Raw genomic sequence first — 72,089 nt, forward strand, 5'->3', positions numbered from 1 at the left:
AAAGCAAAAAGCTACCATCTTGGATGGGTTCAAGAAATGACTCGGGTTTTATGACTGATGTAACATGAATAATTTTGTTAATTCGTAAATTTTGCTTTATATTTTCTAGGATGAATGTTGTTTCTATATAGAATGCATGTCCCTATTAAGAATTAAACATAAGTATAATTTGATATCTGAAGAACCACAAAAGCTGAGTCAATTGTGAATCAGTTGCTAATTTGATATCCAATTTTTTTGTTTGTCAACCACCTAAACAAGATTATTGTTTAGCCTGATTGCATATAAATCTAACAGTTCAAAGTTGAATTGATCAGTTTCAAACTGAACCAAATTCCTTATTTTCCAAACGTTAAACATCTAAATAGGTTTAAAGCTGGTGAGATCTCATTCTTCATTGGTGTGGGGGGTTGAGGTGTTTGATAATTGAGTTTTAATTGGAGTAGTGAAATTATGTGGTACAATTTGTAATAGTTATACTAAGTCACACGGTGCACTACGATTTACAATCAAACTTCTATTATTAAGAAAAAAGAATTATAGATTATTAAAACAACTTAAAAAGAATTTTAATAGTAAAATTATAATTGGATTTGTTAGTTTTTTTTTTTTTTTTTTTTTTTTTGAAACCTTGGCAATAGTCAATTGTGTTACTTATTTTAATGTAGTTATAAATTATAATACGTCCATGGAGGGGTCTGAATTTTGATTTTTCTCATAAAGGAAAGCTAGTAATATTACCGGATTATGAGTTTGGATTTTGATTCTTCTCATAAGGGAAAGCTTCTAATATTCTTGGATTATAAGGCTCATGATTGATGACACCCAATTTTTTAATTAAGGGTAACCAATTAAATTAATATGACCCTTAGTTATATTACACTTGTTCTTTATGAGAAGATTTTATTACACAATATTATTTAAGGAAAACATAAAGACTATTAACAATTTTACTTTAAAAAATTAATAAAAAAAACTTACAAAGTTATAATTTTTTTTTTTTTTTTTTTTGAGGGGGACAAAGTTATAATCTAATTCATTAAACTATTTAATTATTTTATTTGTTTCGTGTTTGAAAATTAATAATACTCATGAAGGAACAAATTGATAATTAAGAATTAATAGATTCTCCCTAAAAAATGACAATTAACATAAGGATAAATTATGTATTTAGTCCGTAATCTTGTGTATCAATTTGATCCTTGACATTTTGAATGTGTCAAAATGGCGCTTAAACCATTTAGTATAGTATCAAAAGGGTCCACATCGTTAAGTAATAGATAAAAAAATGTTGATACAACAACTAATCATCTATAATTTATTGTGAAAATGTTGTGGATGTAGCAGCTCTCAAAATGATGAGTTTCATAACTTTTATTATAACTCAACATGTCACGAGTTGTGAGTGATAAAGATATGGGCATAAATGGACCCACCACCGCATGTTGTGGTAAAAATTGAACATTTTTCAAAAAAATACCTATTGAGTTGACTTAGGATCATAAGAGCACATTAGCATTAGGGGTGTAAAACCCCCCAAGTGACTATTTTACATCCTTTTTGCCTCAAAACATGCCAAATCTGGGCTTGTATATCTAAAAAATATACAATCTAGCTACAGGTAGTTGCTTAATTTACAACCTACTATTCACTTGAATGTAAACTTAAAAGACATTATTTAATTCACTCAGCTCTCTGTCTTCTGGTTGCTAATAAAGCATTATTTTATAATATTTGATGGTGTAGTTATATTATTTCATTGTGTTGACTTATATTAATTTATTGTGCTATATGGAAAAAAAAAAAAAAAAAAAAAAACTGGGATGTTGGGTGTATTGTAAAGTGGGATGGTATAATAAGATAAAGTAACTTTTTAGGTTATAAAATATCAACTTTTATACAACCCCGGATGCTAGTGCAGATTTTTTTTCAAGATAACACTGACTTTCAAACAATTTTGTTAGTTAGCACGTTTTCAAAACTATTTAGGAAACTAATATCTCAAGTGCAATAAACTCGCTTGGACTGTCACGGAACTCGAGCCTCTTGGACTTGAGTTCTGTCATATAAAAATTAGGACTCAATTTTGTTTAAATTTCATAATTCAATTTCAGTTCTTACCTTTAACAAACTCCAGCAAAACTCAACTCCAACAAAATCGGAAATGGTTCAATCCAATTTGAGCAACTCCAGCACCCAGGTCCGAACCGAGCAACTTCAGCAAAACCTAGGTACGATATGATCTGAGCATAACCCCAGGTGGGTCTCTGGGTTTGCTTGGGTTTGTTGATTTCATTATTTCTCTCTGGATGTTGTGTTTGATTATTGGAGAAGAAGAGTTTTTGGAAATGGGTTGTTGTGTTTGATTGTCGGAGAAGAAGAGTTTTTGGAAATGGGTTTGTTATAGCAACTCATTTGTCGTTATTTTTGGGTTCTTCGGGTTCGATGTTATTTTTGAGGATTTTTTTTTTTCAAAATAACACTAAAACTCAAACAATTTCGTTAGTTAGCACGTTTTCAAAACTATTTAGCAATCTAACAACTTGAGAGTAAGAGACTCGATTTTGGAGTCATAAATCGAGTATAATTAACTTGATTTTCCCATCGTGGTAGTAGCTGAGGTGGACATTTCGTCCACGTAGGCATAGAACTCAAGTTCTTTGGACTCGATTTTTTTGAGATGAACTCGAATCCTCTGGATTCTATTTAACAGTCTGTGTTGGATAAACTGCTTTAAAAAGTGCATTTTCTAAAAATAGTGTTTTTAAAACGCGCTTCTTGAAAACACTATTTATCAAATCACACTTAACTGTTTGGTAAAACCACGAAAAAGTGTGGTTTCTATAAACTGAACATTTGGATAAAATTGGTGCAAAATGTATGTGGTAGGTGTAATTCACCAAAATGGACATAACTATGTTGTTAAGGCTCCTTTCTCATCTTGTAACTTGTAAGACATATAATAACAGAATAAATTTTTTATAGGTTAGTGACTTGTTATAAAATAAGAAAAAGTTTTCTTAAAAATTAAAAAATTTATAAAAAAAAGAAAAGAAAATGACACCCACTTTAATGTTTTATATTTAATTGTAATTTTTTTTGGGGCAAAAGAATCAATCCCTTAGACTCCCACCACATTTTTTGCCTACTTGCTTGTCTTCCTTTTCTCATCCCTACAGCGCCGCCACCCATTAATCTTCTTTAGTTCCAATTTTCACCCTTGCCCATAAGATTCTAGTCAAGTAAAACAGTGAGGACAACTAATCCTTACAATGAAAACGAAGCAACAAGCTAAGAGAGACAAGGGATCAAAAAGTGAACAACTGGAGGCAGACAGGAGATCTATGAAGCACGGTGCGTTTCGGTACTCGGGTGCGGGTGCGGGTGCGGCGGGACTCGGCGAATAAAAAATTATTAAAAATATTTTTATTTATATTTTCTATATATTTTTACTATTAAAATATTCTTAAAAAACACATTAATATACTTGATTCACAAAACAAAGAAAGAAGAAGGCAAGAAACACATCTGAGGTCAAAATTTCGGCTGCTCTGACGAGTTTCAAGGCCGATTTCGGCCTGTTTCGGCCGTATCGGACGCCGGCCGATACGACCCGATACGGCCCGATTCTGGCCGAATTAGCCCGGTTCGTAGCGAATTGAAGCCGATTCGACACGAATCGAGCCGAGTCGACGAGAATCCGAGGAAAAAAAAAAAAAAAAAAAAAACTCAGACGCGACACCAACGAGCGGTAAACCGCGTCGGACGTTGCGTCCCGCGTCGCGCCACGTCAGACTCGAGTGCGCCACCCTCCCAGCCGCATCCATGCATTCTAGCAGGAGATAGACATAGGCAACTAGGCAAAAGCACTGAGGAGATTGATAGTGTGAAGGCAATAAATTTTTCTTAAGTATTTTGGTCATTATGCAATGTTGTGAGGATATTTTAAGAATTTCACACTTAAAAAGAACATTGATGGTAAACCCATAATCGCGCTCATTGTGTTTTGAAAACTCTGGTTTTTGGCAATTCTGAAAACATTGATTTCTTTATAAACGCAATGCCAACTTCTAGCAATTTCATACATAAACGCGCATTTTGATTATGATTATCAACAAAACGCTTATCCAAACGGCTCTAAAAGAGAATAGTAAATAACAAACTCATTGAGGGACATTTTCGTAAACTACTAAAGAACTCCACGCTGATCGTAGCCGTCCATCTCTAATTGGTTTAAGGGAAATGCTAACGAGTGCCTTAAGAGCAATGTTAAGAATCCAGTTAAAGAAAGTTTTATGGAAAAAGGAAAAAAAAACAATTAATGTTTTGACAGCTTTTTTCATTTCTCATAAAAGTGATGTCAAAACTTTCCTAAAATAGATTCTTAACTAGTGCCCTTAGGGCACTCGTTAGCATGACCCTTAGTTTAAATGGAAAAGTTCCCAGTGGACAGCCCCTCCACGTGTAATGTGGGTCCCAATTCCCCTAGTTCTCCGTCTCTCTCACTCAGTCTCACTCACTCTCTCCGTCGCTTTCTCCCTCTTCAAACGCAGTTTTGAATGGCTCCACGTCTATCACAAGTATGGCTCTCTCTCCCTCTCTCCATAGTATTTGACTGATTTAGGGTTTTGATTGTGATTTGGTTTGTATCTGTGAGATAGGGTTTCATGTTGGATTTGATTTGTATCTGTCTTTTTTATTTATTTATTTATTTTTTTATGTCTGTGGAATAGGGTTTCATTTGTGATTTGATTTAGGGTGTCAAAATTTCTTAGTGTAGTTGTATTTCAGACAGTTGTCCTTGACTACATAAAATTATGATTAATCAAGCATATATATGTTCTACATACACTTTCAGGTCATGTTTGTTTTTTCTGGTATATGAAAAAAGTAATTTTATTATCATCAATGAAGATACATCTATAAGCACTGTTACATTTGATTTTGAGAAGTCTTGAGAATTATCACAAAGAAACTTAGGCTGGGTTTGGGAAGTGCGTTTTGCGTTTCCCAGACTTAGCGTTTTTGTTTTTAATGGATCCCATGTACTGTTCACGAACCCACAAAGTACTTTTTAAAAAAAAAAATTTAAAACTGGATCCTAGGGATAGGGGTGAGCAAAACGTTATCGTAGCCGACCCAATCGACCGGCACCGACGACACCATCCCGACACTAGCACCGATCGACTGAGCTAAGACCGGTGTTCGGAGGACGAAGCCCATTTCGTTGCCGGTGCGGTGTAATCACCAGATTGAGAAATCTGAAACCACTAAGCCGAACCGAACCGAATCGATACCAAGTTCTGATTTTAAAATTTTTTTTTAGTAAAACTACGTCGTATGGTATGGGTGTTATTAAAAAAAAGAAGAAACCAAAACGGTGCGTTTTAGGCTAGATTTTCAGATTCTCAGGGTATAAATTCAATATTTTCCCTCAGAAATCAAAATCGTTTAACTCATTCTCTCTCTTGCTCTCGCCCCTCGCCTAATGCAGCGGTGCCTCGCCTGAGCTCTCACCGTCGCTCACCAGTCACGGCAAAACAACAGTAAGCCTCTCAGGTTGGATAGGTATTTCATATTTGTCTTTGTGTTGGATTGGTGTTTGTCTTCATGTTGGTCCTGTTGGATATGGGATAGGTGTTTGTCTTCGTGTTGGATACTGGATAGGTGTTTGTAGTCGTGTTTTCACTTTTCAGCTTTGTTTTCCTTTTCATTTGTTTTTTGTTTGGGAAAGCATGAATGATTAAGTTTGGCTATTTGGGAAAGCATGAATGTCTTCGTGTTTGATTAAGGTTGATTAAGGTTGGCTGTTTGATTAAGATTGTGATTTTTATATAAAACTTTAAATTGAATACTCCAAAATTGTGTACGGTCATAATGAATGGGCCTTGTTATTATGCTGTTGTGAGCCCTTTGCCAAATGGGTGGGCTTTTCATCCATAAACTTCTTGAATCCATTAGAAGTTTATGGATGAAAAGCTCTGTCCCAACGATAAATTTCTAAAACTTTTTTTTGTATTTATTTGTGATAAATCATAGAAACACATACATGATTGAATTACTTTGAAACTTCCTTTCAACTTCCACTATATAATACACACATGCCCACTCATACCCACACCAGAAACTGTAAAACTTCAGCTTGCCCCCTTGAAACTTAAACTAAAGATTGTTGCCACCTAAAATAAATTCAGAGTTATCTTTTCTTTTGGTGGGCAAGGGATGAAGGGGCATACATTGAGTTTAAAAATAAGTACTCACTCTGTCAAAGAGAATTGTAGAAATGACCTGCAGCAACTTCTATTCATAAAAAGTGCTCATTATATTCAGATGTAAATATCTTAACATGACCCTTGACGCGGAATTTTGTTGACTGTTCTCTGTTAGAAATTTTAGGCCTCATTTGGGAGGAGGGAATGGAATGGAATGGAAAGGAATAAAAAGAATAATTTTAGAATATTTTTCCCTTCCTTTGTTTGGGAGTTTTAATGGAGGGAATGAAAAGTCCATTCCCTTGTTTGGGAGTTTAAGTGAGAGAGAATGGAACGGGTAAGAGAGAACACTCATTCCTCTCTATTCCCTTAAAACCTCAAATTTTCATTCTCCTTGAAATTGGGAGAAATAGAAGGGAATGAAATTAGATTTAATGAATTTTTTACTAAAATTCCCAAAATACCCCTATATATTCAACCCTTTATTTTAAAATGGGGGTCTAATAGTAATATTGTCATAAAATGATTCCATTCCATTCCATCCATGTTGCTCCCAAACAAGATTACTTATATTCCATTCATTTCCATTCCTTTATTTTAAAACATCCAATTAAGGTTACTTAATTCCATTCCATTTTTTTCCATTCTTTTCCCTTACTTAAATAGATTCCATTCCCTTATGATCATTCCATTCATTTATGAACTCCCAAACGGAGCCTTAAGGTCCATTAGGGTTCATATCATACATATAAAATGATTTTCCTAAGTAATTCTTCTCATTTCCAAAATCTACCCTTTTACTTCCTTGGTGATAAATCCACATTTTTCATTCCAAGTTCCTGGTTCTGTTGGGAATAGAAATATTTTTAACTAAACAAGTTCTGTCTCTTTTTATAATTGTTAACATTCAATTTCTTAAACAACTGTGAGATGAAGGGACATCAACCACTCTATTCAAGAAGATCCATTTCCCTAATAAACAAGCATAGGGGTGTGCAAAAAACTGATGAACCAAAAAAACCGCTTCAAACCGACCGAACCGTTGCAAAAATTTCTTTTCGGTTTCGGTTTTATTATATAAAAAACCAAAAATTTCGATTCGGTTTTCGATGGCAGATTTGAATGCACCAAACCGAAATATATTATTATATTATATTATATTTTATATTAAATATATAATATAAAGTTTGTAAACGTGGGCTTAGCCTTGCCAAAATTACTCAAGCCCACTGCCCATTAGATAAGTTAGATTAACTAACTAAAATTAAACTAATTAAGTTAAACAGAAACTAATTGAAAATAAAGAAAATAAAATCCCCACTAGGGGTGTAATCGGTTTGGTTCGGTCGGTTTTTTTAGTTTTTGCCAACCGAAACCGACCAAAATAATTGGAAATCAATCGGTTTCGGTGGTATTTCGGTTTCTGTTGGTTTTCGATTAAGCACATGGGGCTATTGATTTTTCCAAAACTCTAAGTCAACATCACAGTCACAAAAAGAAAATAACAACTCAACATCACAGTCACAGATTCACAAAAAATAGCATTGATTCAGTATTAAACAAAACCCAAAATACATTGATTTAGTATTAAACAAAACCCAAAATACAGAAAAGAGAGAGGGTTATCAAGAAATTAAAAAGAGAGGTGGTCACCATGAGAATGAAAAGATCAAGCCGCGTGGGGAGGCCGGTGTGTGAAGGTCGGCATGTGGAGGCGGCAGTAGAGGCAGAATCATGTGGAGTGGAGGCTGTGAGGCGTGACAGTGAATACATGTGGGCTGTGGGGTATGTGGAGTAGCTGTGGATGCCGGTGTGTGGAGGCCGGAGTGTGGAGGCCAGTGGCAGATGTCGACTGATGGAGGCTTTGTGTGAGTCTGTGAGAGAGAGTGATGGAGGCATGAGGCATGAAGGAGATGAGGCCGTGTAAATGAAAGTGGGGTAGGTAGGGTAAGGGTAAGGTTTTTATTTTCTTTATTTTCAATTAGTTTATGTTTAACTTAATTAGTTTAATTTTAGTTAGTTAATCTAACTTATCTAATGGGCAGTGGGCTTGAGTAATTTTGGCAAGGCCAAGCCCACGTTTACAAACTTTATATTATATATTTAATATAAAATATAATATAATAATATATTTCGGTTCGGTTTGGTGCATTCAAATCTGCCACCGAAAACCAAACAGAAATTTTTGGTTTTTTATATAATAAAACCGAAACTGAAAAGAAATTTTTGCAACGGTTCGGTCGGTTTGAAGTGGTTTTTTCGGTTCTTCGGTTTTTTGCACACCCCTATGCTTGTTTATTAGGGAAATGGATCTTCTTGTACAGAGTGGTTGATGTCCCTGCATCTCACAGTTGTTTAAGAAATTGAATGTTAACAATTATAAAAAGTAGGGGTGTGTCGATTCGGTTTCGGTCGGTTTTCTAAGTGTTAGCCAACCGAAACCGACCGAAGTAATTGGAAATCAATTGGTTTCGGTTGAATTTCGGTTTCAGTGGGTTTTTTCGATTTCCTTATCATTTATTTTCAAAGAAAGAAAACAAAGAAAAAAAAAAAAAAAACCCAGATTATAAAAGAGAGAGAGAGAGGAAATTGAAAAAAATAAACAAACCCAGACCAAGCACATGCGTTTTTTCAAAACCCTAACTTTATTTGCACATAAAATTTGAAAAATAGCTTTGATTCAATATTAAACAAACCTAGAATATAAAAAAGAGAGAGGAAATTATGGAGAAATTAAAGAGAGAGAGGGTCACCGTGACTCTGTGAGAATGAAAAGATCAAGCCAGTGTGGGGGAGGGGAGGGGCGTGTGGAGGTGGCAATAGAGGCTGATTCGGGTGGAGATGGCGGCAGAGGTAGATCAAGGCAGTGGCAAAGGCAGATTCATGTGGAGGCCGGCATGTGAAGGCGGCGACAAAGGTAGATTCATGAGGAGCGACAGAGCTAAGAGGGACTGGAGTGGAGGCTGAGAGCGAGAGTGAGAACTGAGAACGTGTGGGCTGTAGGGTTTTGAACTTTTTATTTTATTATTATAGTTTAATTAGATATATAATTAGTAATTAGTTTAATTATAGTTACTTAATCTAATGATAAAATGAAAATTGAAAAGTAAAGGCCAGATCATTTTTATAAAAGAAAGGCCCAAATATTTATAAAATTTATATTATATATAAAATATATTATAATATGATTCGGTTTGGTTTGGTGCATTCAAACCTGCCACCGAAATCCGAACCGAATATTTTTGGTTTTAAAAATTCAAAACCGAAACCGAACCAAAAATTTGGCAACGATTCGGTCGGTTTCGGCTGATTTGTTCGGTTCGTCGGTTTTTTGCACACCCTAGCATTACAAATTGTACCACAAAATTTCACTACTCCAATTAAAACTCAATTATCAAACACCTCAACCCCCCACACCAATGAAGAATGATATCTCACCAACTTGGTGTAATCGTTGTTCGGGTGACCAAAATGTTTGGGTTCGACTGGATAGAGGTGTGGCCTCCATTGAGTGGATTCTCCGATTTCCAACCACCCGTATTCACCATCTTAATGCTTTCCATTCAGACCATAAGCCGATGTTGCTTACTGCTGACTCTGAGCTAAAACATTTTTATAGAAAGGGTCGGCCATTTCGCTTCGAGTCCATGTGGTTAAAAGAAAGATCCTACGAAGAGGTGGTGCAAAATGTTTGGGGAGTACCTATTGGTACGGATTCAGATTGGAGGATTAATGAAAAAAATACAAAACTACCAAGATAATTTAAAGGAGTGGAATAGGAAGACTTTCGGTCATGTCCAAACTTCTTTAACGAAGAAAATGCAGGATCTTAAGGAGGTAGAGGAGAATGGCAGCTACATAACCAACCCGGAACTGATTTATAAATTGAGAGGGGACATTCAAAGCCTCAAAAACAAAGAGGAGGCTATGTGGAAGCAAAGATCTTGCAATGACTGGCTCAAGGAAGGTGACAGCAACACCAGATTCTTTCACTGTTGAGCTACCCAACGCAATCGCTGCAACTTTATTGAGGGATTGGAAAATGATGCCGGAGTGTGGGTGGATGACGAACAACAGATGGGAAGTGTGCTTGAACAATACTTTAACTCCCTATTTACTTCTTCTGATCCATTGGGCTTTGAAGAGATCTTGGATGGCATCCAACCTGCCATGACCAACGAAGCAGCAAGCTATTTAGTCCGTGACTTCTAGGCAGAAGAGGTGAGGCTTGCACTCAAACAAATGGCTCCACTTATTGCCCCGGACCCCGATGGTATGTCTCCCATTTTTTATAAATCTTTTTGGCATATTGTAGGTAACTACAATTATTCTTAAAGCACTTAACATAGGTGTTGTGCATGAATCCCTTAATACCACCTTTATTACTTTGATCCCAAAAATCAAACATCCAAAAAAGGTGGTTGATTTCCGGCCTATAAGCTTATGCAATGTTATTTATAAACTCATTTCAAAAGTTGTGGTGAATCGGCTGAAGAAATTCCTTGCTCAAGCTATTCCTGAATCTCAAAGTGCCTTTTTGTCGAGGCGTCTAATTACTGATAACATCCTTGTGGCATTTGAAACATTGCATTATCTGAAGAGGAAAACCCAAGGGAAGTTGGGATATATGGCTCTCAAGCTGGATATGAGCAAAGCGTATGACTAGGTGGAGTGGTTTTTTTTGGAAAAAGTAATGAGACATTTGGGACTTGGGGAGAGGATGGTAAGTCTTATCATGTCTTGTTTAAAATATGTTTCCTATTCTGTTTTCCTTAATGGCCAACCTGTAGAAAACATCAAACCAAGTCGGGGTCTAAGACAAGGTGATCCACTGTCTCCTTACCTTTTCCTCATGTGTGCTATGGGACTCCAAAGCTTGATTCACAAAGCTGAAGTGGTGGGGCTTATCCAAGGGGTGTCACTTTGTAGAAATGGCCCAAGGGTATCACATCTATTTTTTGCAGATGATAGTGTGCTATTTTGTCGAGCCAAGGAGGAAGAATGTCAAAAAATCCTTGATATCCTAGCTATTTATGAGAGAGGTTCAGGGCAGAAAATTAACCGGGACAAGACAAACATTTTTTTCAGCTCAAATACCCTCCAAGCTACTCAGGTTCAGATTCAACAATTTCTTGGTTTCCCAACTATTAGACAATATGAAAAATATTTGGGGCTGCCTGCACTTGTTGGCCGTGCTAAAAGGCAAAGCTTTGTATTCTTGAAGGAAAGGGTGTGGAAAAAACTCTAAGGATGGAAGGAAAAGCTTTTATCTCAAGTCGGGAGGGAAGTCCTTATCAAATTAGTTATTCAAGCAATTCCGACATACACAATGAATTGTTTTAAGCTCCCTAGGGGTCTTATAAAAGAATCGGAAGTATTTATCCGGAAGTTTTAATGGAGTTATAGCGGTGGAAGTAGAAAGGTGCATTGGGTGAAGTGGGAGAGATTGTGCGAAGCCAAAGAAGTTGGGGGATTAGGCTTCAAAGAAATTGAGAAGTTCAATGAAGCTCTATTAGCCAAGCAAGTATGGAGGATGATCAATAACCCGGATTCCTTGTGTTATCGAGTTTTCAAAGCTAGATTTTTCCCCGAGTGCTCGATCTTAGAGGCGGAAGACTCAAAGGTTAGGTCCTATGCATGGAAAAGCATCCTTATAGCAAGAGACGTGATTCGAAAAGGGTTGGTATGGCGCATTGGCACTGGTGAATCAATCCACATAAAACAGGACAAATGGCTTCCTTCATAGCTGAGCAGGTCTGTTGTTTCCCTAATCCCTCTGATGCCACCTGATACTAAGGTGAGTGAACTCATAGACCAAGACAATGCAGCATGGAAAACCGATGTTGTGCAACAGCTGTTTCTACCCCAAGAAGCCTTGGAAATTCTTGGCATTCCATTGAGTGAAAGGTTCCCCCCAAATCGAATCATTTGGGCTTGCACTCCTTCGAGTATGTTCACTACTAGTAGTGCCTACAAACTGATTATATCAAGTGATTTAGCTCTTAGTGCAGGTCCATTAAATCCTGAAGCTCAAAGAAAATTCTGGAAGAGAATTTGGCAACTCCGGACCCCAAACAAAATCAAGCATTTCGTTTGGAAGGCGTGTAATAATGCTCTACCCACCTTGGCGAAGCTCCACCATCACCATATTGTCACATCAGAAATCTATGAAGGCTACCAGGATAGAACAGAGGACACATTGCATGCTCTTTGGTTTTGCAAAGAAATTGCTTGTGTGTGGCATTCAATGGAGTGGTTCCACCAAGATGTAGCTAGGCAGCCCGTGTCATTTAGCGACCCCTTTTCCAGGTTCTTGCATTCTCAGGACGACTTCAGGCTGGAACTTTTCTCAATCACGGCATGGTTACTGTGGAATAGGCGTAACGCTAAACACTTTGGTTGACTTATTCATCCACTCACCAAGATTTGTAGTATGGTTGGCAACCTCCTCCAAGATTTCCTTGCAACTTAGTCTAAGCCACCAGCTCTCCCTAATCCAATTGTTTTGCAGCAATGGAGACCCCCTGAAAATAATTTCTATAAGGTGAACTTTGATGCAGCCACATTCAAGTCCACCAACTCAGCTAGCATTGGAGTTATCGTTCGTGATTGTGCTGGAGAGGTTATCGGTGCTCTCTCGTTGCCAATTCCGATGCCTCAATCTGTTGCAGCAACGAAAGCTCTAGCGTGTCGCCAAGCAGTGAAGTTTGCTGTAGAAATTGGCTTGACTCGAGTGGTGATTGAAGGAGACTTAGCTGTGATCATCAATGTGCTTACCACGACCAATGGCGATCAGATCAACTATGGAAATATTTTGGAGGACATTCATGATCTAGCTTCGGGTTTTCAACCGGTAGATTTTCATCATGTTCCTTGAGCTTGTAATTTGGTTGCTGATGCACTTGCCAAAAAAGCAAGCATGGTGACAAGTCTTCAGGTCTGGTTGGAGGATTCTCCACCTGATATTAGCCCTCTTGTTTTATGGGATGCTTTTGTTGTAAGGGATGTTCACACTGAACTTTCAAGTTTTGAATAAATTCCCAAACTTTTTGCTCTGGCTTCTCAAAAAAAAAAAAAAGTGTAGGTTTCAATGGTGAACTATCCAGACATGGATACTTCGATTTATCATCAGACAAGGACAAAATTGAAAATCCAAATCTTTCGAAAAAAAATTGATGTTGTGTTCAAAAGATGCTTCACAACATTTTTGGATGGATATAACAAGAAGTAACTGGGTTCTACAACCAACCAAAAAATGTTGTAAAGCATCTTTTGAACACGAAACATCAATTTTTTTTCCAAAGATTTGGATTTTCAATTTTGTTCTTGTCTGATGATAGATCGAAGTATCCATGTCTGGATAGTTCAACCATTGAAACCTACACATATTTACGATAATTTATTAAATGTTTTACTAGAAAATATAGGTAGATCAAAAACAAAAAATTTAAACAGTTTACCTCCACTTAGTATGTCCAACCACTCTTTTTGTGGTATTGACTGGTGTCAAAAATCTGTTCTAATGAACGTGGTATAAGCCCCCTCTACTCAAAGTCTTCTTGGCTGCCCACCATGGTAACGTTGACTTTCAAGTTTACAGAATGGCTGCAAATCTTCACAAATCACGACTAATTTGTGGATGGCTGCAAATCTGCCCCAATCATGACTAATTCGTGGATTGGAGTGTAGTTCCTCTCATAAGCCTAGAAATTATGTGTTCTAGACATAAACTTGAAGATAGTTAATGTATTCCTTCTGTTTTAGGTTTTGGGAGCGATTGATCATTTTTGTGGCTGCTTGGCAAAAGAAATATTTGACTATTAATTTGCTTTTACTATACACTAGGAATGCACAAATAGGGTTTACCTTAGTTGCTTAATTTGGTGTGTATACTATGAAGTTAGCATGAGACATGGATTTGTGGACAATCATTAGATATAGGTAATTCTACTCCTAAAATGGTTATAAAGTTCACTAATATGTAAAAGTAATGTTAACTTATGTAAAACATCATCTATTCATATACACCTAAAAGAGAATGGTAGTCAAAAGTTTTATTGCTCAATTAGTACATAACTTTTGGTTGTCAAATTTGGGTGTTTGGTATATGTTTTCAAACAACAATTTTCAATTTTTAAATAACATTATATGTATTTTCACACACTTTTTTACCCACATGTATTTCCACACATGTTTTTAAACAACAATTTTCAATTTTTAAGTGTATGTAGTAAAAACCTTATTGCTTAAATTCTCCTCCCTTGTTACCACTATCGAAAAAACTAAAAGATGATTGATAATATAATTATTTATGATAAACAAAAATAACTTTCTAAAAGAAGAAGAGTTAGAAAATTGTGTCCTATTATTGTCAAATTTATAATGGACATTCGTATTTTTTTTTACAAAATTTTTATTGGGGTTGATCAAGTTCTTAAAAGCCCTCTTCTCAAAAAAAGAAAAAAGAAAAAAGTTCTTAAAATTTAAAAGCCCAACCCATATAACCAGTCCAGCCTGACCCAAAGGGTTGTAAACAGTTTTGATTGAGTGGGAGACTGGAAGTTGACAATGAGTTCGACAATATTAGTAAAAATCGGATGGGTTGAGGTTTTGGGTTGATCAAATGGGCTTTGGCAAAAGGGGTGTGCTAGTGTTTGGCTTGTGTGGGTTTTTATAAATTGTGGACATGAGTATGACACGAGACAAGACATGGAAATACAAAAATTAATTAATTAAATAATTTTTATTTTTAAGTATATTTTATTTATTGATCGGAATATTTTATGTTTGTTTATAAGTTTTCAATAAATATATATAATTAAATGAATTATTTTTCAATAATTTTTTTTTCCAACCCCACTTAATGGGGACGCACAAGCAGAAGTGTCCCTGGCCACACCGACTTCAGAATTTGTGGGAGAATTTTAAAGAACAGGCAATATGTGCAAAGGGAGAAAATGCATATAGTTTTTGTAAATTAAGTGATGTTACAAATTCCTAGTTGTACAAAGAGCTGCAAATATGAACTATACAGATAAAAACTACACAAATCTGAAAATATGAATTAAAAAGGATACAGCTAGCAGAACAAGTTATGCATCAAGGCTGAAAGAATTAATGACAAATGTGCATGGCAACTTAAGATTATTTGCAGCTGGCAGTCGTGCGTTCTAAAGCTTTCCATTTGTAGGATCTGTATCGAAAGCAAGCTGCTGCCAGTAATACAAAAAAAATAGAAAGGAAGAAGAAGAAAGAAAATAAAAATATTTCAACATCACCAAAAATCATTGCAAGAACATGTCCCATTTTTGAAGTGATGAAACCGGTTTGAGTCTCTCACCACTATTTCTCTACCTCTAGCCATTGAAATAAATTTGATTGCAGTGTGACAGTCTCCACAAACACGAAGATTCTGAAATACTCTAATTGGCTTTGGTTGGGATACGCTAATAAGATAAAATGCCACAGCTATTTTTTCACTGTGCTGAAACAAATATTGCTCCTTTAGTTCATTCTCTACATCATGAAGAACAAAATCTGTATCGGGTACATAGCCCAATTCCTTTATTTTTGAAGCCAATTGGCTCAGTTCATAATAAATATCTTGTGCTAGGGGGTGTGAAGTGTCCCCAACGTGGAACTTGTGCACCATATTTTCCACCTCTATCCAGCTACAACTAGCTTCTTTGATCAAGTTTCTCTCTTTCAAATTTTTTCTAATTATTGCCACATTGTCCCATTGACCTGAGGAAGCATACAAGTTTGATAGTCTCTATATGCTGCTGGATCATATAGGTCTCGCTCAAGAATCATCTTTGCAGCATGTTCCCCAAGTTCTTTGTTGCCATGAACCCGACAGGCAGCAAGAAATGTACGCCAGACTAGCGCATCAGCCTTGAAAGGCATTGAATTAATGAATTCAAATGCTTCTAAAAGGGATCCTGATCGGCCCAATAAATCAACCATACATGCGTAATGTTCCACTCTCGGAACAATCCCATGTTCTCTGTACATTGAGTTGAAGAGTTTCCATCCCTCAGAAACTAGCCCTATATGGCTACAAGCTGATAAAACAGCAATATAGGTGATCTCATTTGGTCTAACACAATCCTCAAGCATTTTGTGGAACATTTCCATAGCTTTAGAGGCAAATCCATGTTTTGGAAAACCAGTAATCATTGAAGTCCAAGATATAACATTTCAACCTCCCATATCATTAAAAACTTGAAATGCAGCTTCTATATTTCCACACCTAGAATACATGGAGATGAAAGCATTACAGATGCTTTGATTTGACGCAGACCCTGATTTTAGTGCCCGTGCATGAATTTGCTCACCCTTACCAACTGCACTGATACTAGCAGCTCCACTCAAGAGGCTAGCAAATGTGAAAGCACTAGCCCCAATTCCAATATCCTCGATTTCATGAAAAAGTTCATAGGCTTTTTCAGAATCCAATTTTTTGGCATACGCATCAACAATCGTGTTGTAAGAAATTAAATGCTTCTCAAACAGCATATCAAAAGCTTAACGAGCATCTTCCATCATGCCAGCCATTGCATACATGCTAATAAGAGAATTTCCCACACAATAAACCGATGCAAGACCAAGTTTCACAGCATGCGTGTAAATTTGCACATGCCTTAAGGACACTAGAAAAGGTGAAATGATTTGGTGAAACATGACCCTTGATCATTTCACAAAAAAGTTCAACAGCTTCCTTATCACGCCCTCCACTTTGCACGTATCCAGTGATAATTGCTGTCCGAGACATGACATTACGATCTACCATCAGGTCAAAGACTTTCCTTGCATCATCCACCGATCCATCCGCTGCACACTTAGCATACATGTCTACCAAACAGCACGCTACACAAAATCTAAAGCCAACCCAGTCCGTATGACTAGAAAGCATGGGTGCGGCTCCAAGGCTGCCACACCCGCACTAGACTCACGGCAACACGGCAACACTCCTCCAACGTGCCGATCAGCCTTCTTTTTTTTTTTTTTTTTTAATATTTATTCGCACCGATTCATGCCAATATGGCACCGATTTCGGCCAATTCGATGCCCATTCATGCCAATTCTGGCCAAAACCAGCCGAAATTATCCAAAACTGGCCAAAATCATGGCTGAAATACATGTTAAAAATAAATAAATAAATAAACTTGTGGGCTGTATTCTAATTTATGATTATCATGTTTTAGTTATTATCTACTATTATTCTTAAATCGGTATATATTTACAATTATATAAAAAAGTATGCTTAGCAATATATAGAAAATATAAATAAAAATATTTTTAATAATTTTTTAATTACCGCACCCTGCTATACCCGCATCCTACTTTTTTAAAAATTACCGAATTCCGCACCCAAATCTAGAAACGCACCGTGCTTCATAGCCGTATGACCCAAGAATGCAATTGCTGCCCAAGATTTAACAATTCTAGCTCTGCACAAGCTGAAATAACTCCACCAAAGGTAAATTGATCCAGTACATACTCACTCAAAACCATATCCAAAAACAAATTTACAGCCTCCATTGGGAACCCAGATTGCATAAACCTAGTTATCATCAAAGTCCAAGTAACCGCATTCTTCTCAGGCATTTTCTCCAACACCTTATATTCTAAATCCACATCACAACCACCCTTCACAAACATATCAATCAACGCACACCCAACAAACACATCAGACTCAAAATATCCACTTTTTATAACAAACCCAAAAATCATTTTCCCAATGGGTACATTTTCCACATTCGAACACGCCCGAATCACTGCGGAAAAGCAATACTCATTTGGGCAGAGCCCATTTTCACGCATTTGAAGAAACGTGACAATGGCTTCAGTTCCTATATCATTATTTGCAAAAAATGGATTTTGCTTTAGCCCAATCCCCACTTTTTGAGTACAAGGTGATTAGAGAGTTAAGGTGGAGTTGGGAGTGAGCCAAGTAATGGGTGTGAACGAGTTTGCCGAGTTGGAAGTTCCGGGACCTTATACAGGACTTGAGGAGGAGGGAGTAGGTGATGACTGATGAGGTCTGGTTGGGTACCCTTTTGGGCCATGAGATCAAAAGTGGAGATTGCTTTGTGGAGGTGGCCCACATTGAGGTGGTGGATCAGACGGTGGTGAAGGGGCTCAAGGTTTCGATTTTGTGGTGATGATGATGGAAGGTTTTGGCGGGAACGAGTTGAGGGTTTGATAGAAGGTAATAAAGGTAGTTTGGAAGCAGAAGGAAGAGAGAGGCCTAGCATGTTGCTTCAAACGGGCTACAATTATAAAAGAGGCCAAGAACGTTGCTTTTAGCCTTTTATAGGTTTGATTTTTTGTTTGTTTGGTTTATTTATTTAATTTAATAATGGAAAATTGTGAATATCAATATATCTTAGGGTGAAAATATCCACGAAACGGGCAAAACACGAAATTAGTAGGTTAGAGTTAAATTTTAGTGGTTTCGTGTTAGATTTAAGTTGACATAAATTGACCTTTTTAATAAACTAGTTAATTTGAGTCAAATACACACAAAACCTGTTTCGATCAGTTTGACTTATTCATCTATAGTGTAGATATATTATCTATAGCTATATCTATGAATGTTTGTGCTATATACCAATAACTTTTTTTGGAGGTTTTATGAAACTTTTTTTTTTATAATCACTTTATTATTTTTTGTATAAACAATATATATAATGCCACAACGACCATATATGGTTGGAATAGCAACTTTTAGAGATGTCATGGTTTGAGAAAGTAGATAGGTCTAGCTCAAGCTCTCTTCGATTTGTTTGTACATTTATAAGATGCAGGAGGATGCTTAATATTGCAAGAAAAGTTTAAACATATTGAGTATTTCTTCATTTGGTTTATATACTTTAGTCATCCAGGGCAAGTAAGAGATTGAGACAATTTGATTTCAATATGGTATGCAGAGTCCGAGACTCCAAGTTAGGCGGGATTCATAAAGCAGAGGTTGTATAATCATAGACAATTTTAATTCCCACACACTAATCTCAAACGATTCTACACAACAATATTTGGGAAGGATTCCTTCTCTGTAGGAGCCAGGGCAGCCACTGATTGGCACTATTATTGTTTTTTTTTTTTTTTTTTTGAGAGAAAAGACAATATGTACTGATATTATTAATTGTCCATAATATAGATGTCAGCACCTACAAAATCGTCAAGCAGAAAAAGGAAAAGATAACCTTGCCCTTTGGGCTAAAACATGTGCTACCGCATTACTTTGCCTTACAACATGAGCAAAAGAAAAACTCTGCATGGAGCTTACATGAAATAAAATGTCTCTAAACAAGTGCCCAAGAGATGAGAAATGCATACCACCTTCCAGCAGCCCTTTAATGACTATTTCGGAATCACCTTCAAAGTGGGACTGTTGTAACCCAGTTTCTTTTGCAAAGATCACCGCATGCCTTGCTGCCAGCAACTCCAAACACTCCATAGAATGCGGTTTGATGATTTTTTTCGACATTGTCGCCACCACCAAACCTCTTGAATCACGTACCACCACACCCACTCCCGCTTCAGCACTTTCATTGAACATGGCGCCATCAAAGTTAACTTTGTACTCACCTGGGTTTGGAGGTTTCCATCTGTGTCGCCTCACCATCTTGATTCTAGCAGGTGGTTCACGGCAGGACGATACAAGTGCAGAAAATTACTTACTGCATCTCTAATGCCGCTGAGTGGCAAAGTTTTTTCATTCAATCTCGACTTGTTTCTGTGTGTCCATACAAACCAAGCTGTTGCTGCAAACACTTCTCGCATTCTCGGTTTTGTCAGGACCTTCGCCACCAAGTCCTGTGTTAAATATTAGCATTAATACACCATGTTTAATATGCTAGTATGGCTACATCAATAATATATTATAGTGTAGTATAAATCCTGTGTTACAATATATCATAACATGTGTATATATAGTAAATTAAATCCTACATTAATAAATTTCTAGTACAAATAAGAAACTTGGCTTGCACACAAAGTAGAATTAGACTTGGACCTATGCTAATGTGCTAATATATCTCTAACATCCTGAAATGATCCTTGAGCCGCCTCAAATTGGTTCACCTAGTTGAACTCACGGTCCCATACCTGCTTGACAGCCTCACATCCCCACAATGCATGAAGCGTATCCTCATCAGCTTGACCTCACAGATGACAGACCGCCTCATTCATAATTTTCTGCTTCACCAATTAAGTTTAGTTGGCAAACTATTTGTACTAGCCCTCCAAAGGAAATGCTTAACTTTCCCCAGCACCCCCAGCTTCCAAATTTTTGTCCAAAACCCAGCAACTAGCCCTGAATTTGAACTTGAAGCTTCTTCTCTCCTTGCTTCATCACATAGTGCACAATACCCAGACTTCACAGAGTAAATGCCATTCCTTTCAAGAGCCCAGTACATAACATCAGCTTGTGGTAAATCAGACAAAGGCACTGCCTTAATCCGTGAAGCATCAAAAGGCAGCAGGCATGAGCCAATTACTTGATTATTCCAACCTCCCACTCTAGCATCAATCAAATCAGCCACTTTCATATTTAAATCCACATCTGGGACCGAAGCTATCACCCTCCCACCCGAGGCATAAGGAAGCCAATTATCTTTGAATACACTTATAGACACACCACCCCCCACTCTCCACTTTGCACCCATGGAAATTACTCTTCTAGACTTCAAGATGCTTTTCCAAACAAACGACACCCGAGGACTGCTTTGCATAAAAAATGGTGTCATTTGGGAAATATTTTGACTTAAACACATGATAAAATAAGGAGTTTTTATCATGAATAAGTCTCCATACCTGTTTTGCCAACATAGCATCATTGAACTTTGCTAACTCCTTAAAACCCAACCCTCATTCTTTCTTTGGTTTACAAAGTGTTTCCCAATTTTTCCAGTGAATTTTCCTTCTATCTTCCCGTTGTCCCCACCAAAATTTCTGGATAAGCATCTCAATATCCCTACATAACTCCACTGGAAGCTTGAAACATCCCATTGCAAATGTAGGTATGGTTTGAACCACCGCTTTTAACAACACTTCTTTTCTGGCTTGAGATAGGAGCTTTTCCTTCCACCCTTGCAATTTACTCCAAACCCGATCTTTTATGTAATTCAAACTTGCACTTCTATTTTTCCCAACAATTGCCGGTAAGCCCAAATATTTTTCATAACATTTTATCCCTAGTACCCCAAGGAGCTCTTTCACGAAATTTTTTACTTCCTTACTAACTGACTTGCTGAAGAAGAGAGTAGTTTTCTCCTTGTTTATTTGTTGCCAAGATGCAGTTTCATACACCTCCAAAATATTTTGGATGGTTGTGACATCTCCCAAACTCGCTCTACAAAATAGCAAGCTGTCATCTGCAAAAAACAAGTGAGATATCTTTGGACCAGTCCTACATAGAGAGTAACCTTGAATTTTTCCTTCATGCATTGCATTATTCATCAACCCATTGAGCCCCTTAGAACATAACAGGAAAAAATATGGTGATAAAGGGTCCCCTTGTCTCAATTGTCTCAAACCCCTAGATGGAACAATATGCCCCCTAGGCTCCCCATTCACCATGATTGAGAAAGAAATAGTACTCACACATTCATAAATCCAGCCAACCCATTTTTTATGAAAACCCATCCTTTCCATAATTTTTATCAAAAAATTACACTCAACCCTGTCGTAGACTTTACTCATATCCAATTTCATTGCCATATAACCATGTTTTCCGGATTTCTTGGTTTGCATGTGCTGTAAAGTTTCAAAAGCCACTAACATATTATCTGAGATAGCTTTATCTGCCTAAAAGGCATTTTGAGACTTAGAAATAATGAATGGCAAGATTTTTTTTAACCTATTTGCTAACACTTTGGATATTAATTTATACAAAATATTACAAAGAGCTATAGGTCTAAAATTAGAAACTTTTTCAGGACTCTTCACTTTTGAAATAAGAGTAAGGAATGAGTGGTTCAAATCTGATGGTATTTTTCCGGCATTTAGACAATCCAATACCGCCTTAGATACTTCATCTCCAATGCTTTGCCAGTAGTGCTGATAAAAGAGTGGTGGCATCCCATCCAATCCTGGTGCTTTCAATGGTGCCATTTGATTAAGGGCCAAATCAACCTCAGCATGTGTAAACTCTCCCACCAACTCCCTATTCATCTCCTCCATTACCACCACCCTCGTGTGCTGCAATACCTCCTCCATGTTGCACGGATTTGAGGTTTTAAAAAGCTCCTTGTAAAAATATTCCAACAAGCCCGCCACATTATCATCACCCATACACATGACACCCCTCAAATTTTTCAAACCCAAAATCCGATTCCTCCTATACATTTGGGAATCTCTATGATGGAAATACTTCGAGTTTTTATCTCCCTCTTTCATCCAATGCGTTTTAGAGTGTTGTTGCCACAATTTTTCTTCCTTTACCAATAGTCTTGCTAATTCTTGTTTCAATTGAACCAAGGCAGCCCCATCACCTCCATTTATCACAACTCTCTCTACTTGCACCATTTCCTTCTTTTTTTCCGCTATTTCCCATGTGATATTGCTAAAACAACATCGACTCCACTTTTTTAATTTTTCTTGGCACCTCTCTACCTTCTTTACCACCTTACCCATCGGCAAATCCCCCCTGCCCTCACTCCATGCCGCTGCCACCGTATCATGGCACCCATCATCCTCAAGCCAAACTTGCTCGAATCACCATGGCTACTTTAATTTTGCAGGTACCCTATTCAGATGGATGAGAAGTGGTTTGTGACTGATGAACCACACTCCAACATCTTAACTTATGCAGCCGGGTACTTATCTAACCAATCCGTGGTTGCCACCCCTCTATCTAACCTTTCCCACACATAAACATCCCTTGCACACTTCTTAAACCATGTATATCTACTACCCACAAAACCCAAGTCCATCAGCCCACATTCATCCAAAACATACGGAAGGTTTGCATTTGAAGGTATGGATGTAACTTGCCACCTTTCTTTTCCGAAGACTTTGTAATCTCATTGAAATCACTTGTAACAAGCCATGGAATCGAGAACCGATGATGTAAACTTCTTAACAAATCTCATATTTCCATCCTCCTTTGAGTCTCTAGAGCACCATAAAATCCAGTAAATCTCCACTCATCATCCTTCCCTTCATTTATTAGAACATCGATGTGATTTAATGAAGAAGATTCTACATCCACCATAACATCCTTTTTCCAAAAAAGGGCTAGACCAACCCCCAAAGAAACTCTTGAAACTCCAAAAAAATCCCCCATTCGCAATTTTTCTTTTATTCCTCCTAGCCTTGCATTAAGCAACCATGTCTCGATTAAAAACACAACCGTAGGATCTTGTGCCCGAACCAAGTCCCCAAGCTCTTGAACTGTCTGGCGGTTCCCAGGCTCCTAATAGTTCCAACATAAAATACTCATTGTCCTTGGCAGGGCTGGACACCAGCCTCCACCACTTCATTGTTCTGATTTTTCTCACCTCGAGTGACTATCCTCTTCTTTGGTTGAGTTTCTAAATCATAACAAGTTGTTTGCTTACTCCTCTTTTGTCCTACCACCACACCCAACGAAACAGTATGATCAGACCTAGGCTTCTGAAGACAAGTCCAAGTATGACCTTTTTTTCGAATTTGAGAATTTTGAGTCTCCTCCTTGCACTCCTTTGCCTACCGGATTTCAATCTCATGCAAGTTCGATAAGTCGCGCTTGTTGTACACACCTAGGGTAGAGATGTTAATAGGCTTGCCTAGATTAGTTCCTACCTCTCCCTTATTTCCTGAGTCAATCTTTTTTAATCCAACGTCACCCTCCTTGTTTAAAGGAATTTTGACTCATTTGTGCATCAGAGAGATGGTAATGGTTGAATCAAATTGGTTTTGGAATTTTGATTCAATCGACCCTCACCCAATCACAGAGGAGCACGAGATTGTTAGATTAGATCTGAGAGAGATGAGATGATCGGAGGACGGGATTGTGTTTTTTGTTTGTGATTTGTGTTTTTTTTTTTAGTAAAAAATTTGTATTAACAAAGAAGAGCAAAAAAACAAGCTGATTAGTGTTTCTGTTTATGTTTGGGATTGTGATTTGTATTTTTTTTTGGATGAGTGAAAAAACTGTATTAACAAAGAATAGCAAAAAAAAAAAAAAAAACTGATATATGTGTCTATATATGTTAGACAATCCAATATAAGTATATGCATCATGGGTTCTTAATTATGCCATAGTGTAAGATTTTTCCTCTTCTTCATATTTTAAGCTGATTGGGCCTATTTTTGGCATCTGGGCCTTAAAAGAAATAGATTGTGATTGGGCCATGATTTGGGCCGAGAATTAGGCCCAAATCTAGCCTAGCTGGACGGGGCTCAGCGGGGCAGATTTGGTGCCCGAATAAAAAATCCGTTTATTGAACGGGTCGGGTTCGGGTCCAGGTATAGTAAAACCTAGTCCGAACCCAACCTATTGCCATTCCTAATAGTGGTGTTTCACAAATGCCACTATAAGTCCAGTTTTTTGTAATGCATACTTATTCCTCTACTAGTGTCATCATCACATCAAGAACCATTAATCATACAATTCTATTTAATTGCCCATTCTTCAAACAACTTTTTGAGATGGAAACCTCACCTTTGAGTATATTTAGGATCAAGTCAAGCACTCTTGCAATGGCAAATAAAAGAAAAACATATCAGCAATTGGAAACCTTAAAATTAAATCTAGTCATTATGACTTGAATAAAAATATCCTAGCATGTCTATTATATAGGTAAGGAATTATGGATGGTGTATGCATGCTTACTCACTCCCAAGTGCAGGAGATCGTAGCAATATAATTCTCGGAGTACCGAGATCAAACCACAAAGAGCGAGGTAAATTCAAAGACAATGTAATAAAAAAAACTTTTGGTGAAGATGAAGAATAATTTTTGTCTGGTAATTGTAAACAAGAATAACAATGATAACTTATTTAAATCAATAATGTAAATACTAGGGCATCAGGGTGTTTCCCTATATCGATATGAGATTTTTTTGTGATCTAGGAAAATATCTATTTCATAATTGATTATTCTTATACAATTAAAAACTTATAATTCGGTTGAACTGAGACAATTCAAGAACGCATGATAACCTCGATTAATAATGCGGTTAGAAAAGTTTTCAGAAAAAACTCATTCACTTTAAAACCTGATTTCTATTTAAAACTATTAGAAATTCACCTAAACAATAAGAAAAACGTGATTGAACTTATTGAAAGCATGGAAGAACTAATACATCAAAAGAAATCTAATTGAACAACTAAATATGTTATTGATAAAATCCTAGAAAAAATCACATTGAATATTCATACCGTATAGAAGAAACATAACCCCTAGCCCTAGCAAAGAGTTTAGGCAGTCATTAGAGAAAGAAAAATACAAGATTTTCTCTGCCAAAATTCGTTCTACCAGCCTCCCTTCTAAACCCTAATGTCTAAGTGTCCAAAGAAAATAAAACATTTACTATTTTAATTTCCGTCCAGGTTTATAGCGGTAACTTGTGAGTTAATTTCGGCCTACAAAACTTGAGAATTTCGAAAAACTCAAAACTGGAAAGTTGTAGATATTTAAGTCATAGTTCCAACCCATCCAGCCTTGTGTCAATTGGATTTTTGAGGAGAGAGATACGCCCAAAATACTGATCAGTGCTCAAATCAAATTTTTCATTTTCAGATTCTGCTTCTTTGATTTGTTTTCTTATTTGAAGCTTCCAATCATGATAGACGATCCAAGCACTCCAGCTGTACCTCCTTAAACATTTAAGCATGATCCTTTAGCTCCACTTTAATTCTAGTTTGGCCTCCATTTTTTCACAAATTCTTGTAAACTCATCTTTCTCACATGATTTCCTGAAAGTAGAAAATTACACATAATAAATAGCATCTTATTCAAGAAATTATGTAAAGATAAATAATAGGAACTAATGCAAATCATGACTTAATTATACAAATTAAGCATAATAATAAGGAAATAACGCCCATATAAATATATAACAAGTATACATTTTAAGGCATTATCAATGCACTAAGAAGTTTGGCCTCATAGAAGTTTAATAGAATAAATACACGAATAGTGACGGTGGAAAAATGCAAGAGTTCAGAAAAGAAAGAAACTTGCAGAGGGAGAAAAATGGTCAGCATGCATGTAAGGTAGTGTTTAATTAGAGAATGGAAAGTGTTATGGCCTTAAAAAATTCGACACTTTTTTACTTTTAATTTCCTCAAGCCTAAAATTTTGAGATTAACCAATTGCCCAAGTACATGGTTATTCCTCTGTTTGTGTCATTATTACGTGAGCAACAATTACTCAGACAGTTTATTTTATTGTCCATTCTATACGACCCTTCAAACAAGTTTTGAGATAGAAACCTCGCCTCGGATACGGTCAAGCAATCCTGTTTTGACAAATAAAAGAATAAATCAGCTTTTGGAAGACTTAAAATTAAATCTAGTCATTAGACTGAGACTTGAATTAAAATATACTAGTATGTCTATTACATTGGTATGGAATTATGGATGGTGTATGCACCAAGAAGTTTGGTCTTACAGAAGTTTAATAGAATAAATACATGAATAGTGACAGTGGAAAAATGCAAGAGTTCAGAAAAGAAAGAATCTTGCAAAGGGAAAATAATGCACAACAAGTAAATTAGAGAATGAAAAGTGTTATGGCCTTTCTAGCTTTATTTACCCACCAGGACTGTACATGTCGTCGTTGCATTGAAGATGGTTCAAGTCATCAAAGTAGCAATCGCGGTCTCTTCCACAATGACTTTGACAAATACCAGAGAGCCATGAAAGCTCAAAACCACATACCAATTCATTGTGGACGTCTGTACCAGTGGCGGAGCCACGTTGGGGCCAAGAGGGGCCTCCCCCCCCCCACCCCAAAAAAAAAAAGTTCTGAAAAAAAACTTCCAGCCTCAAAACTGTCTAGGTGGTTTGCTTTTTATTTTTTCTTCTTACCTCTTCGTTTAGACCGCCAATTGCTCGTGATGTTTCACTGTCCAAGAGATTTTACTTTACTGATTTGAGATTATAGTGAGCTCTAAGTCTTACACGTGGTGGGTTAGATTTTAAGTTGTCTTTAAAAGCAAAAACAAAAGCAAAACTACTCCAGCCTACAGTTTGCTTCAAGTCATATACACGGGACCCGGTTCGACTTTTCTTTCTGTTATTGTCATTAAATACTAATGCCAGGTACATAATAATTTTACATCATTTTCACTATATATGTTTAAATGGTGAGTGTTTACTAGTAATAATCTAAGTTCACAATTGACATTATATTTTGCTACAAGAAATAACTTGTCATCTAATTTTTTTGTAAAATTATTATAAAAATGGTGGTGAATGGAAAATTACTCGTTATTAAATTGATAAACATATTATATAACATATAAATATAATAAACTTATATTAAAACTTATACAAATATATAATATATCATATAAATGGTTATTTGATTATTACCTTTTTTTTTTAATTTGCACTCATTCAATGAGTATTTGTTTTAATATTCTTAGTCATCATACTGTTTATATTGAAAATGAAAATTGCTAAGAACTTAATTCAATAATTTATTATTTTATCTCTCTTAAAAAACATAAGTTACTTTTTTTGAGTAAAAATATTTAACTTTTGATATTATTACTTGTTTTTGGACATATCTAACTATATATACACACATAGTTTTGAGAAACAGCTGATAGTTAATTACACTTTTTTTTTTGTAGCACATATGAAACAATTAAAGGATTTAAATTGTACAGTATATTGAATTGTGTATATAATACTATTTGGGTCATCATCATTTATTGGCCACGATGTCAGAAACATCTTCTCTACTTGGAACGAGTCCTCCACTTTGGATGCGTTGGTTCTACCAACTTTAACATATCTATACCTCTTGGAATCAGTCAATCAGATATAGAAGAAGAGTTGTCATTATAATTGCAAGTAGAAGTGTCCAAATACAATGGAGAATTCACTGGTTTTGCACAGCTCATCCAAACCAAACTCCGTGCTAGTTCGAGATGCCAGTAATTCGCCTTTGTCCCCTTTTGCAGATAAGTGTTATATGGATAGTCATATCTGAGATCATATCGAGATAAAGAAAAAGTCGGGGTGGAGAAGGAGAAGTAATTGTCTTTGTGTATACTCGAGTCCACAATCCGGATTGTGTAGTTGTTGTAACTGATTTCCTCTACGTAGTTTTTTTCTCCATTTAAGTATACCACCGTACGATTGTTCTCACACCAAAGTTCATAACTGAAGTACCTGCAGTTTTCTGGGTCCGTCTTCAATCGAAAAGGAAAGCTTATGTTGTGGATATTCCCACAAGAAGAAGCGGTTCAGTTATGATTAACCATAGCAGTAGCACAGCAAGTAAGAGCAATAAGGGCAGTGAGTCTTACAGTGAACGTCAATCCTCTTGCCATTGAGGTAGGTAGAGAGAGAGAGAGGAATATTTCCACAGCATCTTCAACAATGAAGTAAAAGGCAGAGTTTCAACTGAAAGAAAGAGGAAGCGCAAGTTTGTGGTAGTGGAACAATGTCAACGTCAATATCACATGCACCAACAATATCTGACGTCAGCACATTCGTCATCTTGTTTAATTATTTGACCGTTACTAAATCTTTTTTTTTTTTTTAATTCTTATAAACATTTTTTTTTTTTTTTTTTATAGAAACAAACACACAAGGGAAAGAGTTATAAACATTTAGTTGAATTAATCTTTTTACCACTAAATGTTTCATAAAAAAAAATTTAATCACGCACTAGCATGCCTGTTATTAATTACTCCTAAGTTTTATTAGTGGTAAAAAAAATGCTAGTAATGAGTAAGAACAAATTAATTGCACATGTAGCGGTGAGAAAAAAATGTGAAGGCAAATGTAACGGAATTCTCTCCCAAAATTTGCAAACAAGGTTTTATTGGTGGAGGAGATTTGCATAGCAATATCACAGAGGTTTTGGAGTCACTACAGTAGGAAGGCAAAAGGGGCACCTGAAACTTGAGTTATCACAAAGAGTCTAGTTAAACAAAGGTGTTGTTAATTAGTATACCATTTGTAACTTCTTTTTCTTTAGTGGCTTTTCTAAGAGGTTGGGTCCCTAGAATGGTTTTTTTTTTTTTTTTTTACTTTTATTTATTTATTGGTTTTTCCACTTCACTTCGTTACTAAAATTTGTGTGAGTTTTTATTGTTTATATTACTTCTTGTTGCTTTTAAGATGATATTTCTAGCGGTTGAAATAACTGTTTCTGTTGGAATAAATTATAAATTAACTCAATTAGTCTATTATTAAATTGATTTTTTTCATTAGTATTAGAGCATAAGCATACTTATTTAGAAATATTTTCCTAAATTTGATCATTGTCTCCTGTTGTAGTGGATAAATCACGGTCATTCACTGTTCCCCTCATTTTGAGGGAACAATTATATACATTGGAAGGATTGAATGAGAACATGCCTTAAATAATTAGACGAGAGAGTTTGGCTATATGAAGAGAAAGGTTGGACCAAACCAAAAACTAAAGTGGATGAGCAGTCCAAAGATCAATGAATGAGTGCAATTGGAATAGCAAATGTAAAATCCTATTTTCATTGAAGTTTTACATTATTACTGCTACTATATACTGGGGATAAGAGTTGGGGTTGGAAGCACAAATATTGAACATCACAAAAGATGCCATTAATTATTATTGAATTATCACTTCAACTCATAATTCATACTAATAAATTATACCACCAATTAAAAAAACAAAATTAAATATACCATGTGTGAAATTAAATAGAGTAATAACTTGCTAGTTACAATGCGGTACTGATTTTTCTAGTCGACAAATAATTTTTCAAGTGAAAGTAAAAAAGAATAAAAAATAGGGATGACTATACTTGCAAAAGTCATTTTCAAGTGAGAAAGCAGCAAAGAATAAAAAATAGGAATAACTCTACTTGCAAAAGCCATTTTCAAGTTTGTATATGAAACACAGATGCATGGAAGCTAGTTGTTGACTCATAACTCATGAGTCATGGCTTTAATTTAATATGAAGGTGCATGGAACATATACAAGTGTAAGAAAAGATGATCAAATTCTTTGTTCGTGAACCACAACAAATTATTAGGTCCACCAAAGTACAGATGAAATGGTCTTCCAACCAATGAAACGCTGTCAACTATATAGGTGTGTGATTCAATTTCCTAATTGTCACAAGAAAAATAAAATAAAAAACTACCAAGTGATGTCATACTTACATAAATGACAACATTTTATTTTTTGTGAAAACTAGGAGGACCAAATTAACAGTCCTCCTTGCACTACTAGTAATTTCCTGTGAACCATAGGTCAAGAAATGTTAGGAAGCAATAGCTCAAATTAATGGAGCCAGTGATTGTCAATTTGTCCCCTTTTTCTATATTAAATAAATCAAGAAGAAGAAGTGGTAAGGTTTATTTTCATTGAATAAATGATCTCTGTAAACTCGCCTTAGTTGTATGTCCAACTGCGAAGATGATGAGAAGTTTCACTTGCTAGTTCACTGAAGAAGATATGGTCCTTAGTGACGGCAATGACAAAGACTGATTGAATAGAAAGGACCACAGTCCAAGCGGGGGAGAATGATTATTTGTTAGGAGTAAAAAATCTGTATTGGCCACTTGTCATTTTCAATCAATTTCATACCAGCTCTTTTTCAAGACAAATTTGTTCACTATTTGAAAAGCTCTACTTGTATTGTATGATAAAGTGGGCACTGTGCTATTCCCCGAAAATTGTGCTAAAAAAGTCTCACCGATATTTGTAATTTTGTATGATATTTCATTCACCTTCATATCAAATTGAAGCCATGAGTAAACAAATTCGACTTTTGCAATTTGTGTCATTCCAAACTTTGTTGTTCTTACATTTGAGATTCTATTTGTATTTTTTAATTTAATTATGCGATGGAGATTCATGTTTTACCTCACCTCCTAAACCGAGAATTACTCAATTATTTTGACACAGTACTATTGCTTTTACAAAAAGCTTCTCTACGTTACAATATAGAATCTAAGGAGAAATAATAATGAAACTACTATGAACTTGTTAAACTGAGAGGGTACTTGTCAACAAGACTCAACATCACCAGCCTAAACGAAACAGAGTTATGGTCCTTGGAATTTTCATGGAAGTCTCATTATAATTACATGACACCTCTTCACTTGATTTAGCTTGTGTGTTATGCACACAAAAACAGGACACAAGCGGTGTCTCTATTTAGTAGCTAAATTCCACGAAACTACACTTGCATCACAAATTCACAAAAATCCATTAACACTTCGTTTTGGGAGTTTTTAAAAGAGTGAAATAAAATGAAATGAGTAAATCATAAAAGAACAGAAAAAAAAGGAATAAAATGGAATGTATTTAAGTAATGAAATTTAATGAGAAATAATAATAAAATTTGTTGCAAAATCGTTTTTTGGAGGAGATGCCTCCATATTAATCCTACAACAGTAAACCTATGCTCTAATACCAATTGAAAATCACGTTATAAGAGATGCTTCCATATTAATCTTTGAAAAAATGAACCTATGCTTTGATCAAATTTGCTATTTAGACCCCTAATCTGGCATCAATCTTGGCACTAGATACTTTTTTTCAATTTGACATTACATTCAACTAGTTCTTCTTCCAAGCTCTTGACCTTAACCCTATGGAAGAAATTCTCACACTTAACTTCGTCTATTAGATTCAACTAATTGTAATCTTGGCAATGGTTCTTACATTCAACTATTTGTAATGTTGGCAAATTTTCATGTCAAAAATAAAAAAGGTTTCAGTGTAATTGCAAGTTTCTATGCATTTTAATTTCATTTAAATCATAATTGCATTGAGTCATTGAAGTTCAATTTCAAGAGAAAGAGTACTAGTGCTACAGAAGAAATCTCGATCGAGCACGATTCATCGTGTTAGGCGAAATTATGAGTGAGACAACCAAATTTGGGTTTTAGTTACACAAAACAATTTCCTTGAAATTCTTCTAACACTCGATCGAGCAAGTTTTCCTAAGAAAATCAGGTTTTTTTTTTTTTTTTTTTATGCATAGAATTGGAAAATACATAGCCTCTGTGTTTATATACAGAACCAGACATAGGAAAAATAAGAAAAGAACTAACTAACTCCACATTATAAGCTTAAGTAAAACACATATCGTTTAGCTACTTCAACCATAAACTACACGTAGCTTAGACAGTAGAATAAATACTGCAACTCAATCAACTGTAGCTCTGCTATTCTGTCATCTCAACAAATTTTCTTAACAATACTGCGAGCTATATTCCCAGTTACACTAATTTGCAAAGAAAAAATTGGCTTTGAACTAGAACTACAAATACGTTGTAACTTAAAATGTCACTAAATCCCATTATGCGCATGGCATTGACTATAACATTATGGAGTCCATGATAATTTAAAGTATGTCGAAGTAAAGAGAAACATTTTGGCCACCTTGTCATGTTCAAGTTCAATCAATTTCATACCAACTCTTGTTTTTCCTCTATTCTTTTTTTCCCTCCTTGTGGAATTTCATACTAGCTCTTGGTTTTCCTTGAAACAACAGTATCATTATTGAATAAATGAAGCTTCCTTATCTTTTTCCATAGTCCCAAACTTCATATGAACCGAATTTAAAGATAAATTTATTAACTATAATTTTTTTTTTCAATGTGGATACCAGAAGTTCATAAAAAAGACACCAATTTGTTTTGGTGTAAGTAGGATTTGAATTTAAGTCTTTTATTTGAGAATGATTTTTTTTTTTTTTTTTTAACAATTGAGTCAATTGGAATTCATGAATTTATTAACTGTTTATTTCTTTTGATAATAGGGTTTAAGAGGTTATGTATCTCAATTGATACCGCTTGGTGTTTTGAAGTTTTTAATGAAGATGTTTGTGATTCAAATCCTTCCAACTCGACTATAAAAATATAAAGACATTTTTATTAGAAACACAAAAAAATATCAATTACATTATAAGCTTTTTGTGAATTTATTAACTATAAGGTAAAAAGCTTATTGGATGGTAAGAAGCTCTATGGACAAGTTTGGTGTGGACCAACGGGGAAAATCACTTCCATTCATAAAAACTAGAAAACGACTTTTTGCAAGTTGTGTCATGTCATCCCTATCTTTCTTTTCTTCTTTTTTTTTTTTTTTTTTTTTTTTTTTTTTTTGATAAACTACAATATATATTAAAAACTAAAAAACAGGAATAGATAAGCAATCACCCTATCTTTCTTTGTTGCTTTCTCACTAAAAAATCAATTAAAAATACAACTTGAGGTCCTACACGTTAAATTAAATAGCTCACTGAAAAGTTCAACACATTCAATTAAATTAAATATCTCACTACTAAAACATTAACGAAAAATACAATGGGTCATACACTGCGTAAGAAAAGTTTATCAAAGTCTTCGTTATTTAACCATAAGAATATTAAGAAACTCGTAGCTCAAATTAATCCATGAAACGATCGCTTCCCACCAGCCTTACAAAAAGAGGTCCATGACAAAAAACCTTTCAGCATGGGCTTTATATCTTCTATAATGAGCTGTTAGGCCCAGTTTATGTCTAAGAAGTTCTTATGTGTAAACCAAAGTGGAAAATAGTTATATTTGTGAGTAATTTTCACTCAATGGCAAAAGGCTTCTTAAGCCACCTATATCTGTGAGTAATTTTCACTCAATGGCATAAGACTTCTTGTGCCAGTGGTGTCTAAGAAGTTTATGTTTGACTATTAACTCACTCTTCCTATGGGATGTGCTCGACGACTTCTAGCGAAATAAAAATTAAAACTTTGTAACGAAAAATATAAATTGAGTGCAACAATATTCCAAAATTTGTTTCTTTTTTGGTAGAACGAATATTTGTTTCATCCACAAGAATTGATTGCAAATTTGCAACAAGATTCTTTTTGGTCTTTTACAATATAGAAATTCTATTCTAACCTAATCTAAGTATATATGTATGTGAAACTCACTCTTAGAGACTTTAACATTAGCCCTTGCCCCCCACACCCATTTAATAAAAATATTGACAAAAACTTAAAAACACTTTTCCATATGTATATTTAAAAAGTATACTATGGTTTCCATCAAACCTTGTTCTATTTAATTTTCAAACAGAGCAAATAGGGATCAGTGTCACAATGCACCATATAGTTTGATATGTTTAACGCCATTGAATAAGAAAGCACCAGATACGTTATACGGGTCAGATACAGTTCAGCATGTTGACATGGTAGATCAAGAAAAATGAGGGCACAACTATAATTATATTTATTTTATAATACCTTTATATGTAAATGAATTACTCATATAGCCCAAATTCCAAAAAAGTACGTAAAACAAACAGAGATAAAGTCGTACTTTATATTTAAATCATAAATCAATGACTCACACAAGATTTCTAAGTAACAAAGTTACAAAAGCTCTAAATTGCACATGAATTGGGGGGCATAACTTGAAATCTGATCAAACATATACAAAGTTTAGCCTAATTCAGCAGATATTATTCTTTTAAAAAGAAGTTTTTTGGAGGAGTGCAACTGCTCTGTGTCTGTGTCTGTGGGGTGTTTCTGTCTCTCTAATTCTAAGATGAGCACGGGTCCTCTCACTCGTCTTAAAATTTAACACAGAAAACAATTTTTTGGCCACCACACAGCACTTTCAAGATTAGGAAATGTACGTTCCGAATACCAAAAAGTACACTTAAACCAACACATTTGGAGCATTTCCTGCTGGACAGGAAAAATAACATTGATTCTTGACATAAATGAAATGTGTCTGCTGCGCATCAGATGCGTCTTGCAGGGATGTCAGTTCCTCAATCTGTCTGACACTGTTAGGTGTCAGTGCATAAAACTTGCTGAGCTACTGGCATTTATAGGTTTCGAAATGTGGATTAGAAGTGGATATTTTGAATTGGAATATTTCTACGAAATTTCGATGAATACAAGCAAGGTAGGTAAGCACAATAAGTTGATAATAAAAGAAACAAAAATCATTGAAGTGCTTCACTTTTGTTGGGCTTATGCATACAGAAGAACTAACTTTAGATGATGGCAATATTCGATAGCAAAAGCAACAATTATAAAATTGCTCCACCCATGTTGTACACATTATACTATTATAGAGAATGACTGACTACTATTTAATAGAAATAGGATATATTACTCATTTAACATAAATGAAACTGAAGGCTAAAATTATACGTCAATATAAGAAAAATATAACAATAATAGTAATTAAACGAGAAAACATTATTTTTCATCATAAATGACAAGTGCAACAAAGATCTCTAATTCATAACCACAAAAATTATAATTGTTGTTTATTCTAAAAAAATACAAACATAATATCTCTATTTCTAATTGCCCAAATGCAAAAAAAAAAAAAGGTGCTTTGTTAGATATACTTATATACTACGGATAATAAGAAGAAATTTAAGAAGAGGTCATTGGTTAAATTTAATATATAATTTTTTTTTTTTTAAATATTGGAAGAGAAGGTGGAGAATTTCAAAAGTCGGAACTGTGAGCCATGGCACTCCTTCCCTCTATATATTTTACCCTTTTTTTTGCATCAAATCCTGGGGAAAAAAATGCCTTAAGACTCTTGAACTTTTAAGCGTTAGCAGTAAAATCCTTCCTTTCTTCTGATTTTTGGTTGTTGGTTGGGGGGGGGGGGGGGGGGGGGGAGGGAGAGGGAAATGGACATGAGGGGATTTATGAACTATAGAGCCAAAGTTTATGAACTGAATTGGCAAAGACAAAAAAGTCATGCAATCATACTGCAACATAAAAGTTCAGAGGATCTTAATGCATTTTACCTAAATAAAGAATATTTGTTAATCACAGATTCACAGGCCATAATCATCAAAGATGCAACCAAAGTGAGAAACCAGTGTAATATATAGATGTAATTATGTAAATTAATACCAGATCATAAATAAAGTGCTACACATTGAATATAAAAGTAAATGGACTGCTATGTTGATCCTATAATTTTGGAGCTGTGCTAGCAGTAAAATTCTCAGGGTTCTGGTAGTCTTCCAAGTGACATCTACAAATATAAAATTTCCCTTTAAGCAAAAACCTGTTCTATGGATATTTACAAGCATTCTAGAGATTTACTGCACTACAAAAGTAACTAGGACAATGTACACCAGCAAGGTGAGTTATCTGACTTGCTCTTGGAATTATATTCCAGATGGTAGTCTTTTAACACAGTTTCCATATTATCCATGAACTTGTCAAACTTTTCTTTCTTCTTCTTGAACTTCTTCAAACATTTTTCTTGGGATTTAGTCATCTTCCCAATAGAACTGGTGATCACTTCCAACTCCTTTTTTTCTTCAATTAACCTCATGACCTCCACATTTCCTGCCGAGGACCTCACTGTCTGGTGTGACAACTGGGGGAAACATATACGAGGATACCTGAAGAGGAAAAATAAAAAATCTTGGTCACATATTATCAATATGCCTGTAGTCTGAATAAGTACTTATAGTAATCTTGCACATTCCTTAGGTGTCCATATGTCCAAAATGTTTTTTAGATAATTGATCTCCAACAACATGAGAACATTCCCAGTAAAGAAAGCATTCAAAATTGCAATGGGAAATATAGGTGAGTTGTGACATGATATATTGCACAAAGCTTCCTATTAAGTTGGAACCTACTAAGAAAGTATACGTTGTGTTTCATCGTATTCTTCTTTCTCTTTCTAGTAAAATTTTTACAGTTACCTATCAAAAAATATGCTGAAATAAATTTCAGTACATTGTTAATTTCGGGATGCCTGAAGGCAAACAAAGGTTCCTCTCAATTGAGCTTGTGATGCGGACAAGAAGGAGTTCAAGGAAAGACAAGATTAAATACCAAAAGAATCAAGATTTGTGGTCTAGTTTTAATGTCAGACTTTCTAGATTAAATACAAAAGTTTAATTTCTACTTCATGTCTACTAACTAAACTAACAAAAGTTGCTTCCATAAGCAAACCACAAATTACTGTTAGTTAGGGATCAGTTCAAGGCATTACCTGAGTTGCGTATGATGAAATGGAGACCAAACACTCCAAAGCTACCTGCCTATTGGACAAAAGGGACCCTTTTTGTTTTTGATCTACTTATATTTTCTAGTAAAACATTTAACAAATTCTTCTAAATATGTGTAGGTTTCAATGGTTGAACTATCTAGACATGGATTCTTCGATTTGTCATCAAAAAAGGACAAAATTGAAACTCCAAATCTTTCGAAAAAAGTTGATGTTTCGTGTTTGAAAGATGCTTTACAGCATTTCCGGATGGCTATAGCAAGAAGGTAATTGGGTTGTACGAGGATTTGATTAAATTCTCCATATCCTAATAACTTAAGTTTTTGGAACAAACGTAATTTATCAGTTGAATTTGTGGTCACGTGTGCAACATTGACTTCCAAGTTTACAGAATGGCTTCAAATCTTCACAAATCACGACTAATTAGTGGATTGGAGCGTAGTTCCTCTCATAAGCCTAGAGATTATGTATTCTAGACATAAACTTGAAGATAGTTAATGTATTCCTTCCGTTTTAGGTTTTGGGAGCAATTGATCATTTTTGTGGCTGCTTGGCAAAAGAAATATTTGACTATTAAGTTGCTTTTACTGCACACTAGGAATGCACGAATAGGGTTTACCTTAATTGCTTAATTTGGTGTGTGTACTGTGAAGTTAGCGTGAGACATGGATATGTGGTCGTCTTGAATTGACTTAATCTTTTAAGTTGAGTAAATTATCCTGTTTCACAACAGTTTTTTTGTATTGTTTTATTTGAGCTACTTTTTCTCTCTTTTGCCAATTTTATATGTTGAAATATTTTCTTGCTTTTCTAGGATCCCATGCTTACATCCGAGGGAGCGTTACACTATTGATCTGGCTAGGAGTGAGCCAATGGACAGCACTTACCATTCGCAACTGGACAATCCTAATGTTGATTCGTATGAAGAATCTAAGGTCTCTATTGAATTTTATTAACCATTCACTTCAATTTGTTAATAGTTTTCTTCTTTTTCATTTGTTGCATTTAGTACATTAAAAGTTCCCTTTTTCGGATTATTTGTTGCATTTAGTTTATCAAGGGTTCCCTTTTCAATTTGGGTCAAGTGTTGAGAGACGTGGTGGCAAAGAGCCGGTTGGTGCACAAGTTTTCTATAAGCAGCGGCTATTTAAATATTTGCAGGTACAACTATTGGTTTTAACTTCTCTTACATTTTTTTTTTTTTTAGAAACAAACTAACTGTTAAACACACACACACTTAATTACACACTCTCACCATGCCCAAACACATTACTTAACCCAAAGTACCACTACAAAATGGTCTTAACTTCTCGAACATTTAAATGAAAGTTTTAGTTTCTATGTAGTTGATGCTTTTCCTATTTATGCATACAGTATTACCTCGAAGGGCCAAAGATCGTGATGTTTGCTCACGTCTCCTCCTCCGCTTCTTCTATTATAAGATCAAAGGATACACTGGTAATAGAAGAAGCAGACGAGGAGACGTTAGCAAACATCACGATCTTTGGCCCTTCGAGGTAATACTGTATGCATAAATAGGAAAAGCATCAACTACATAGAAACTAAAACTTTCATTTAAATGTTCGAGAAGTTAAGACCATTTTGTAGTGGTACTTTGGGTTAAGTAATGTGTTTGGGCATGGTGAGAGAGTGTAATTAAGTGTGTGTGTGTGTTTAACAGTTAGTTTGTTTCTTAAAAAAAAAATGTAAGAGAAGTTAAAACCAATAGTTGTAACTGCAAATATTTAAATAGCCGCTGCTTATAGAAAACTTGTGCACCAGCCGGCTCTTTGCCACCACGTCTCTCAACACTTGACCCAAATTGAAAAGGGAACCCTTGATAAACTAAATGCAACAAATAATCCGAAAAAGGGAACTTTTAATGTACTAAATGCAACAAATGAAAAAGAAGAAAACTATTAACAAATTGAAGTGAATGGTTAATAAAATTCGATAGAGACCTTAGATTCTTCATACGAATCAACATTAGGATTGTCCAGTTGCGAATGGTAAGTGCTGTCCATTGGCTCACTCCCAGACAGATCAATAGTGTAACACTCCCTTGGATGTAAGCATGAGATCCTAGAAAAGCAAGAAAATATTTCAACATATAAAATTGGCAAAAGAGAGAAAAAGTAGCACAAATAAAACAATACAAGAAAACTGTTGTGAAACAGGATAATTTACTCAATGTAAAAGATTAAGTCAATTCAAGATGACCACATATCCATGTCTCACGCTAACTTCACAGTACACACACCAAATTAAGCAATTAAGGTAAACCCTATTCGTGCATTCCTAGTGTGCAGTAAAAGCAACTTAATAGTCAAATATTTCTTTTGCCAAGCAGCCACAAAAATGATCAATTGCTCCCAAAACCTAAAACGGAAGGAATACATTAACTATCTTCAAGTTTATGTCTAGAATACATAATCTCTAGGCTTATGAGAGGAACTACGCTCCAATCCACTAATTAGTCGTGATTGGGGCAGATTTGCAGCCATCCACATATTAGTCGTGATTTGTGAAGATTTGAAGCCATTCCGTAAACTTGGAAGTCAATGTTGCACACGTAACCACAAATTCAACTGATAAATTACGTTTGTTCAAAAAACTTAAGTTATTAGGATATGGAGAATTTAATCAAATCCTCGTACAACCCAATTACCTTCTTGCTATAGCCATCTGGAAATGCTGTAAAGCATCTTTCAAACACGAAACATCAACTTTTTTCGAAAGATTTGGAGTTTCAATTTTGTCCTTTTTTGATGACAAATCGAAGTATCCATGTCTGGATAGTTCAACCATTGAAACCTACACATATTTAGAAGAATTTGTTAAATGTTTTACTAGAAAATATAAGTAGATCAAAAACAAAAATTTCAAACAGTTTACCTCCACTTTGTACGTCCAACCACTCTTTTTGTGGAATTGACCGGTGTCAAAAATCTGTTCTAATGAACGTGGTATAAGCCCCCTCTTCTCAAAGTCTTCTTGGCTGCCCACCATGGTATGCGTTTTACCAGACCCCATCTGGTCATAAGTGAAGATGGAAACTTGCCAAAACATCACACCAGCATTATATTAATGCAAGTTATATAAAAAAGGCTAAGCAAACCTCTCTGACAGCAGATTCGCAAGCACACAAAACTTAAATATCTAACACTACAATTGCATTTCCAATGTTTTTCACAATAATATAATGCAGAATCTAAGTTTCTAAAACTACAATTGCATTTCAACTCAATGACAGCCAAATGTAATGATATGAAACTAAATGCATACTGAAACTAAATGCATACTGCAAGTTAGTTTAGACATGGTAATCAAAATTCATCTAGTCAAGTAGTGTGGAAAATTGGGAAAAACCTCTCTACAAACATCTACCCACCCAAGAGGCCACCAACAGATACACCAGACATCCCACGTCTTCCCCTGAAGGCAAAACAAGGAGGTGCCTGCAGTGTAGAAGTGGTAGTTTCTAGAGAATTTTTCGTTTTGACATAGTAATGGAGGGTTCAAGACTGTTCAACATTGAATCCAAAATGTTCGAATTGGCAATGTCAGAAGGTGATTCAAGATTTCGTTTACACATTTATGAAAGAGGGAGATACTTCTTAAGATCGGTTTTCTTGCTCTTAGGAAGACATGGAGCAGGATGGTTGCAGGACTCATTGGCTTTACCAGATTTACGAAATTGTGAGAAGGATTTTTTAAAGACATTCAGGGAGGGGGAAACTGCTTTCATCCTACAACTAATGGCTAATGCAAAGGGACAACAATTAATGCTAACAGAATTTGACAAAGGTAGCAAGAAAGGATGATCCTAATCCCCAAAGGCTTTACTATAGATTTCTTCTAGCATTGTTGGTCTGGTGGTGAAGGGAGATGTCATGAATTTTTTTCACAGCTTCCATAATAGAGGAATGTTTGAGAAAAGTCTTAATACCACTTTTGTCTCACCCATTCCTAAAATAGTGGAGGCAGTGGAGCTAAAACATTTCAGGCCTATTAGTATCAAGAATGTGTACAAAATTCTTGTGGTGCAGATCTGAACCAAATTCTTGGCTTCCCCCACAGTGGAAAATCTAATGGTCATATCCCAATTGCTGTTCGCATACAATACACAGGCCCTATGTGGTGCAGATGTGAACCAAATCTGCCATTTGAGTATTTTGTTGTGTCTTGAGGTGGTTTATGGTCTTCGGATCAATTCATCAAAATATGAAATGGTTCCCATAGGGGCGGTGGATGATATAGGGGTGCTGGCTGGTACTTTGGGCTGTAAGATTTCTGCCCTCCCACTGAAATACCTAGGTCTTCCTTTAGGGGCTCCACATAAAGCCTGCACGATTTGGGATGGAATTATAGAAAAGATGGAGAAGCGGCTAGCAGGGGGGAAGAAACTCTATCTCTCAAAGAGGAGTCTTCTACTCTAATTAAGAGTACACTTTCTAGTTTTCCCACTTATTTTACGTCTCCCTTCCCCATTCTAGCCAGTGTAGCCAATAAATTGGAGTAGATTAAAAGAGATTTACTGTGGGGTGGCAATCAGGGGGAATAGAAGATTTATTTGGTTAATTGGTCCACTATCGGCAACCCAATTTGACTAGGAGGATTGGATATTAGAAAATTGGTCAATTCCAATCAAGCTTTATTGGGAAAGTGGTTGTGGAGATATGGTTTAGAACAAGATTCTTCGTGGAGGAAGGTCATTGGCAGCAGAGATGGAACAGGTAGTTGTGATTTAATCCCAAGTGAGGTTAGAGGGCCTTATGGAGTGGGATTATGGAAAGTTGTCCAAAAGGAATGAGATACTTTTGCATCATATATCCGTTTTGAGGTGGGAAATGGTACTCAAGTGTTGTTTTGGAAAGACCATTGGGATGGTAGTGGCACTTTTCAAGCCAAATATCCAGAATTATTCAGCTTTGCCAGAGATAAGGATGCTCAAGTTGCTAATTACATGGAGTGTTTACACAGTAAGGTGATTTGAAAATCTGTTTTTATTCGATAGGCACAAGATTGGGAATTGGAGTCTATGGCTTGATTTTTGGATAATTTGTATGCAGTACAGCTTAATCCTATTTCTAGTGATAAGTTGGTTTGGATGACTCCTAAGAAAGGATTTCAAATCATACAAGTTTCTATAGAATGCTTCAACAAAGAGGTGATTGTACGCCCAAGTTTCCTTGGAAATTCATTTGGAAAAGTCCTTCTCCACCTAGAGTCTCTTTTTTTTTGTGTGGGAGGTAGGCCCTGGTAAAAATTTGACAACTGACGATCTGTGTAGGAAGGGTATTCTTATAGTGGGATGGTGCTGTGTAGATTAGCTTGAGAAAGGGTTAAGTCACTTGTTGCTGCCTTGCCCAATTGCATCTGATCTGTGGTATTTCTCCTCTCCCTAGTTGGGATTTCTTGGGTTATGCCAAACTCTATTGTTTCAATGCTAGTATCTTTAAATGGTATGTTGGGTTCTCATAGATATGGGACCAGGGGGTGGGGGGCGCATGTTTGATGTGGTGCATTTGGGGTGAAAGGAATTGCCACATTTTCAAGGACAAGGAGTCCATTGTACCGAATCTCAAGATTTTATTTCTGAAGGCTCTTTATGAATGGGAATGGAAGTCCTCCACTTTCTCCATGTTTTCTCTGATGGATTTCCTAGATACTCCACTTTTGTACTGTTGAATATACAGCTGGTTTCGTGCATTTTATTTTCAAGTCTTGTTTTGCTTTGCTATTTTTTCTTTGTTTTGAATACACTTTTTGATTTAATAAGTTGCAATTACCTATCCAAAAATCACAAGAAAACACCACCAAGACCAATGCAACTTCAACTTGAGACAAACCCGAGCACAACATAATCTATATCAATATTTAAAGTATTTGTTAAAAAAAAGGTAGGAATTGAACCAAGTGACACAATAAGTTTATACTTGGCCAAAAAAATAGCAACACAAACACCTAAATAAATGGCGACAGGATGAAAGGTTTAAAAAGTCAACAACTGAAAACAAAATTTACCTTGGAGCCATCATGTGCAGTCTGCACCAGCGGGGATATTTCCTTTTAAATGTCTTCTTGAGAAGCTTCCTCAGAAAAATCTCTCATCAACTGCGAAATGATATACTTTTCCTGTTGACATTCAGTAGCATTACATTAGCACATTCAATAACAAATAAAAATACTTGTAGATTATAAATACTAGCATTTCTTATACGTATTCATGGATTTGATGAGGGACTCCGTATTAAGAAGTGTTTAGCAAAACACTTATACGTAATATTTGTAATCAATTTGAATTACTAAATTGATCTTCACGTTGACAACGGCAATACAAACAAAGAAAATGACATACAATATGTTGTGTAAAGAAGTATTGATCAGAATTAATAGAAGTCCTATAAACTAATAGAAAAAGTAGCTGCAGAAAAAATTAATACAGATAAACAGACAAAAGACTAAAATCAAAATATCAATTATAGAGGGAAAAAAGAACTAATCAAGCATATTTATATAGTATTAGATTTCTACCTTTAAAATGCAAGTCAACACCCTGGCCACCAGCTTTGATTGCTTTAGATAAGGTAATCAAATTTTTAACTCTTTTTGCAGCCTCATCAGGAGGCAAAGGGCGCACTCGAACAAAAACGCGAACTTTGCCTTTTAATTCCTACCAAAAAAAAATTTAGTACAAGCGAAACCTCATTATATTGTTGGAGATGGAAAGATGAAAACAAAATTATCATAATTAATTGTAGTTCTTCCTTCTTAATTTTCTCCTGCACCACCCTCTCAACTTTTAAAAGCTATATAAAAAATAAATAAACATTAATGTGGGATTAGAAGTCAGGTGCTTTAACATCCAATCACAAAATAAATAATAAAAATACAAACAAACAAGAAAACAATATAGAAGAAACCAAAAATACAAAAGAAAATCAAAACGAAGTCCAAATCTGCATAAAGAAAAAAGTATCCCTAGCTTAAGTAGTTTATCAATTACCTTTTTCTTTATGCAGATTTGGACTTCGTTTTGATTTTCTTTTGTATTTGTGGTTTCTTCTATATTGTTTTCTTATTTGTTTGTATTTTTATTATTTATTTTGTGATTGAATGTTAAAACACCTGACTTCTAATCCCACATTAATGTTTATTTCTTTTTTATATAGCTTTTAAAAGCTGAGAGGGTGGTGCAGGAGAAAATTAAGAAGGAAGAACTACAATTAATTATGATAATTTTGTTTTCATCTTTCCATGTCCAACAATATAATGAGGTTTCGCTTGTACTAATTTTTTTTTTTGGTAGGAATTAAAAGGCAAAGTTCGCGTTTTTGTTCGAGTGCGCCCTTTGCCCCCTGATGAGGCTGCAAAAAGAGTTAAAAATTTGATTACCTTCTCCAAAGCAATCAAAGCTGGTGGCCAAGGCGTTGACTTGCATTTTAAAGGTAGAAATCTAATACTATATAAATATGCTTGATTAGTTCTTTTCCCCCCCTATAATTGATGTTTTGATTTTAGTCTTTTGTCTGTTTATCTGTATTAATTTTTTCTGCAACTACTTTTTTTATTAGTTTATAGGACTTCTATTAATTCTGATCTATGCTTCTTTACACAACTTATTGTATGTCATTTTCTTTGTTCGTATTGCCGTTGTCAACGTAAAGATCAATTTAGTAATTCAAATTGATTACAAATATTAAGCATAAGTGTTTTGCTAAACACTTCTTAATACAGAGTCCCTCATCAAATCCATGAATACGTATAAGAAATGCTAGTATTTATAATCTAGAAGTATTTTTTATTTGTTATTGAATATGCTAATGTAATGCTACTGAATGTCAACAGGAAAAGTATATCATTTCGCAGTTGATGAGAGATTTTCTGAGGATGCTTCTCAAGAAGACATTTACAAAGAAATATCCCCGCTGGTGCAGACTGCACATGATGGCTCCAAGGTAAATTTTGTTTTCAGTTGTTGACTTTTTAAACCTTTCATACTGTCACCATTTATTTAGGTGTTTGTGTTGCTACTTTTTTGGCCAAGTATAAACTTATTGTGTCACTTGGTTCATCTAATTACTACCTTTTATCAACAAATACTTTAAATATTGATATAGATTATGTTGTGCTCGGGTTTGTCTCAAGCTGAAGTTGCATTGGTTTTGGTGGTGTTTTCTTGTGAGGCGCATACACTTCTACAATTTGCAGATACAACTTAGAAGGAGCAAGTGACACAAAGAAACAAAGAGATTGAGAATTGCCATTCTCATAGTTCACAAGCACTAATAGTCTAATACCCAAATACCCGAACCCAATAACCTCCTAAACAGCTACAAATTTGCTCTCAATGAATCTGACAAAAAAAGAGGAAGGAAAAGAGTGCAAGAAACTGAAGAACAAGGGGATGATGAAGACATATTTGCCAAGGCTCATGCTGTACTTGATAATCTTGAAATCAGCATACGCAACATCAAATATGAATTTCATCAAGCTGAATGAGACCTTACTATGCATTCGCTCTTATTTGGTCAATTTTGTAGATGAAGTTCTCCTAGATGATGTTGCTCAAGGTCGATTCTATGAACTCTGTCAATCCATACTCTCCTACATGCATAAAGAAGAAAGGATTGAAGGTCCAATTCTTTCTATGTTCATGGACCAATATGAGAACACTGTCAAAGACCTTTCTCATATCAGAGATAAAAGAGAAAGAATTGAAGCTCTTAATCATATCATCTCTCACACTCTAGATCCTAGAGCAGCATTCAAAATTCAAGTAGCTGATGCTATGCAAGATTTGACCACTGCATCAAATGAATTGATGCAAGCAGAACAAGAACTTTGCGACGCTCAAGCCAAAGTCAATAGATGTGTTCATAAAAAGAATGAGGCTAAGGCTTTTGTGGATGGACTACTCCAACAGAATGAAGAACCTGACTACTGAATTAGTTTTTACTGAAGAGAAAATTAGAAATAACTGGTCACTGATTCGCAATATGTTAGATAATTTTCAATTCGAGGAATAAACTCTTCTTAGTCTGTATTTCTTTTCTTTGACTTAATTTTGAAAAGCTAGCTTGTATAACTTCTAATTGTTTGGCAGTTTTTGCCTTTATAAATATGTTTTTTAAGGTTTCTATATGCTCGCACTGCAACCGAACTTCTCAATCCTATTACAAATGCTAGTTTTGACCATTTAGTTAGCCTTTAATATTTCTTTACTAAAGGCTTTTTTTTTTTTTTTTTTTGATAAGTAATAAAGATTCATTGATAAAAAAAAAAAAGAGAAAGACAAAGAGAAAGACACCCAAGTACACAAGTGGTATACAGGGGGAACAAATCAAGAACGAACATTACAAAAATCAAGTAAATCCAAAATAGAAGAAAATGATGGTTCCTCCACACAGAGAACCAGTCCAATAAAGTTCTGAAAAATAGAAGCTTGATGTTAAGCATGGAACGCTCAATGTCTTCAAAATACCTACTATTTCTCTCCTTCCAAATGTACCACATCAAATAATGAGGAACAACCATCCAAATATCTCCATTACGATGGTGACCAAAACGACCTTGCCAGCAAGCAAATAGCCCAACAACAGACATTGGCATAACCCAATAAACTCCAAATAAACCAAACACCATATCCCACAACTCCAAAGCAACTGGGCAATGAAGGAAAAGATGGTCAACAGTTTCACAATCACATTTGCACATTTTCTTTTCCTTAAATTGTCAATTATCAGACATTTCCCCAAGGCAGCGGTCCAAACAAAGAAAGCCACTCTAGAGGGAATCTTCTGCTTCCAAATGCATTTCCAAGGGAAAAACTGCTCACTATGACCAACTAGAAGATGATAGTATGCACTAACCGTGAACCCCTTACTCTTACAAGGCAACCAACATCTCTTATCCTCCTAGAACCCCTTCACAGGAGTGCAATAAATGGTATTGATGAAGCTCCTGAAAGCTTCCAATTCCCAATTATGCACTTCCCTACAAAAATGAATCTCCCAATGGAGGACACCATTGTTGAACCTCATTAGATCCGCCACACTTGCCTTTTTGCTACAAAAAATACTAAATAATTCAGCATAGCAATCAGTGAGAGAAGAAGAACCACACCAACTATCTAGCCAAAACTGCACTTTTGAACCATCTCCAATTTCAAACAGAAAAAACCAAGTGCCACCCCCTTCTAATATTTTTCCACAAACTGACTCCATATGGAACAGAGGAAGAGCTAGAACACCAACCACCCCAATCACATCCATACTTCACCTCTATCACTTGATGCCTAAAAGCATCCCTTTCATGCCCAAATCTCCATAACCACTTCCCTAATAAAGCTACATTGAAAGTTCTCAGATTCCTAATCCCCAACCCACCTAAAGCAAGCGGAGTACACACCGTAAACCAATCAACCAAATGAAATTTAGGCTCATCTCCAAGGCCACCCCACAGAAAATCTCGCTGGAGTCTAGCAATTCGGTTGGCCACCGAAGCAAGAATAGGGAATAAAAAAAGAAAGTAGGTAGGAAGATTAGAGAGAGTGATTTTAATTAAAGTGACTCTACCTCCCTTGGATAAACATAATTTTTTCCAACCTGCTAATTTTCTTTCCATCTTTTCTAGAATTGGGTTCCAAATTGACTTGTCCTTAAATTTTGCCCCCAAAGGGAGCCCAAATATTTCATTGGAAGAAATCCTTGCTTGCAGCCTAAGACAGCCACCAAAAGATCCATGTTATGAACTGCTCCCACAGCTACCAGCTCAGACTTACCTAAATTTACCTTCAGACCAGACACAACCTCAAACCAAATGAGCACCATATAGAGAATCAGACCAGACACTTCCTAAAGTTTCTGATGTGAATATTTGAGGAAGGCCTTAACATATAAAAATCTAAATTGACTACTTAAAATTTGGGCTAAACTTGTTAAGTATGGTTGGTAACAATTCAAGCAAGCAAAATTTTTCCCCTCAAGTTAGCCTATCAAGAGCCACAGTTTATACCTTTAAAATGAACTACAACAAGCAAAATACCCATCTGCAATTTAGGAAAATAATAGGTAAAATTTCATAATGAGTTTTTTAGCATAGACCAAGCAACAGAATTACTTTACTGATGTCAAAGACAACAACACACAACAACTACAAGCAGGCCACTTTCCCTTCAATCGCAGCACATTCGGCTGTACTCAAAAACCTCCATTTTTTCAAACCCAAACAAATCATCAAGTTTTATGCGCAAGGAAACCTAGTCACTAATAAAAACTGAAACAAAATGGAGGTTTCGGTCATTTCTTAAAAGCAAATAAAAAGAGAAGAGACAATAAAGAGAAAAAGGGGTATCGGCAGTGCAAGAAGAAGCTCGGCCAAGTGTGAGCTTTAAAGAACAATTTTCTTTTCTTTTTTTTTTTTTTGGTGTTGAGAAAATTAAAAGAACGAAAAATCAAAGAGAGAGACAGGAACTTTACCGAACCACCACCCCAATTGGTGGAGCGGAACACAGTAGCTGCTAGCTGTAGCCATGGAGATCGAGCATCAACTTCTCTCTTACCCGCTTCTCTCCAAACCCTAACCCTTACTTTCTCTGACCTGGGTCTGAAAAGCTTTAAATTCTCACTTAAACACCAGATTCTCTCCAAACCCCAACCCTTATTCTCTCTAATCTGGGTCTGAAAAGGGTGCGAGTGTTTGGGGGTTGGGATCTAAGATGGTGAGTTACTGTTTACTGTTTTTTCTTTGTTTTTGCTTATGGGTCTGAGTTTGGTATGCGGGAAGTGATGACGACGGGATTGAGGGAGAGGCAGAGAGCAAGCGTGGAGGTTGAGAGAATGGTGGAGGCGCAGTCGAGGTTGAGAGCGGAGAGCGAGATAGTGAAATTCAAATTTGGGAAGCTAAAATGAAAATAGAAGCATGGTTTTAAAAATCAGTATGGTGAAACAACCGAAAAAGGAGCTAATTACCGGTTTTAAGGTCGGACCGGGGTCCAATCGATGGTCAAACCAGTGGCATCATAAATAATTTAATTATTATTTATTTAAATTATATAAATAATTAATAATTTTTTAATATACTAAAACTATCAAACCAATAGTAATAAAGATGTTTCCTTTCATCAACACTCTGTAAACAATATTTCACAAACAATAATGCTCTGTAAATCAAATCCACAACATACACAAAATCCACAACATACTCTGTAAAATACTCTGTAAACTATATTTCACAAATAATAATGCTCTGTAAATCAAATCCACAACATCCACAACATACTCTGTAAAATACTCTGTAAACTATACTTCACAAATAATAATGCTCTGTAAATCAAATCCACAACATGCACAAAATCCACAACATACTCTGTAAACGAATAATTGAAAGATAGAAGTTACCACTTACCAGTGAAGTCACGGAACACAGAACCTGAGATGAAGCCATGAACATGAATGGAGAATCTGAGATGAAGCCGAGAGAAATGAAAAAAAAAAAAAAAAAAAAAAAAAACAGAACCGATAAAAGAAAATGATCAAAATCAAAATCAAAAGAAAAGAATGTTACCTGACGAAGCCGAGAAGCAGAGAACAGAGCACTTCAGAGGGCGAGAACGAGAGGGAAAAAATAATGAAAAAAACCCAGCACTTCAGAGGTCCACGATCACAACCATACCAAGTAAATTGCAACATTTGTCTCTAAGGTCCAGAAATTTCTCCTGCAAACGAGAATTGAAGTGAAAAGAAAGGGAAATTGAAATGAAAAAGAAAGGGAAAAATGAAAAATGAAATTGAACCATACCCTGATCGGGCGAAGAGAAGATCGTGGGCGTGGCGCCGTTATGCTTGAGGGCGTGATCGTGGGCGTGGCAGCGAGCGTGGAGGCAGAGAGAGTGAGCGGGCAGAGAGGCGTGAGAGGGCGAGGCAGAGAGGCGTGCCGCGTGACTCGCAGAGTGGGTGAGAGTGTGAGACGGTGAGGCCGCTTGACGGTGAGTCTTGAGAGTTGAGAGGCGTGAGACTTGAGAGAAGGGAGAAGTGAGAACACTGAGAGTGAGAGAAGTGAGTTCAGATGAGAGTGTTAGCTATTAGGGTTAGGTTTTAGGACTCCTCCACTTAAACGACGTAGTTTTAGGTGAGAAAAGACAAACAGGTCAGTAACCGGTTTGACTGCACCGGTTCCCAGTTCTCCAGTTGAACCGGCCGGTTTTTACTATTTAGCATTTTTTAGTTTATTTCCGGTTTTAGAAGTGAGCACACGAATTGCCAGCTGGATTAGTGAGGTGTCAAAATAATGAAAGGCTGAGATTTGTGCTATTGCACATGTGCAATACCTTAGTTGATGGATTTTTCTTTCCTCTCTCTTTCTTGTGCGTAAATTTAAAGCTAATTTTAGCCTCTCTTATACGCCTAGACATTTATGGCCTCTTTGGAAGTTTAGAGAGGGGGAAGAGTAGAGGGGAGGAGAGTAGTGGGGAGAAGAGTAAAGGGGAATGATTCTCCTCCATCTTGTTTAAATGTTTATAAAATTAGCCCTATTTGAGAGGATGGAGATGAGAATAAATGATTAAAATAGATAAATTTACCCCTATTTGAAAATGGACTTACAACATTAGTCTATTATTAATTTAGAATGGGTAAATTGGGAAATTTATCTAATCAATAATTTATCTACTTTACTCTCCCTCCAAATCTCTCCAATTTGGGAGAATTAAAAATGAGGGGTTAGAGGTGGTTGAAACCCCTCTAAACTCCTCCCCCTCCTTCCTTAAAAAATTTTCAAATAAGGTAATTGAATTATTCTCCCTCCCTCTACTCTACTCTACTCCCCCTCATTTTTTAAACTTCCAAATAAGCCATTAGGTCTTGTTTGGGAGAAATGAATGAAATGGAATAGAAAAGAATGAAAATAATAATTTTAAAATATTCTTCCATTTCCTTGTTTGAGAGTTTTAATGGAGGGAATAGAAAGTTCATTCATTTATTTTGGAGTTTAAGTGGAAGGAAATGAAATGGGTGAGAGTGAACACTCATTCCTCTCTATTTCCTTAAAATCTAAAATTTTCATTTCCCCCAAAATTGGGAGAAATGGGAGGAAATGGAATTAAATTTAATGAGTTTTTTACTAAAACTCCCAAAATACTCCTATATATTCAACTCTTTATTTTAAAATAAGGGTCTAATAGTAATGTTGTCATAAAATGATTCCATTACATTCCCTCCATGTTACTCCCAAATAAGATTACTTACATTCCATTCATTTTCATTCATTTCCACTCCTTTATTTTAAAACATCCAATCAGGGTTACTTAATTCCATTCCATTCCATTCTTTTTCATTCATTTCCCTTAAATACATTCCATCCATTTCCATTCCCTTATAATCATTTCATTCAATTCTATTTCATTATCTTATGAACTCCCAAACGGAGCCTTAGGGACATTTGGTACATGTGTTTAAACACATATTTTTAGTTTTTAAACAAATTTATATGTATTTTTACACATTTTTTTATTCACACATATTTTTTAAAAATACAAACAAAGTTACTGTAACAACATTACCAAACAGGCCTTCAAGAAAGAAACTTTATAGCTTGCAAAGTTATAAAAAGTAAGGGGTGTTTGGTACTATTGTATTAATAACAATTTTTAATATTTAACAAATATTACACATATTTTTACACACTTTTTTATATACATATTTCCACAAAATAATAACGTTACTAAAAATCTCTTACCAAACGAACTTTAAAAAACGCAAAATAACAACATTACTAAAAATCTCTTACCGAACGAACTCTAATAAATGTAGCCTTCATGTTAGACTTTGTATTCTTTTAGTCCTTACCCCACGTGTGTAGGCCCTTGTAAGACTGACACTTATTTGAAAAGCATGGATAATATAAGTTAGGGATAATTACACATAACCCACCTGTGGTTTGGGCGAAAATCACTTTGCCTACCCGTGGTTTGAAAAGTATCACTTAACCCACCTGAGGTGTGTTTCCGTCACTCTCCATAACCCACCTCGGTCTCTGCCGTTACAAAAACACCTTTTAACCCCAAAACAAAACATAACACAAATCAAAACCCCCAAAACTCAAACACTTTTCGAGAGAGAGACCCAAGGTGCAATCAGGCTTGTTCTTCGTGGTTTGGAGCATGTGGAGAGGGAGAAAACACTTGTTTTGCATCATCGAACCTAGGCAAGGTATGTGTGATTGTTTTTCATCTGCATTTGGGTTCTTGATGTCATTTTTTTATGGTGACCCACCCACGTAGTTAGGTTTTGCTGTTCATCTGCACAATAAAATTTTTTTTGTATGTTAAATGTGCATTTTGCTATTTATGTGTAGAATCGCTTAGGATATGCATTTTGCTATGGTTGTTTCTATAATGCATATACCTAAAAGAATCAAGTTTATTTGTCAATGATTGCACTTGTTTGTGAAGTGTGGTCCCTATGAATTTGTTGGGAATCTGGTTTTGCATGTGCTTTATGTGGTCCTTTGTTCGTGTGTTATTGTCAATTTGTTGACTTGTTGTCTCTTTTGACTTCTTGTCACTTTCTGCATGTCAATGTGTAAACAAAATACTTATTTTAATTGCAGATGGTTGACTTCACATTTGACCTTGAAATTCATGTTGGGGGATGTTTTGTGGAGGAGCCAACCATACAGTATGTGGGTGGGTCTATACGTTTACTGACAGAGATTGACCCTGACAAGTTGAGTTACTTTGAAATTCGGGATTTATGCCATCTAGTTGGTGCTCATAAGGAACACAGTATATATAAGTATTTAATTCCTGATGGTGATCTATAGCATGATTTAAGAGACATAAAAACAGATACAGATGTCATAAACATGACTAACCTTCATAAGGCATGGTATGCTGAAAAAATCATAATCTATACTGACATAGATGTGGAGCCATTGGTAGTTGAGTATCCTGATGCAGGGGGAGTGGCAGATGGTGGTGTAGGTGGTGATGGAGGGGAAGTGGCAGATGGTGGTGTAGGTGGTGATGGAGGGGGAGTGGCAGATGGTGTAGGTGGTCATGCAGGTGGTGATGTAAGTAGTGATGCAGCAAGAGTTGAAATAGACTTGGATAGTGATGATGATGAAGATGATGAGAATGATGATGAGAATAATGATGAGAGTGATGATGAAGAAGATGTTGAGGATGTTGACATTGATGCAAGAGATGAAGAACAGAATGTTGAAGGAGATAATGATGATGATGATGATTGGCTAAATGAAGGCCTAAAGGGGGATGGCTTTGGTGATGATGTATTTGCTGCTCAAAACTCAGCTCCACAAGGTTCTGCTCCCAATTCAAACCCAGAATCAAGCAATGCACCCCACACAGCCCCATAATCAAGCAATGCACCCCACACAGCCCCAGAATCAAGCAATGCACCCCACACAGACCCTGAGTGGGCTGAGCCAGCCCTTGAGGATGACCTGGTAAGCATGGATGGGTCTGATGATGAGCAGGTACCTGAGCAAGTAGAGTTTAATGCTAAGAGTGACATGAGAAATGTTGTACTGAAGAAGGAGATGAAGTTCCCTAATGCAAAGGTGTTTAGAGCTGCTTTGAGGGAGTATGCAATCAAAAAACCTATTGACATCAAATTCAAGCTTAATGAGAAGACCAAGATATCAGTTCACTGCAAGAATGGGTGTGGGTGGAGATGTTATGCATCTCAAATAAGTGGAGAGCTAACATTTCAAATTAAGACCTTGACTGATGACTGTACTTGTCCTAAGTCTTTCAAAAACAGTCAAGCAACATCAGCTTATGTTGCTAAGAGGTTCATTGAGGATTTTAGCAAAAATCCAAATTGGGAGGTGAGTGGTGTACACAACCATGTGATGCAAAATTTACCTGTTGACCTAAGTGTAAACCAAGTGTATAGGTCAAAGAGAAAGGCAAAGGATTTGATAAATGGAGATGAGCAACTGCAATATGGTGTCCTTAGGGACTATGCACAAATGATAACCACTGTAGACAAGGGGAGTAGGGTTATATTGCAGACAGAAATGGCTGAGGAGACTTCCCAGCCAAAATTTAAGAGGATGTATGTTAAGTTCAATGCTCAGAAGGTAGGATTTTTAGGTGGATGCAGGTCATTTATAGGTTTAGATGGTTGTCACATAAAGCACAGATTTGGTGGGCAAATCTTATCTGCCACTGCCAAGGATGCAAATGACAACATTTTTCCAGTAGCCATGGCTGTTGTGGAACAAGAAACCAGGGAGTCTTGGATATGGTTTTTGGAAATTTTTGCTGATGATATAGGGAGGCCAGAGGAGCTTCAGTTGATCTTCATTTCTGATAGGCAAAAGGTATGCAAGTTTTGTTTTGTTCAGTTACACTTGAATAGTTGACTTTGTTTGCTGAACTAACTTGTTTTGTTTGTTTGTTTGCTTACTTATTTACAGGGGCTTATACCTGCAATAGAGACACTATTCCCTACCGTGGAGCATAGATACTGTGTGAAACACATCTACAACAATTTCAAAGTTGATCACAAGGGATTGGAGCTGAAGGATGCATTGTGGAGGTGTGCTGCTGCCACAACAGTAAGGGAGTTTGAGAGATGCATGCAGTACATAAGGGATTTGGATGAAAAGGCATATGAGTATCTTGCAAACATTGCACCTGCACAGTGGACAAGGTCACACTTCACTCCTAGGGCCTTAACAGATTGTTTGGTAAATAATTTGAGTGAGTCTTTTAATGCAATGATATTGAAGTCTAGGGACAAGCCTATCTTGGCAATGTTGGAGTGGATTAGGGTTAGACTTATGACTAGACTTTACACAAAAAGGGAAGGGATACAGAAGTATGCTGGAAAGTTGTGTCCAAGCATACAAGATAGGTTGGAGAAATTGAAGGTTGAAAGTAAGGCATTTAGTGCTACCCCAGCTGGTAGTTTCCTTTATGAGGTAGGCAGTCAGTATGAGAGGCATGTAGTTGATTTGGTGAAGAAGACATGTAGCTGTAGGTCTTGGGATTTAAATGGCATTCCCTGCAAACATGCCATAACAGCCATTTATACAAACATTGAGACACCAGAAGACTATACCCACCCATGCTACTTCAAAGAAACTTACATGGAGATATACAAGGAGGTACTTCCTCCCATGCCTGGCCAGTCAGAATGGGCTGAGACTGGACAGCCTGCTCCCCTGGCACCTCACATATACAAACCACCAGGCAGACCACCCAAGCAAAGAAAGAGGGCTTCTGATGAGCCTAGGAACCCTTACAAAGCAAGTAGACAGAACAGACCTGTAAGATGTGGGAAATGCAAAAAGGAAGGGCATAACTCAAGAGGGTGCAAGGCTGGCATCACTGGGGAGACACCATGGCAGAGGAGACAGAGACTTCAAAGAGAAAAAGCTGTAAGTAAATGGCAAAAAACACTGTATTGAATAGACACTGTATTGAACTTACAGACCTACAAAAAAATAAAAAAACTGGGTTTTTAAACTTACAATACACACTGTATTGAAACTGGGTTTTGTTGCAGGCAAGGGAAGGGGTGCCTGCACCTAGATCTGCACCTCAGCCACCATCCCAGCAGCCTACCCAGACCTACAACATGATGTCTGCCACTCAGCCTTCATCCTCACAGCAAGGAAATCAACCTAGGCCATCTCACAAGAGAGCAGGATGGTTCTCTTCCTCACAAACAGAGTTTCACACACCTAGGGAGACCTGGGATACCTTACCAAGTTCTTCACAGGTAACTTAGTCCTGGATGGTTGTGTAGCTTGGGATATTTTTTAACAAGTGGATCTATTTTTTATTTTGTAGCCTTCACATGCAAGTGGGAGCACTGGTGGTGTGAGGACTAGAGGACAGCTTGCTGCACAAAGGCCACCAAAAATGAATCCAGTGGGTGGAAAGAGGAAAGAGTAAAGGCAAGAAATGAATGAAGTTAGTGGGTACGCATGCCAGCATTGGGAGTAAAGCTAGTGGGAACATGTGGGCCTTTTTGGTTTTTTTTTTTTTGTGAAGACCACTGTTGGCCTTTTGTAATTATCAATTAGTGTAAAAAATAGTCACTGCTGGCCTTGGAATGTGCTTTTTTGTAATTACTGCAATCACTGCTGGCCTTGGAATGTGCTTTTTTGTAATTAAGGTACAATACACTCCAGGTTGTTATATGGAAGTTGTGATATTACAGTTTGTATGGAACAATATTTGTCCAAACTAGATTATATGGAAGTTTATTTATTGCTACTACAAATTGTGTCCAAGTATATTTTTCTAATAGAGTGTATGGAAGTTTTTATTGTGGAATGGTTGTTATGGTATGCACAACCAAATTATATAGAAGTTTATTTATTACTACTACAAATTGTGTCCAAGTATATTTTTATAATAGAGTGTATGGAAGTTTTTATTGTGGAATGGTTGTTATGGTATGCACAGTCAAATTATATGGAAGTTTATTTATTGCTACTATAAATTGTGTCCAAGTATATTTTTCTAATATAGTGTATGGAAGTTTTTATTGTGGAATGGTTGTTATGGTATGCACAGCCAAATTGATAATTGACCATTACTTCTTCCATTGAATGGTTGTTATGATATGTACAAAATACTCAATAATTGACCAATTCTTCATTCATTGAGATAGGCCAAAACATTACATCAGTAGGCTAGTGCTATTACAATGCAAATTCATTAACACCATTGCCATAACTATCTCTACTAACCAATTAACTACTTCAGGGGCAACAATCTAGGTCTCTTCACTCCAGAAAACTCAATTGAGCCAAAACTCAATTGAGCCAAAACACAACAACATAACAATAACAAAAAAGATTCATGACAAAATGCATGCAGACTTCCACATTCTTTGCTTCTCTTCAGCAAGAATGGCTTTTTCCTTAGCTTTTGCACAAACAACTCGAGCCTTTCTCTCCCTCTCCTTGGCTTTGGCTTCCTCTTCAAGAGCCTTTTCTGCCATTTGCCTAGCTTCTTCTGCCGTTTCCAGAGCTGTCCTTTCCCTCTCATTTGCAAGTTGGAGAGCAGTCTGAAGTCTAGACATCTTCTCTAGAGCCAAAGGTGCAGTTTCATTCCCACGAGGACAGGTTGGGTTATCAATCCAAACAAAGAAAGGACACTTAGGACCAACCTTATAACGGCTACAACCCAAAAACCTTCTCCCAAAATTGTGCAAACTCAAACTTGTTCTCAAAACACAAGTCTGCTCATTGCACATATGTCCACATGAACCCGAGAAATTACCACTTGATGAAGACATCTCAACATAACACGATTCCTGGGAAGTACAAATTTAGACTTTCACACAGTAAGTTCACACTTGAACAAAATCTGAAACCCTAAATCAGGAACAGACTCAAATGCAGATGAACAGCAGTCACACATACCTTGCCTAGGTTCGATGATGCAAAACAAGTGTTTTCTCCCTCTCCACACGCTCCAAACCACGAAGAACAAGTTGATCGCACCCCGGGTCTTTCTCTCGAAAAGTGTTTGAGTTTTGGGGGTTTTGATTTGCGTTATGTTCTGTTTTGGGGTTAAAAGGTGTTTTTGTAACGGCAGAGACCGAGGTGGGTTACGGAGAGTAACGGAAACACACCTCAGGTGGGTTAAGTGATACTTTTCAAACCACGGGTAGGCAAAGTGATTTTCGCCCAAACCACAGGTGGGTTATGTGTAATTATCCCTATATATATATATATATATATCTTGTTCAATAAGAACTGTGGTTATATTCTAGTTTCAAGTTCTATATCAGTAATGTGCTTATCCCGAAAAAGGAATTGGGATGGTGTGTTACAGACTGCAATATCTGGTATTAAGGTAAATCACATTGAAATTAAATTCTACTAAAAGTTTCAAAACATATAAAAGTCCAATTAATGTATACTCTAAAAGCATATATTAATTATCAAAATTTTTTTTTTTTTTTAAATTATGAGAATTTGAAAAAGTTGTCGATCTCAATCTCAATCTTTTTCTATTTCTAGGGTTTCGCCAATCTTACCGGTGAGTGAATGCAAACAAAAATGGAGCACCTTCCTCTTCGAACGCTGTTCAAACACGTTCGTAAGATCCATTCAACCGTCATAGACTCCAACGCCGATCAAGTACACTCAGTTGGTTGATAGTTTGGTATTATATATGCGTGTGTTGCGTCAAAGTTCATTTTTCATCTTGATAAATATGTGTATGTGTGTGTGTGTGCATGTAGAATCTGTGAGAAGCAACTAATTTGGCACGGGAACTAGTTAATTTTGCGAAGATAAAGGTAATATTGAAATGTCACACACACATACATGATAATGTTAATCTTACACTAACGTTCATTTTTCACACGCAATGCAGATAGCGGAGCTCGAGGAGCAAGCTGTTGAAATGAAGCAGACATTGGAGGTAATTTTGTTGGTAATTAAAAAAAAAATAAATAAATAAATAAAAATCATGTGTTTGAGATGGTCGTAAAGTTTCGAATTTTCTAATTTCACCAAGTTTTCAATCATTGGAGTTTGCTTATAAATCAACCAAAAGTATTTGGAAAAGGTGAACTTTAATCTTGTGATGCTTTATTTTATTTTTTGTAACCAAAAGTATTACTTTGTTTTGTTTTTTTATGTGTTTGTGATGCTTTGTTTTGTTTTTTGTAACCAAAAGTATTTTCTAATGTTGCTACTTAATTATGGTTATTTCAACTTGTAGTCTAAAATCTTCAATCTATCATCAACTGCATTTGATCATTTATGGTTCTCTTTTGGATAAAAATAGACTATGACATTTTAGTAGCTTCATCATCAAAGCTTCTTTGTTGGGGTTTAGTGTGTGTTTGTATTCAGCTTCTGCGTTTCCAAGCTGCGTTTTACTCCTTTTGTTTTTTTTTTTTTTTTGGTTTTCACGCGTTTTGAGTATTGCGGTTACTGTTCAATGAACAGTAACCGCAAAAGTTGACTTTCTGCAGTGAACAGTGCATATATGCACTGTTCACGGACCCACAAATTTCATTTTTTATCAATTTTTTCATTAAAAATGGGTTCCACAGCACTATTCACACATTTAAAAATTATTTTGCTACAGTGTTTTCAGTTTTCAGTTTCAGCAAAATAAATTCTATCCAAACACACCCTTAGCGTGCCTACTTTAGAATGGGTTAGAATGACTGGTGCTACAAAATATTTCCAAAATGGCTCATTGATAAGGAGGTTCAAATGAATGAGTGGGCCTGTTTACTTACTGGGCTGGGGATGGGATATTTTGGTGAGGGACATTGTGACTAATGACTATTAACAATCCTATGCTATGCTTAATATAATCGTCCTTTTATTTATTTGGAATGCAGGCTTTTTTCAGAGTATTTAGGGTTGGAGACTATGCTGGCCATTGTCTGTAAGACTTATGAGGTGTTAAAGCCCTAGAAACATATGACAAGCAAGGCTGCATAAATAAAAGTTCTGGTCTTCACGCACTTGGTGCTACTATGGGAAGGAATATGGATGGCAGATTTCTCGTCATTTGTCTTGAAAATATAATGCATGAGTCTCATATTTTGTCTTTGTTTGACAACTTTGACTTGTAGTTTGTAAACCTTCTAAAAGAATTCTTTTCCCCCTTTCACAGACCATATGCAGGTGAGTTTGTAGCAGATGACCCTCAAAGGAGGCTTGATCTTGTAAAGCCAAAATTACCTAATGGGGAGTGTCCTCCTGGCTTTCTTGGGTTTGCTGTGAATATGATCAATGTGGACAACACAAACTTATTTTGTGCCACAGCTAGTGGACATGGCCTCAGGGAGACTCTATTTTATAATCTCTTCTCTCATCTTCAAGAATATAGAACAAGGCAAGACATGGTAACTGCTCTTCCTTGTATAAGTGAAGGAGCTGTTTCTTTGAATGGAGGGATGATTAGGAGTACCAGTGTGTTTTCCCTAGGGGATCGGTAAGAAGCTCTGCTATCACAAATGAATTTCACATTATTTCCATATACATATTTTGTTAACTTCTTTTCTCTTCTTCAAAACTTAATCTTGTGTTTGCACTTAGTTAGATGCCTGCAGTAGTTTTAATTATTTAAAAAATAAAAAAATTTGAACCTTGTGGATTTCAATTTCATTGTTTAATAGAATTGGAATTTTAATTGTTGCTTCATCTTAGTTTTGGAACCTCTTGATGATGTTAGGGAAGATGTAGATGTGAAATTCCCAAAACCCTTGGTGACATGAACCCTACCTGAAAAACACATTGAGGCTGAGAGGTAGGTTGAAGAGGTGAGATGGAAAAAAGAAAAAATGCAGGATGATATTCAAAGAGAACAAGCATTATTGAATCATGCAAAGTTCAATTTTGATAGAAAGAAGCAAGAGTTTCTGAAGTTCCTTGCTGAAAGCTCATCATACGCAACTGAGTTAATGCCTTGAACTGATCCCTAACTAACAGCAATTTGTGGTTTGCTTATGGAAGCAATTTGTGGTTTGCATATGGAAGCAACTTTTGTAAGTTTAATTAGTAGACATGAAGTAGAAATTAAAATTTTAAATTGATGGATGTTGTATGCTATTTACTTGTTTTTTGGGTGAGGGGGTTGGCAATTAACTTGATCTTTGTGAACAATTTATTGAAATTCCCTCTGTTTTGAGCATGACCAGAAAATATTTTATTGAAAAAGATAAATTCTTATGTCCTCTTTGAGCTTTCATCCTCTTTTAAATTATGGTGTCAATTAAGTGCTGTGTTGGAGACTTACTGATCAGCGATAGTTTTGATCAATGATAATGATGCTGTTATGACTACCAAAGTATGTGAACCCATCTATGAAAGCAGCAATATTTCAATCATGTTGATATTTTATATGATGGATTTACTCTCTAGGATCAAATCTTATTTGTTTTCCAAGCCTTGTGATGACCCCAAGTTTGGAAAAGCCAGAAATGCAAAGCATTTTGTTGTTATTCCTTTCTTTCGATCCTCTCTCTAGTTGTCTCATATAATCTACGTTTGTGGATGACTTATAAATTTTATAAATGCAACTTTGCAGGCAGCACCAATGACCCCAAGATGTCGCGTATGTTGAACAAACCAAGCCTAAAATAGTACAGTTGGAGGGAATGGAGGAGCCATTATAGTCTGCTTGTCAGCATGAGCTATGGCTGAGATCCATGCTTCGTTTCCAGTTGTGGATGCAAGAAAAAGGTGGTGGTGAGGGAAAGGCATAGGTTTTGGGTCCAGTGACAGGATTTTTTCCCTTCAAATTCTGAAGCTGCAGAAGCGGCATTAAATTAGGAATCCCTTGGTACTCAGTATGCTCATGATTACATTGTAATGCAAGATTAGATTATTGAAGATGCAACTTCATTTCCTTCTCATCTGTCTCTGGATATATTCATGCATAATGTTTACCATTGTGCATAATCTGGTCAATTTGCATAATTAAGGGCTGTTAATATTGCATAGTAGTGTCTTCCTGCATTTGATTGTTTTCATAATGATCCAAGGTTTTCTTAATATTGCTGGCTCTCTAATAATTTATTTTTAATAATATTTAATACTTTGTAATTTTTTAAACTCCCATTGAGTATTATGTTGGATGCTTAAAATTTTGTTATCTCAAAATTGATAATTATATGAACTACTACTTGTGATGCCAATGGATTGAGTCGAGTAAAGTCAGCTTACGCGAGTAGACAAGGAGCGATGTTAGTTCTATATAGGCATCAAAAGCAAAAAGATACCATCTTGGATGGGTTAAAGAAATGACTCGGGTTTTTAACTGATGTAACATGAATAATTTTGTTATTCATAAATTTTGCTTCATATTTACTATTTTTCTTGGATGATTGTTGTTTCTATATAGCATGCATATCCCTATTAAGAAATAAACAAGAGTATAATTCTATAGTCGGGTGTGGGGGCTATATAGCGATATATGATGAACCACAAAAGTTGAATCAATTGTAAAAATAGTTGCTAACTTGATATCTAGTGCAAGTACGATTTACAATCAAACTTCTATTATTAACAAAAAAAAGTATGATAGATTATTAAAATTACTTTTTAAATTTCTAAAAATTCTTAATGGTAAAATTATAGCTAGATTTTTTTTTTTTTTTTTTAAAAAAAAAAATTGAAACTTTGGGACGAGCAATAAAAGTATGATATCTTGGGTTCAAGCAGCTATACATGCATTCACTTCCTTGGGGCCATCAAACTGGGGGAATTTAATTGTCCCTTGAATTACCCGAGGTGCACTTACGGGAAATTCCTTGTCGAGAGCCTATGCACACCCAAGATTAGTCAGGACAAAGTCCTAGACACCAGGTGCCAATAAAAAAAAAAAGAAAAAAAGAAAAAAAAAGGGGAATTTGAAATTTGATTCTTCTCGTAAAGGAAAGTCATTTGAATTTTGATTCTTCTCATAAAGGAAAGTCGGCAATGCTAAGAAGGCTCATGACACCCAATTTTTTAATTAAGGGTAACCAATTAAAACACACGCGCACAACTTCTAAAAGTTTTATTTTATTTTATAGATCATGTTAACGGGCGCCTTTAAGGCAATTGTTAAAAAACCATTTTAGGAAAGATTTTATACTACTTTTATGAGAAATTAAAAAAGCTATGAGAACATTACTTTTTTTTTCCCCCATAAAAACTTTCTTAAAATGGTTTACTAACAAATGCTTATAAGACATTTATTAACTTTTCCCTTATTTTATTATTTACTACTGTTTGAGGGAAATGTAAAGACTATTAACAATTTTATTTTTTTTTAAATTAAATATCTAATACATAATTTTTATTTTTTTTTTGGTTAAAGGAAGAAAATGCATTGAAACTAACTAGCCAAAACAGGCAAAGTAGTGGCTAATAGCCTTACGGAGTATAGACTAGAAGCATCGGAGTCCAAAATAATACATAAATCAGTAGAAAGTGGATTATCTAACACAACAAAATCAACTTAACATGAACAGGCTTCCTTTGCGAGCAAATCCGTGCATCTATTCGCCTCCTAGTATACATGGTTGATATTGACACGCTGGAAGTGGTTGAGTAGGAACCTACAATCATTTAGGAGTGAAGCATAAGCTCTGTTAGAGGCATTTATGGAGAGAACAAGATCAACAATAACTTTAGCATCAAGTTCCACAATTAGTTAGGTAATACCCAACTGAGAAGCCAAAATGAGGCCATCTCTTAATGCCCAAAATTCAGCAATGATGCTAGTAGCCACCCCAATATTCCTCACATAACCTTTCACCCAGTTTCCGTTACAGTCATGGATCGATCCACCGCCTCCTGCCCGCCCCGGGTTTCCTAGAGAAGCACCATTTGAATTTAGTTTGAACCATCCTTCTGTTGGTTTATGCCAGCATACTGGGGTAGCTGAATATTGCCTGGTTTGGTGTGGCTTCCCGATACAAAATAAATATTCCGTAACTTGTTGGATGTAGGATTTGTGGAGGTTAGGATTTAGGGGGGCGTTTTCAAACACCACTCTATTCCTATGCTTTCAAAGTCCCCACACAACAAAGAGGAATTGAGAATTCCAAGGGAGCCTGTTGTCTTGAAATTGGCTGTTGCACAAGTATTTTTGTTTCAGCAGCTCAGGTAGGTCCAAATAGTTAAGATTGGAAAGAGGTTGAGGAATTTTGATTGATCTCCAAAAGGTGACAGCAAATGGACAGTCTCTTAGCAAATGGAGGATTGATTCCTCTTGATTTTTACATAGTGGGCATGTTGTGTTACAATTAATTCCTCTTGCTGCAATGACTTGTCTAACTGGGACATTATTGTGGTGACATAGCCAAAGAAAGGAGCTAACCTTAGGCCATATGTCAAGCTTCCAAACCCAGCTTCCCATTAAAGCTTAAGGATTAAGTTCTTCAAAATTGATCAGAGCATAAGCCAAGGCCATGTTAAATTTTCCATATTGGGAAAATTTCCACATCAGGGAGTCCTTTTCCTTGCCATACAGTTGCATAGGTTTTGCACAAACCTTATCTTTGATTTGTCTTGGGAGGTCAAAGGAAATGGTGTCCTAGTTCCAGTTCCCATTTTGGAATATTTCACCAATTGTGAGATTTACGGCATTTGCCTCTCTTAGGAGGATATGACCTTCAATCATGCCTCTCAACGAGTTTTCCTTAACTTAATTGTCCTCTTAGAATTTGAGACTTGAGTTTTTTCCCACACTCCAGCACACCCCTTTAGCAAAGATAGTAAATCCCTTTTTTACAGCAGTCCAACAAGGGGAGCACGACAATTTATCTGGATCTTTGGAGTTCCTCCGCGATTGGGAGCAGTATTTCTTCAAGATCACTTTTGTCCACAAGGAGTCTTTTTCTTGGTAGAGCCTCCAGTTAAGTTTTGCTAGGAGAGCAATATTCTTTACTCTTGCCGCTTGTATACCCAAGCATCCCTCCTCCTTAGATTTAACAATTTTGCTCCACCTCACCAGATGCATCTTCCTTTTTTCCAGAAAGGAGCCCCAAAGAAAGTCCCTATTAATTTTATCTAGTTTTTCACATAAGTGTGTAGTAGTGCTGCCCCGTACATCACATAATTTGGAATAGTAGCCATCACTGATTTAACTAGGACAATTCTTCCAGCAAAAGACAAAAACTTTGCTTTCCAGCCAACTAGTTTGGAGATTACTCTTTCCACATCAAATTTGAATTGGTTTCTAGGTGCCACTCTATGCCTTATAGGGAATCCCAAGTATTTTCCCAGGTTGGTTGTTGCTTGAATACCTAGGTTTTCACAAACTTTTTCTTTAAGAGAGGTTGGAACATTCGAAGAAAAATAAATGCGAGATTTCTCATAGCTAACCTTTTGCCCCAATTCCTCACAAAAAAGGTCCAATACATCTTTGATGGCTTCACTACCTTCCTTACTCACTTTGGCAAATAGCATTAAGTCATCTGCAAAAAATAAGTGTGAGATTTCAACATTCTCTCTAGAAGCTTTCATTGGGGTCCACCCTTTGTCGATGCATTCTTTCTTAATGAGGGACCCAAGATATTCCATATAGAGGATGAATAGGTACGGGGAAAGGGGGTCCCCTTGGCGGATTCCTCTCAAAGGCTTAAAAGAATTCATCTTGCCCCCATTGAAAAGAATAGATACACTTGTGGTGGAGACACAGCTCATGATCAAATCAATCATCATTTGAGGAAAGGGAAAAGTTTTTGGAACTTTATGGAAGAAGTTCCATTCAAGACGATCATAGGCCTTCGCAAGATCCACTTTAATCACCAAGAATCTGTCTCTCCCTTTTTTACTGTCCAAGGAATGAATTAGTTCTTAGGCAATGATAATATTATCCAATCCTCTCCTCCCCGGGACGGATGCAGACTGGACATGAGAGATAAGTCTATCAAGGAGAGGTCTGATACGGCCTACTATGATCTTGGTAACTACTTTATAAATGGAATTACAAAGAATAATGGGCTTATAATTACTGAGGCTTTCAGGGCTTTGGCAATTTGGAATCAGTGAAATCAAAGTTTCATTCAAGTATTTTGGCATGGCCCTTGTTTCAAAGATATTTTTTTGACCTCTTGGCATACCAAATCCTTAACATCAGCCCAGCAGTATTGGAAGAAGCCTGTGTGAAGCCTATCTACTCCTGGCGCTTTGAACAGCTTCAAGGCCAAGAGCCCCTGTTTAATTTCTTCCTCCATAACTTGGACAGAGAGATTTTCCTTTTCTTCTTTAGATAGAAAGCAGCAGGAGAAATTCTCAATATCAAAGGAACGGGTGGAGAACAAGAAATTTGTCTGGAATAGCTCTTTGAACCCCAAAAGGATAAGGTTCTTTACTTCCTCATCCTCAATGACCCACTCACCTAAGGAATTTAATACATAAAACTATTTAATTATTTATTTGATTTAAGTTAAAAAAAGAAGAAAAAATGGTGCGTCTCGAAGACATTTTGGATCTCCTCTGACCTCTCCTTCACAGTACTGCGTGGTTAAGCTTTGAGCCACTTCCACTGCGCATTCCAACACAATAAGCCTCTCTCTCTCTCTCTCTCTCTCTCTCTCTCTCTCTCTCTCGTAACTGTTTGGTTCCTGAGAAATATGGAAAGGGATTACATAACCCTAATTTAACTAATCTTTACAAAAGCTTGTTTTTTTCCCCCTTCTCTTGCATTACTTTCTCATCAACCAAAGGGAAGTTTAGGGTTTATGGTTCTAAGTTTTTTTTTGTATTATAAAACCTGCATACTCTTGATAGTTCCCCCATCAAAATCCCTGCCCTATTAATTCTTAATCTTTGAAGATACACCCTAAAGAAAATTGGATTTTGAGGCTATAGATTTAGTGTGATTGCTTTACTTGTGTATTAGTTAGGGTTTATCTAGTTAAGTACTTGAAATGACTAATACCCAATTGAATTCTTAACTGTTACTTGAATTGGAAATGCATAAAATTATTTTATTTTATTTTATTATTTGTTTATTGCCCCTTTGGATTGGAGCCACTGATTGCACTTTTAGTCCAATTCTTTTTAAGGTTTAAAATTGGTATTGTTGAGATTCAAAGTTGTGTGTTGTATTATTAACTACATTTTGTTGATCTTGAACCCAATTAGCTTACATTCAATTTGATTACTTAATTGGGGTATAAACTGGATTGAGGTTATCTTGTTTATTTTTTAGGGAAACTTACACACGCACCCAATGGGTCTTGAACCCGCAATCTCACCCTTTATCCCATTATTATGGGAGGAAGAAGTGCCAGCTAAACTATAGCTCATTGGCAAGGTTATCTAGTTTGAATTATGCATGAAGACACTACTATGCAATATTAACAGCCTCTACTGTCTTCATGCATAATTATGCAAATTGACCAAATTATGCACAATGGTCCACATAATGCATGAATATATCCAGAGGTAGATGAGAAGGAAATGAAGTTGCATCTTCAATAATCTAATCTTGCATTAAAATGTAATCATCACTAGATATATTCATGCATTATGTCAATTTGCATAATTAGTGTCTTCATGCATAATTAGAGGCTGTTAAGATTGTTTTCATAATGATCCAAGGTTTTCTTAATATTGCTGGCTCTCTAATAATTTATTTTTAATAATATTTAGTAATTTTTTAAACTCCCATTAAGTTTTATGTTGGATGCTTAAAATTTTGTTTTCTCAATTGATAATTATATGAACTACTCTTTGCGATGCCAATGGGGATCGAGTCAAGTCAACTTACGTGAGTAGACAAGGAGTGATGTTGGTTCTATGTAATCTCACCCTTTATCCCGTTATTATGGGAGGAGGAAGTGTCAGCTGAACTATAGCTCATTGGCAAGGTTATCTAGTTTGAATTATGTATGAAGACACTACTATGCAATATTAACAGCCTCTAGTGTCTTCATGCATAATTATGCAAATTGACCAGATTATGCACAATGGTCCACATAATGCACGAATATATCCAAAGGTAGATGAGAAGGAAATGAAGTTGCATCTTCAATAATCTAATCTTGCATTATATCCAAAGGTAGATGAGAAGGAAATGAAGTTGCATCTTCAATAATCTAATCTTGCATTAAAATGTAGTCATCACTAGATATATTCATGCATTATGTCAATTTGCATAATTAGTATCTTCATGCATAATTAGAGGTTGTTAAGATTGTTTTCATAATGACCCAAGGTTTTCTTAATATTGCTGGCTCTCTAATAGTTTATTTTTAATAATATTTAGTAATTTTTTAAACTCCCATTAAGTTTTATGTTGCATGCTTAAAATTTTGTTTTCTCAATTGATAATTATATGAACTACTCTTTGCGATGCCAATGGGGATCAAGTCAAGTCAACTTACGCGAGTAGACAAGGAGTGATGTTGGTTCTATGTAGGCATAGAAAGCAAAAGGCTACCATCTTGGATGGGTTCAAGAAATGACTTGGGTTTTATAACTGATGTAACGTGAATAGTTTTGGTTTTTTTTTTTTTTTTTTTTTTTAGAGTTTCAAACTATGGCATCCGCTGTTAATGATAGCTCTTTATTATCAGACCAAGACATCAATCGATTTTTGGTATAAGCGGGAATTGAATCTCAAATCTCTTATTCAACCATTAAAGATATTACCAGTTAAGCTAACTGGAACCCACATTAATAATTTTGTTAATTCATTAATTTTGCTTTATATTTTTTATTTTCTTGGATGAATGTTGTTTCTATTTAGAATGCACGTCCCTATTAAGAATCAAACATAAGTATAATTTGATATCTGATGAACCACAAAACCTGAGTCAATTGTAAATCAGTTGCTAGTTTGATATCCAATTTTTTTGTTTGTCAACCACCTAAACAAGAGTATTGTTTAGCATAATTGCATATAAATCTAACAGTTCAAAGTTGAATTGATCAGTTTCAAATTGAACCAAATTCCTTATTTTCCAAACGTTAAACATCTAAATAGGTTTAAAGCTGGTGAGATCTCATTCTTCATTGGTGTGGGGGGTTGAGGTGTTTGATAATTGAGTTTTAATTGGAGTAGTGAAATTATGTGGTACAATTTGTAATAGTTAGTAAGTCACACAGTGCAAGTACCATTTACAATAAAACTTCTATTAGTATTAAGAAATAAGAATTAAATATTATTAAAATAACTTTTAAAATTTCTAAAAAATTTTAATAGTAAAATTATAATTGGATTTGTATTTGTATTTTTTTTTTTTTAATTTGAAACCTTGGCAACAATCAATTGTGTTACTTATTTTAATGTAGTTATAATAAGTCCATGGAGGGGTTTGAATTTGAATTCTTCTCATAAAGGAAAGCTAGTAATATTACTAGATTATGAGTTTGAATTTTGATTCTTCTCATAAAGGAAAGCTATCAATATTTAAATTAATACTTTCTCAAAAAAAAAAAAATAATAATAATAATATACACACAACTTCTAAAGAATAACTATTAGCTATATTACCATTTTTTTTTTGAGAATATTTTATTACAAAATATTGTTTAAGGAAAACGTAAAGATTATTAACAATTTTACTTTAAAAAATTAATTAAAAAAAACTTACAAAGTTATAATCTTTTTCTTTTTTTTTTTCTTCGAGGGGGACAAAGTTATAATCTAATACGTAAAACTATTTAATTATTTATTTGTTTTATGTTTGAAAATTAATAATACTCATGAAGGAACCAATTGATAATTGACAATTAAGAATTAATAAGTTCTCCCTAAAAAATGATAATTAACATAAGGATAAATTACATATTTAATCTGTAATTTTGTAATCTTGTGTATCAATTTAATCTTTAACATTATAAATGTGTCAAATTGACATTTAAACCTTTTAGTATAATATCAAAATGATCAACACATTAAGTAATAGATAAAAAATGTTTATATATATATTTTTTGCACGATACTAGTCGTGACTGCATAGAGATTCGAGCGTACATAGACCTACCATCAAATATCTACCGCTAAAAGTCCGTATGTGACAGTCGCGGTAAAAGTTAACATTTTTCAAAAAAAAAAACCTCATAAGTGAGTACTGAGCTGATTTCAGTGGACAGAGTTGGGTGAGTGAGGAAGGAACGGCAGTGACGCCTGAAGGTGAAGACCGGCGGCGGCGAGTCCCGACGGTGAAGCTGATTTAGGTATAATCTCTCTCTCTCTCTCTCTTGTAATTGTTTGGTTGCCGAGAAAATGTGGAAATCTTTTTACTTTCTCATAAACCTAAAGGGAGGTTTAGGGTTTATGGTTTCAAAGTTCGTAATTCTATAAGTTTTCCATACTCTTGCTACTTCCCCCATGAAAAATCTCTGCCCGATAGAATCTTAATCTTTGAAGATAAGATATACCCTTAAGAAAATTGGGTTTTTGATTAGGTTACAGAATCAGTGTGATTGCTTTACTTGTGTATCAGTTAGGGTTTATTTAGTTAAGTACCTGAAATGACTAATACCCAATTGATTTCTGAACTGTTACTTGAATTGGTAATGAATAAAATTACTTAATAGTCCAAATTTTTTATATTTAAAATTGGTATTGCTGAGATTCAGAGTTGTATGCTGTATTATTAACTACATTTTGTTGATCTTGAACCCAATAAGCTTACATTCAGTTTGATTACTTAACTGGGGTATGAACTGGATTATCTTTTTTTTTTTTTGGGGGGGGGGGGGGGGAACTTTCACTCGCACCCAATGGGTCTTGAACCCACAATCTCGCCCTTTATTCCGTTATTATGGGAGGAGAAAGTGCCAAGCTGAGCTATAGCTCATTGGCAAGGTTGTCTAGTTTTACATACATGATACAAAAGATCTCATACGGGTGTTCCTTGCATGAATTGGAAATGGTATTGATGATGTTTGTTGGATGATTTGGATTCAAAATACTCATTTCTGCTTATACTTTAGTATTTTTTGACAATGTTATAGTTCTAACTTTTAAACTGAATATGGTATATAGAATGTCTGTTTGGCCTTTCAAATTTGTTGTGCATAACATTGTTGATATTCAAAAATGTGCTGCTTAGAAATTGCATCCTTTCCAACCTTACAAAGCTACCTTTCTCTATTCGGATATAATCCAAATTGAAGATTATCGGGTGTTAGTTTGTATCTTACAAAACTTCAGTTGGCTTTGTTTGCTTGCACTTGAAATGGGTGTGCTTCATTTACTCCTACCATTGGGCATTCAATTGTGTATCTCTGCAATGATACTTATCTCAGCAATTGCATTGGAACAGTGTCTTTTTTATTATTATTATTATTATTTGATATTCAGTACTATAATTCAGAACCCTAGATGGAAGATGTGAAGCTCTTTTACTTAGTAAAAACATCATCTCCTAGCTGAAATTTCTCTTCTAGTCTTCCCTAGGGTTAGCTTACAATATAAAAGCCAATTCATGACTTAATTTCCCATAATATGTCCATGATTCCCTCAGGGGAAAGTTTCTATTAAATAGTAGTCAGTACTTCACTATAATAGTATAATGTGTACAACATGGGTGGAGCAATTTTATAATTGTAGTTGTTGCTTTTGCTATCTAATATTGCCATCATCTAAAGTTAGTTCTTCTGTATGCATAAGCCCAACAAAAGTGAAGCACTTCAATAATTTTTGTTTATTTTATTATCAAATTATTGTGCTCACCTACATTGCTTATATTCATCGAAATTTCGTATTAATATTCCAATTCAAAATATCCACTTCCAATCCACATTTCGAAACCTATAAATGCCAGTAACTCAACAAGTTTTATGCACTGACACCTAACAGTGTCAGACAGCTTGAGGAACTGAAATCCCTGCAAGACGCATCTGATGTGCTGCTGACACATTTCATTTATGTCAAGAATCAATGTTATTTTTCATTTATGTCAAAAAAAAAAAAAAAGAATCAATGTTATTTTTCCTGTCCAAGTTGGTAGGAAATGCTCCAAATGTGTTGGTTTAAGTGTACTTTTTGATATTCTGAACGTGTACATTTCCTAATCTTAAAAGTGCTGTGTGGTGACCAAAAAAAATGTTTTCTGTGTTAATAAAAAATGGATTTCCTAAATTTTAAGACGAGTGAGAGGACCCGTGCTCATCCTAGAATCAGAGAGACAGAAACACCCCACAGACACAGACACAGAGCAGTTGCACTCCTCCAAAAAACTTCTTTTTAAAAGAATAATATCTGCTGAATTAGGCTAAACTTTGTATTTG

At 35.7% G+C, this 72,089-nt stretch overlaps 4 protein-coding genes and 1 pseudogene across 9 annotated transcripts in view; 3 read left to right on the plus strand and 2 right to left on the minus strand.

Moving 5' to 3' along the window:
• Positions 1 to 15,444: 15,444 nt before the first annotated feature.
• Positions 15,445 to 18,472, minus strand: LOC115962279 (annotated as a pseudogene).
• A 17,762-nt stretch (positions 18,473 to 36,234) lies between these two features.
• LOC115959808 (kinesin-like protein KIN-14M) lies at positions 36,235 to 50,442 on the minus strand. Of its 5 annotated transcripts, XM_031078397.1 has the most exons (8): positions 50,181 to 50,442; positions 49,947 to 50,097; positions 49,788 to 49,843; positions 40,272 to 40,432; positions 40,045 to 40,190; positions 39,338 to 39,458; positions 37,362 to 38,831; positions 36,674 to 36,759 (listed from the first exon to the last, which is right to left on the minus strand). In XM_031078397.1, the coding sequence occupies exons 2-7, from the start codon at positions 50,069 to 50,071 to the stop codon at positions 38,820 to 38,822; spliced, it is 621 nt and encodes a 206-aa protein (XP_030934257.1). In that variant the 5' UTR covers positions 50,072 to 50,097; positions 50,181 to 50,442; the 3' UTR covers positions 36,674 to 36,759; positions 37,362 to 38,819. The 5 variants fall into 5 exon arrangements, 3 of the variants coding, with proteins under 3 accessions (XP_030934255.1, XP_030934257.1, XP_030934256.1); XM_031078395.1 differs by lacking the exons at positions 37,362 to 38,831; positions 39,338 to 39,458 and having other exon boundaries at positions 36,235 to 36,759; XM_031078396.1 differs by lacking the exons at positions 36,674 to 36,759; positions 37,362 to 38,831 and having other exon boundaries at positions 39,180 to 39,458.
• Positions 50,443 to 53,852: 3,410 nt separating this feature from the next.
• Positions 53,853 to 56,305, plus strand: LOC115961156. Its single transcript, XM_031080187.1, has 3 exons — positions 53,853 to 54,728; positions 54,825 to 55,790; positions 55,919 to 56,305. The coding sequence occupies exons 1-3, from the start codon at positions 53,853 to 53,855 to the stop codon at positions 56,141 to 56,143; spliced, it is 2,067 nt and encodes a 688-aa protein (XP_030936047.1). The 3' UTR covers positions 56,144 to 56,305.
• Positions 56,306 to 59,802: 3,497 nt separating this feature from the next.
• LOC115962155 (protein DEFECTIVE IN MERISTEM SILENCING 3-like) lies at positions 59,803 to 60,793 on the plus strand. Its single transcript, XM_031081041.1, has 3 exons — positions 59,803 to 59,928; positions 60,016 to 60,336; positions 60,577 to 60,793. Exons 1-3 carry the CDS (start codon positions 59,876 to 59,878, stop codon positions 60,617 to 60,619), a joined length of 417 nt encoding a protein of 138 aa, XP_030936901.1. The 5' UTR covers positions 59,803 to 59,875; the 3' UTR covers positions 60,620 to 60,793.
• Positions 60,794 to 69,855: 9,062 nt separating this feature from the next.
• The window catches only part of LOC115959145, a 3,920-nt gene continuing 1,686 nt past the window's right edge, over positions 69,856 to 72,089 (plus strand). The window contains exon 1 of one of the 2 annotated variants that reach the window (XM_031077452.1): positions 69,856 to 70,028. The gene's annotated coding sequence lies outside the window, so the exon portion shown is untranslated. The remainder of the gene's footprint in view (positions 70,029 to 72,089) is intronic. The other variant, XM_031077451.1, reaches the window with a different exon arrangement.

Source organism: Quercus lobata, chromosome 9 (assembly GCF_001633185.2).
Source record: "Quercus lobata isolate SW786 chromosome 9, ValleyOak3.0 Primary Assembly, whole genome shotgun sequence".
NCBI classification, from domain to species: Eukaryota; Viridiplantae; Streptophyta; class Magnoliopsida; order Fagales; family Fagaceae; genus Quercus; species Quercus lobata.

Coding starts and splice junctions, on each gene's coding strand:
- LOC115959808 (XM_031078395.1), bottom strand. CDS start 50,071: ATGTTGCAATTTACTTGGTATGGTTGTGATCGTGGACCTCTGAAGTGC. Junction 49,844..49,946: donor CTGCTTCTCGGCTTCGTCAG/GTAACATTCTTT, acceptor GCTTCATCTCAG/ATTCTCCATTCATGTTCATG. Junction 36,760..40,044: donor CAGATGGCTATAGCAAGAAG/GTAATTGGGTTG, acceptor TTTCCTCTTCAG/GTATCCTCGTATATGTTTCC.
- LOC115961156 (XM_031080187.1), top strand. CDS start 53,853: ATGGATGGGTCTGATGATGAGCAGGTACCTGAGCAAGTAGAGTTTAAT. Junction 54,729..54,824: donor TCATTTCTGATAGGCAAAAG/GTATGCAAGTTT, acceptor ACTTATTTACAG/GGGCTTATACCTGCAATAGA. Junction 55,791..55,918: donor GACTTCAAAGAGAAAAAGCT/GTAAGTAAATGG, acceptor GTTTTGTTGCAG/GCAAGGGAAGGGGTGCCTGC.
- LOC115962155 (XM_031081041.1), top strand. CDS start 59,876: ATGGGAAGGAATATGGATGGCAGATTTCTCGTCATTTGTCTTGAAAAT. Junction 59,929..60,015: donor ATTTGTCTTGAAAATATAAT/GCATGAGTCTCA, acceptor CCCCTTTCACAG/ACCATATGCAGGTGAGTTTG. Junction 60,337..60,576: donor GTGTTTTCCCTAGGGGATCG/GTAAGAAGCTCT, acceptor TGATGATGTTAG/GGAAGATGTAGATGTGAAAT.